Source organism: Camellia sinensis, chromosome 4 (genome assembly GCF_055761805.1).
Source record: "Camellia sinensis isolate YWXY chromosome 4, ASM5576180v1, whole genome shotgun sequence".
Lineage (NCBI taxonomy): Eukaryota > Viridiplantae > Streptophyta > Magnoliopsida > Ericales > Theaceae > Camellia > Camellia sinensis.
In genome coordinates, this window is record NC_138964.1 from 215,807,474 (window position 1) to 215,879,562 (window position 72,089).

Sequence of the window (72,089 nt, forward strand, 5' to 3'; positions counted from 1 at the left end):
TTTACCTGACCCAACTCCGAAGGCGCACTTTGAGGCGTTGAGTCGGAGCCGATATCTTTTGAGTATGTCAAAGACCTCTTTTAGGTCGGCAAGATGACCTTTTGATTCCTTGGTCTTTACGACCATATCATCGATGTAAACTTCTACCGTTTTGCCAATCAGGTGTTTAAACATCTTTGTCACTAACCTCTGATAGGTTGCTCCTGCGTTTTTTAGCCCAAAAGGCATTACCCTGTAACAGTACAGGCTTTTCGGGGTGATGAACGCGGTCTTCTCCTCATCTGGAGGGTACATAGCAATCTGGTGGTACCCTCTGTATGCATCTAAAAAACTCATCCTTTCATGTCCCGAGGTGGCGTCTACCAGTTGGTCGATTTTGGGCAGAGGAAAGCTGTCTTTCGGGCAAGCTTTGTTGAGGCTGGTGAAGTCTACACAAACCCTCCACTTGCCATTCTTCTTTTTTACTACTACTGTGTTGGACAGCCACGTTGGGTACTGGACTTCTCGGATGGCCCTGGCTTCAAGGAGTCTGTCTACCTCTTCCTCGACTGCTTCGACGTGCATTAACGTCGGCCTTCTGGCTCGTTGAATCACAGGTTTTGCCGATCTGTCGACATTCAGACTGTGGCAAGTGACCTCGGGGTCAATGCCAGGCATTTCATAAGGTGTCCAGGCGAACGCCTCTATGTTTGCCCTTAAAAAATCTTCCAGTTCTATTTCTTCTTCTCTGGCTAAACCTGAGCCGAAAAGAAAAAATCGTTCTTCGTCGCCCTCCTGGACGAGGATTTTCTTTAGCGCCTCTTCGCTTTTCTCGGCTGGTTCTTTCCCAACATCTTCCAGGACTTCCATGTCCTCATCTTCAACTTCTGCTTTCTTTGGTTCCTGTACACTACAGGTGGATTTTATTGCTGCCATGGAGCAATTTTTGGCTTGTAGTTGATCCCCTCTGACTTCTTCAATCCCATTCTCTGTTGGGAACCGGAGTAGTTGATGCAATGTCGAGGGGACTGCCCCCATTGCATGCAACCACGGCCTTCCCAAGATGATGTTGTATGGTGAGGGTGTGTCAATTACCAGGAATTCCGTCCTGATCTTCTTAGTGCCGGCTTGTACTTCTAAGCTTGTTGCACCCAGTGGCCATGTCGGCGTTCCGTTAAAGCCGACCATCGGGCCGCTTGATTGTTCTAGGTCATCGGGGTGAAGGCCTAGCTCTTTGTAACATCTGACATACATGATGTCACAGGAGCTGCCTTGATCTATTAGGATGCGTTTGACTTGGCACTCCCCGACCTGTAGGGATACTACCAAGGCATCATTATGCGGGTGTTGGACCAGTTCTAGGTCAGCTTCAGTAAAGGCTATTATTGGCCCTTGGCATTCTTCTGGCCGATGTCTCTTTTCCCCGACTTGATAAATATGCTGTAAATGTCTTACCCTCTGGGTTTCTCCTCTGATTTCGTTTTCATTGACCCTTGAGTGGATTACATTGACCACCCTTGGTTCTCCTGCTTGTGGTAGCTGTGCTGGGGGAGGGGGTGCTGCTGGTGCTTGGGGCAGCCTTGCCTGCTCTTCCCTTGTTCTGGCCTCATCGACCAGGTCTCTCAGAAGGCCTTGTCTTACTAGGTCCTCCAAGTGTGATTTTAAGGCTCTGCAACCTTGAGTTGGATGCCCTTCTTCATTGTGGTAGGCACAACGTCTACCAACGTTCCTTCCCATGAATTCCCCTGGTGCTCTTGCCGGAGCCCTGAAATAAGGTTGATTTCGAATCCGATCCAAGATTTTATGGATTGGGATCCGGAATACTATGGTTACTGCCTGTTTATTTCTTAATTCTATTTCTTGTTTGGTAGGCCCATTGTTGATTCGGCCTCGCTTTGGCGAGCCGTTTCCCTTTTCTTGTTTCACCTCTTTGTTTCCCGATGAATCTTCTTCGGCCCTGGCATATTTCTCAATTCTTGCCATGAGTTCTTCCATGCTTTTTGGCAATGTTTTTGCCAAAGACTTCCGTAGAGGGCAGTCATCTTTCAGGCCGTTCTTGAAAGACACGACTGCTACTTCCTGGTTGCATTCAGGTATTCGGTTGAACACCTCGTAGTACCTCTTCGCATAGGCCCTGAGGCCTTCTTCCTTGGTGATTCGTAGAGCCATCAAAGCATCAACCCTCAGGGGTTGCAGCTTGTTGGTCACGAATCTGGCCACAAACATTTCGGCCAAGCCTTCCCATGTCTTTATACTTCCTTTTGGTAACTTGTGGAACCAATCAGATGCAATTTCCCCAAAGGATGAGGGGAATACTTTGCAGAGCAACAGCTCGTTTCCGCTATATAACGCCATTGAATTTAGGTACAACCCAACATGAAAGTTTGGATCTGATTTACCGTCATAGATTTGAAACCTCGGCATACTGAATCTTTTGGGCGGTTCGAATTTGTCCAGTTCCGCTGAGAAGGCTGTCTTCGGTTTCACTGGGGAGTTTACCTCGGCTTCTGCATTCTGTTGCCTCTTCTTGAGGTAGTCCCTCAAGTCTTCTTTGCTCCTCCCTGGAGCTCGGCTGTCTTTGGATTTTAGTCTTTTTGGTACACTGTTTTCGGCCTCGTGGTGGGGTCGTTTGGATCTTTCTTCGTGGGATGTGCCAAAATGGAGTACTTGCCCCTGAACATGTCGATGTTCTTTGGGGTCTGGATTCTTCATGTGGTGTGTCCTTCGGGACTCTTCTTGCCTCGGGTTTTCCCGTCCGACTTCCCTGGAAGGCCGGTGAGAATGCCTTCCGCTTCTGGTATGCTGAGGGACCTCGGGGATTGTTTTTCTTCCATCCTTCTGGGTGTTGTTCGCCGGCATCGGCGTATCTTGCAGCGGGTATGGTGGCTGCATAACATTATTCTGCATCATGAAGTTGACGACTGACTGGAGGTCCGCCAACTTGTTTGCTAATTCTTTTACTTCCTCATCCCTCCGTAGGCACCTGTCCCTCCATACCTGGAGGTTATCTTCATTGTAGTATTTTCCTTGGTTTGCTCTTTTTGACGTGTCGCCTTCTGGGATGACGTCGTTCTCTCTGTGACCCTGGTCACGGGCTTCTGCATTATGGTTATCTCCTTCGATATCAAGATCAATTGGGCTGTCACTCCCAGTGGGAGCGTCATCCCCAATATTTTGCTGTCCGTTACTGGCCATCTATTCTTCCTTCGTTCCCACAGACGGCGCCAAATTGTGTGAGTGAAAATCTGACCACACTGCCCGTCTAGTGATCAGCTGGAGAGCACAAGCAGAATAGATGGCTTAAGCAACCTGAAACAGAAAGAAAAAGCTCCGGCGGTGGTTCTTCCACCCGGGGACACTCCGACGATCAAGTCAGTATATCTCTCAAAGATAATCAAGTACTAAACTGAATACTCAAAGTATAAATTACATACCTTAGACCCACGGGGGTGCCTCTCTTTTATAATATACTCAATCCAAGTCCCACTAGAAGTATGACTTCTATGACTCTAGTTCACTGCTTACTCTGGACTCTTTTAAGTGATAAAGGTAAACTCCCTAAGAGTTTAACCCTTATCTTGATTCAATCCCCTTTGCCTTAGGATTCTCACCCCTTATCTCGGACTCCGACATCTTCGGAGATGACCTCGGCTTCTCCGAGATTACCTCGGCTTAACTACCAGGGCACGTGGTACCTCGGCTGACACGTCGGCGTCACCATGCCACGTGTTGGTATCCAGAAAATACATCCCCACAGTTGCAATTCGAAATTCTACGCAACTTCAGTCCAACGGACATGGGTGATTCGAGTTCACAAGGGTAATCTGGGTCTTGATTCGTCATTGATTGAAGCTCGATCAATCAATTTCGCAGGTCACTCTTCGATTTCGAATCTGGATTTCAGTTCAAGATCACGACTTTTGCCCTTGAATTCATCCGCGACTCGCATCAAACCAGTTTCGAACTGATGCGAAAGTCCTCTCAGTTCTTAAAATGAGGTCTGAAATCCAGATTCAGAGTAAGAAATCGATTTCCAGATTTAGATTCTACAATTGCAACACAAAGCAAGCCACGACCCTCAATTGCAAACTCTCTGTTAAACTCGAGTCACTGTGTAGAGACAGAACCAAGTACTCAGACACATGACACTGCATTATACTCTTAAGCTGAGTCTTTTTTTTTTTTAAAACTGAGAATATTCTCAGTTTATAATATTATCAATTTTAATCATGAAAAAGAACTCAAATCAACAATCTAATGTGTCAGGTTCACAGAATTATCTTTCTTTTCAATTCCATACTTTTCCCAGAAGCCAAACAGATTGTGATAATTATATACTGAAATCATTCTCTGTTTTGAAAATTGAGAACATTCTCAATTTTGAAATTGAGAACATTATCAGTTTTAGAATTAAAGAACAAAACGTCTTTTTACCTATAAATGGGACTTATTGGTTCAAAAACTTTTTGACAGGACCTAAGCTACCACCAAATATGTAGACAGGACTTTTTGGTAATTAATCCAATAAAAAATAATTTTTTTCTTTTCATTTGGCTACTAAACAATTTTAGTAGCTAAAATTAATTATATGGCTACTAAATTATTCTTTTGTCGCTAAAAATATACTTTTGGCGACTAAACTTTTGGTCACCAAATATAAATTTTTTTTTTCATTCGGTTACTAAACAATTTTAGTAGCCAAAACTAGCTATACGGCTACTAAAAAATTTTGTAGTTGCCAATGGTGATATTTTTAGTGACTAAATTTTTTTTTAGTCACCAATTGTGATATTTTTAGTGACTAATTTTTTTTTAGTCACCAATAATCAATATTCCCTACTAAATAAAATTAGTAGCTAAATATTTGACTTTTGCCGACCAATATTATTTTTGGTCGTCAATTCCACAACTTTTGGTGACTAAATTTTTTTTAATCGCCAAAAATGATCGCCAAAAGTGTATTTTCTTGTAGTGGTTAGCCATGCGAGCCGTGGGAGCTAAAAGTGGGCTCACTCAACAATGGTACAACATTTTTCAAAAATTAGTTTTTTGACAATTGAGAACACAAAACGAAAATGGTTTTAAACAAGTTTTGAGTTTGTATCTTGGATTTATAGAAGGAAGGGTAATTTGATTTTTGTTTCATTTTTCGCTCTTTAACAAATTTAAAATCTAAATATATTTTGAAAGTACCAGAGATATATATTTTATCTTACCAGTAAGTAGGTATATGTTTTTGGTCACTTTTTTCTAAAGTAAAAGTTATTAGGATAGGAGTTTGATATCATTTACAGTTACCTTAGTTTAAGGGTAATTTAAGAATTTACGTCATAGTTATAATTTCACTAAAAATTGTTATCGAGAATTCCAATAGGCAAATAGCTAATACAAATGTATAAGTAAACCTGATATATAAATAAAAAATTTATACATAATTTTTATATGAAGTAATGTGGTTAAATGTGGTTATTTACTTTAAAACAAAATACTCATAAAAATTATTTTATTTACAAAACTCATATTATAACATTGATCTTGTAATGTTTTGTGTATTTATTTATAAATGAATGTAGTTTTTCAAAGACAAAGGAAAAAATGAATTACAACTTTACGCCAAAGATCGTGTCTCTAAACATCTTTATTATTTTGTCTTAAAATATCTGCAAATATTTAATTATGTCAAAATTTTGAAATACAAAAATCTAAAAACACATATTTTTTTTATAACTAGGAGTTTGGATCAGTTTACGCTCACCTCGACTAATTTTTCTTTCTTTTTTTCTCTATCTTAAAATATCTACCACTATTAAATTCATGGAAAAAACTAAAATTTTAATTATTAGTGTTCATAAAATTTATCACTAACTTGAAATTATATATTTTTTTAAAAAACAGCACTAAATTGTGATTGTCCCAAAAAGAAATATTAGGAGATAGAATCACTTTAATTTTTCTTATAAATTTAAAAGACAAATATTAACAAGTACTCTTTATGCATTGTTAATATTGATAATAAATGCTAACAAGCCTCCTCACTAATAATTCTCTTATTAACAATCCCACTCATCCGACAATATTGGAGATGGCGCCAACAAAGTGCCTCTGCAACATGGGCGCTGCAAGTAATGCCTCTGCAGCTTAGTTGCTTCTGTTCTCTCATTCCCTCAGCAACTCCAGGTGGCAGCAGAACTCACAATACTTGGAATGGCGGTGGTACAGACAATACTTGGAATGGCGGCGCTGAGACAAAGTGCCTCCGCAACTTAATCACCGCAAGTGTTCCCTCCGTAGCTTGACCGTTGCATGTGTTGCCTCTGTAACTTGATTGTTGCATGCGTTGCCTCTGCAACTTGACTTAGGCATTTTCCTTCGTGAAGTCTGTTTAGGCCCTTGGCGGCTCGGACCTGCTTCGGCCCTCTGTTGGGCCACTTCCCTTGGGCTTTTGCCCATGCTCCTTTTTCATTCCTGATCGCCTCAAAGGGGCGACCTCAGCAGTTAGCCCCATATTTAATTTGGAGCTTAATTTCTGACCCTCTACACTCTCCAACTCTTTTTTTGGACGTTACAAAACCTGGGCTTTCACTTCCATCTCCTCTCTCTTGGTATTGATCATCTATTCACAACTCTCTCTCAATTCTTAATTTGTTGGACTTTTACTGTGAAAAGCTATGAAAATACTACCAATATCTACTATTGGGTTTATTTTTCGACTACTTTTGGGACACTGTAATCTTCTGTTTTACATTTACTGTGAAAAGCTATGAAAATACTACTTCTGTTTTACATTTAATTACTGAATCTAAGGTGAAAAGTGACCCCAAAGAACAGGGAATAGAACTTAAACTTGTCGTTTCTTTAAAAAATTACCTAGTATTTCTTGTGATTTCATCTTTGTTTTCTTAAAATCAATTTTTTTGGCCCATCATTTTTTTAGAAGGAACTAAGAAAAGAATCGAAAAGAATGTGCTTACTTTTTGTTACCAAAAATTATCCCGAATTTGGAATCTACATTAAAGGCTTAAAGTTTTGTTGTACTGTCATAATAAATCTTGTTTGTATATTGCAAATTTTTGTTTTTTTTGTTTTTTTATGAAAAATGTTTGGAATCTCAGAAATAGGGTCTCAGAATTTATCCAGAATGAATATATGTAGTAGAAATTAAATTGATGAAGTGTGGAGTTTACAAATAAAATGAATTTGAACCATTAATTGTTATTTTTAGGTAAATTCTAATACATAATTATGAATTTGTGTTTTTTTAAAGGTTTGTATTTAGATAGGAGAAAGTCTGCATACCCAGAAAAAAGGGAGCAGAAAATTATTAAGAATGCAAATCTAAAGTGTATGTGCAAAATTCTTCTCGTTGTGAGGCAATATTATGAATGAAACTTGGTTTTAATTATAAATTATTTGGACAAATTATACGAGTGGTCCTTATATTTGGCTCCACTGTGTTATTTGATCTCTATATTTTCAATTAACTCAATTTTGACTTTTAATTTTAAATTTTGTATCAATTTTATCCAATTGATAATACTGCTAGTGTTTTTGATAAAAAAATAATCACTAAATTGGTTGAAATTAACTCACTAAGCTGAGTAAGTTTATAATTTTGTCCTTAACAATATAACACGCCATTTATGTATGTATTTTCTACATACAAAAAAAAAATGTTAATAGTTGTAATTAAGTAGACTAAATTGAGATAAAGTCATAAATTTAATATCAAAATTGAATCAATTAAAATTATAATGACTAAAATGACACAAAAAAAACTCTAAATTATTTTTTTTAAGTTTATAAAATTTACTGTTTTTGTTAGGTTTCGCTTCCCCAACATTAATTTTTTCTTACATGTATATGGAAAATGGTTGAGGCCTCGAATTTGCCTCGAAATCCTTTTTTTTTTTTTCTTTTCTTTTCTTTCAAAGCTGTGTTAGTTTAGTTTTTTTTTTTTTTTTTCACTTTTCTTTATAGGGGTGATTATATATAGAAGTGTGCTAAAAAATTAGACATTTTGTAAGTGAGTTGGGTTGGATTGATTGGGTAATAAAATTAACTGTTCAATTTAATTTTATTTTATTTGTTAGGCTGTGTTGGCTTTTTTTTAAATTTTTTTTTAAAGGTGGTTATGTGTAGAGGTATGCCAAAAAACTAGACATCCTGTACCAACTCATCGTACAAAATTATATGGAATTAACGAATTTTAATCAACAGTCTGACTGATCAGTCAATTAAGTTGGACTGATTAAGTGATAAAATTGATTGATCAGTTAAACTATTGGTTAAATTTTGTTAATTTTATATAATTTTATATGATGAAATGGTGCGAAATATATTAGATTTTTAAAAAATATATATTAATACACACAGCAGCCCCCCCTCAAAAAAAAAAAGGGGCATTCGAGCCAATTTCGAGGCCTCGAATTCGAGGCCTCTATCACTACTGCATATATATTGGAATAATGTTTGAGGGCCCGAAATTAGTGGGTCGAATGTGGCTCAAAACCCAAAACGACGTCGTTTTGGGTTTTGATTTTTTTTTTCTTTTCTCTTCCTCTCCTTTCTTTTCTTCTTCTTCTTCGTTTTGAACCTGAGAAGCAGAGGCGAGAGAGAGAGAAACAGAGGGGAGAGGTGGGAGCTCGTCGTCGGTCGTCGGCCAATCGTCGCAGCTCGTCGGTCGTCGGCCGATCGTCGCCTCTGCCTCCGCCCGCCTCCACCTCCGCCTCCCTCCGCCTCCGCCTCCAGCCCTATTTTTAGGGCCCCCTCCAGTTCTGCTTCTCCTTCTCTTCTTCTTCTTCTTCTTCTTCTTCTTCTTCCTCCTTCTCAAATTCGAGCCAAATTTGGCTCGAAACCCTTTCGGGCTTTGTAGCAGAGCTGTATATATTGAATGGTATGACAGTAACAACGCTAACAGCAGCAATCTCCAACTTACACCCACCACAGTGTCCCCGAAACCAAATCCCGAAATGCACCAACATCGGACCCTCAAATTACGAACTATCCTTCCTCCTAACCGGTTTCGCTCCTCTCGTGATTGGAGCGGGCGGCATAAGGCCCTGCAACGTTGCCTTCGGAGCCGACCAATTCGATCAGGTGACGGAGTCCGGGAAGAGGGGGATCAACATCTTCTTCAGTTGGTACAATTTCACATTCACGGTTTCCATGATGGTGACATTAACAGTTGTAGTCTATGTACAGACTAATGTGAGCTGGGCTATCGGATTGGCTATTCCCACGTATTGTGGACAATCTTCACTGTATTTAAACCGATTTAATTCTGTTGTGTACAAAACAACAACAAGAATAAAAGAAATAGAGAAAAGGAGAGAATATGTTTGATTACAAAAATCAAACTTGAAATAAAAAATAAATAAATAAAAAACAAAACAGATTTTATTTTGTTACAAAAACAAAATTAAAATCTGAATAAATAAACAAATAAAAACAACACTGAAAGTAATTAAATAACTTACTTGATTTAATTTTTTCGAATTATTTTTCTGATCAAGTCCAGTGTTTAACACTGTCTCCTTAAGACAGATTCGTCCTCTCCACGGTGCTTTCAGAATTCGGACGTCTATCTCCCAGGATGAAATGATCTACCACAAACAATAGCAGCACTACTAATTGTTTGCCTTACGAACACACTAAGTGTTTACACTCTTTCTTTTGAAAATAAAATGCAGCAAGATGAAGAATAGAAAACAGAAGTGAAATACGAAATTTCTGAATGCAAACATCAAATGAGGGTGGTCCTATTTATAGATGTGAAGATGGCTCTTCATTTTGAATTAAACAGGTATCATACCTGTTGGGTTCTATCAATTGAAATACGAAATTTCTGAAACCGGGGAAGGGCCCTGTTTGGATGAACAAATAATCCAAACCAATTTAATTTGTATTATGGATTTTATTTTAATAAAAAATAAAATTAAATTCAAATGTTTTTGGCCCAAAAAGATTAGAAGCCCAACCACAGCCCGCCCGGATGGACGGCGGCGCGCGCGCGTGTGGTGATTTTTGGGTCCAATAGGTCTAGCCCATTTTGCCCATAACCTCTCCCTCTAAAACACTTGGGTACCCCTTGGGGCACACCCCAAGTATCTCACCCTAAGCCTTATAAACCCTTTCAAAACCTCCCACCAAATCAATGTGGGACAAGCCAATTTACAACCTTAAGGAATTTCCACCAAAACTCCATTTCCATGGAGCACACTTTGGCTTCAATTTCCCATTCACTTGGTAATGGTTTTGAGCAACCAAATATACCACGTGAATCACAACGCGGCATAGAACGCGTTACCACTTTGACCCGAGTAAATCGACACTCGGGGCCCACCTAAAAAATAGACCGAACTTAGGAAAAAATTCTGGTTTTATCCAGAATTTTATAACCATTCCAACACGTATCTCATGTTTGTATCGTGTGTGCTTTTCCTTGTGGATTCCTTTGATTGTGGTGGCGCAGGGGGAAGTGGCGGTTGAAGCTGCCGGACCACCACCACCAGCAGGGGGTGTTTGTATTTTTTCCTATGCTCCAGTGGGTTCTATCAATTCCAAGCTTCCAAGAACAGACCAATTCAGGTGAGAGCAATCTACTTTTTTGGCATTTACTTGGTAGTTGGCATACTATTTTATGATTTTCAACTCACAAAGTGATATCGGAACTTGTTATGTTTTTTTCATTATGTGATTTTGGTTATTTATAATTTTAATTATTTCGATTTTCATCTTAAATTTATGATTTTATCTTGATTTAATCCAATTAATTATAATTATTAGTGTATATATATATATACAAATAAGCAGGCATGTGTTTTGGTTTTATAAGTAAAATTATAAATTTGTTCAATTCAATAAGTTAATTTTAAGAGTAATGTTAGAGACTTCAAAAGTTTTATTAAATTTTCTAACAAATGTCTTACATGAGTGTGAGACCCATATCACGTGGGTCGACATTTGGTAGAAAATTTAGTAAAACTTTTGGAATTTTTAGCATTTTTCTAATTCAATTCAAACCAACTCAGTGACAATTTTTTTTCAAAAATCTTAATTAATGTTATCAATTAGACTAAAACAATACCAAATTTAAAATTAAAAGTGAAAATCAATATAACTAAAATTATAAAAATCAAAATGATACAAAAATAAATAAATAAATAAAATACAAAAACTACCAAGGTAACAGATATGATACATCCCTCTAATTTGGGAGTCCTAAATTAAGAGCTTTAATAGCTCTAATTGGTGTGTGAGTCCTATGTGATATGATGTTTTGGCTTTGATTTATTTTATTTTATTTTTTATTTTTCACATCATTAATGCTCTTTTAAAACTCCAAAATTAGAGGGATATATTATTATTTTTGCTGATCTTTTCAACATTGTTTTACATCTGTTCTGTCTCTTTATCTCCCTCTTATGCCATTGTAATCCATAGTATTGGTGTGAATTAATAATGCACAAATTTGTAACGTGTTCATGCTTTTACACCAAAAAATGAAACTGATGGAATGTATCTTAGGCAATGACGTGAGTTTTTATTTATTTATTTATTTATTTTTATTTTTTAAGTTATAATAATGATCATATTATTATATTATATTTAGTTTATCATGTGATATGAATTATTTAGGAACAAAGGATGAGACATTTAATCAAAGGAAAATTACATGTAGGTAGGATAAAGAAAAAAAAATTACAAACATATGGAGGTGCAAGTATATTTGTGTGGTGAGGTACAAATAAAAGGTTGTGGGGGTGTAAATATCACTTACACCTCTCATGTGTTGGTAATAATTTTTTTTTCTTCTCTCATCTGCATATAATTCCCTCTTTAATCAATTCAATTATAACCAATGAAATAATATATTAAATATGGTATATAAATGGCGTAACAGTTTTTTTCTTGTCACTTTTCGAAATAATCAAAAATATTAGATTACATGAGAACCTTGAGGTAGGAAAATAAATATGAGAAGATGATCTGATGAGTATAAATTTTTGGAGACATAGAAATAGAGAATATTGCGCAGTAATTTTTTGTGGTTGAATTCTATGTAGCAAATCTAAGTACTTAGAAAAATCAATCCTTCCACATTTTGTGATTTATTTTTGTGCAAGTATTTTTTTCTTATAAAAATGCTGAAAATTTAATGTGCAGATTGTAGGGGGAGTCAAGTCAAGCCCATTAAAATTAGTTAGGCCCAATAAGAAAGTTCAAGATTAGTGGGCCCGGATTTATTACCATCAAGCGGGCCAAATCGCTTTAAGCCTTGAAAGGGTTTGGATTCACGAACTTAGAGACTTACTCGAGCCCGAACTCGAACCCGAACTCGAAAGGATATTGAGCAAACCTAGAGATCCGAGGCACTCGGGTTTCGAACGGATTCGATTGTAGTTTAGAAGCCGCTTCATTGTTAAGTCCCAGAACATTTGTGAATTTTGAGCATTCTGGGATAAACCTACTAGAATCATAAGTGAGGTTAGAGCTCGAACAAAGGACCTGAATCTCGAGAGCAGTGGGTGGAGATGAATTCGCTTATCGGTTGATTTAGCCTATACTCGGGTCGAGGTGACACGACCTCGAAAGGTCCATGAGACTCGGCAATACTAGTGGCGGGGGGCCCTCTAGAACTACCTCGACCCTTTGGGATAATTGGGGATCATTGGTTATGTGTAGCTAAGAAGAAGGGTTCACTGAGAGATTGATCTCCTCTTTGGGGTTTTCTTCATCCTTGAAAAAGTTACCTCCTCAAACAAGGTAGTTAGAGAGAATATTTCCTATGTGCCCTGCACATGGGCTCCATCCTACATCATGAGGTGCCTATAAATAGCACCCACCCATAGCTTTACAAGGGATGAATTTTAGAGAGACAATTTTTTAGAGAGAACTAATTTTCCTTCTCCATTATCTAGAGTGAAAGTGGGAGATCTATGGGAGAGCCTTGCCATTATTTTCTCTCTTATTACTTTGCTTTCTTCTTCACCCAATCTTTTATCTTCATCATCTCTTTGCTATTGTGTTCCTAATTGTGACTGTTAAAAAATCTAAGCTTCTCATTATTTCTAGAGAATTCAGATTTTTTGACAACATTCTTGAACCCTCACATATACAGATCAAATTCATCATGAGACTCACATTATACTAAATTTAAACCTATATTATATATTTAAATTGTAGACATTTTAAAATATTTTTCTTCATATATCAAAAATAATAATAATAATAATTTTCTATACATAATATCACTTTCCTTTTCTTTTTTTCTTTTTACCTCAAATTGTTTGACACCTATATCTCGTTTGTTAACAGATGTTTTTAGTCAAAAAGTCACAATAAATTATCATATCATTCTTACTTTTTTATACATCTTTTTATAAAAATTTAAAAAACCATTAAAATAATCAATTCCCAAACAAATCCTTAATAAATTATCAATTATATTATGTACTAAGAAAAATTACTTAAAATTTTACCAAGGGTAGAGATATGTGGACAAGATTATTCACAAATATCACCCACAACACATTTATTTTAAGGGTAAAGTATCAATAAATCTCAAAATATGATCTTGTGAATTGTTTAGTCCTCTCTTTTTTCTTATGAACTCAAAGGTAGGTTCCATTGAAGTGGAAATTACACAAAAGGATAGCTACTTTCATGTTTGGGTTTAATTTTTTAGCAATAAAAGTGAATTTTTCCAAATGTAAAACTACATATTTGGACAATCTGCATTATAGAAGTTTTGAATTTTCTCTAATTCTGGAGCAAACCCCACGTTACGAACAAAAACGTAACACTCTAATGTAACACTCCTTTAGCGTAACATTCTAATATAACACTCCAATGTAATACACTAAAAAACTCATTGGTGTACTTTTCCAAACATAACAATGTAACATTTAAAGAAAATTCTTAGTGTGTTTTTTCTAAGTATAATAACGTAAAACTCAAAAAAAGTAACCAAAAATAAACTGCTTAGTGTACTTTTTTCAAACGTAACACTCTAATGCAACACAAAAAAAAAAAAAAACTCCATAGTATACTTTTTCCAAACGTAACACTTTAATCAATATAATCTCATATGTAACTATAGACACCCCATTTTTGACCGACCTTGAGACTCAGACGTCACCAGTTGAGCACTTGGTGATATTGCATAATGTGCTCATTCAGAAGTTTCAGAGTCTTGGCTGCGAGCCCCAACTCCGGATTTTCGAACCCTCTTCTGTGCCTTGTCTTGGTTTGCGAACCAGACTCGGTTTTCTCTGTTTCTTTTCCCGAGGGGAGGGAGAGGTCTCGTAAACCATCTCTCAGTGGCCGTGGGCTACATTTTGTGGCCGCACGCCATTTTTCCCATTTCGGAGTCCGGTTTCCGGTTTTTCGGGACCGTTGGCCGTGTGCCTCGGTTCGGGACCGCTTAACCATCTCCATTTGCTCTGTTTTTTGGAATACATCTTATTTTCTCCCTTTTGAGGGACACTGGGGTCTGAGAAACCCACTTCGTGGCCGAACGCCACTTTCGGTGTTTAACGGGCAGTTTCCGGGACCCCGAACTGCGCGTTTTGGTCCCCGAGCATTCGTTTTGCAACGGTTTTCGTTCATTTTTGGCAGGTACCTCTGTTTTATCACTAGGAAGGTCATGGAAGGGTGGGAGGCCAGTGATTGTTTCAACAACCAATTTTTTACTCCTCCGGCGCCCTCCGACGCCCGTTTTTCGCACTTCCGGGCCAATGTTGAACACCTTGGAGCCATTTTCTTCAAACCCAAACCACATATTTGTGATGTACACACTTGGGAGGATCCTAAAAAGTGGTGGCCGGCCATTAATTCAATTTGACCCTTTTGAACCCCTCCTTCCGGGCTAATGTTGAACACCTTGGGGCCATTTTCTTGAACTTTGAACCACATATTTGTGATGTACACACATGGGAGGACCCTAAAATTTTATGGCCGGCCATTAATTCCTTTTGACCCTTTTGAACCCCTCCTAAAATTGGCTTGTTCTCTCTCCTGTTTTAGAATTTCCAAATTCGAACCACAGGGTTGTGAAGAGGAGACCTGGGAGGCCACCAATATGTGGTGGCCGGCCACTAATTATACTTGACCCTTTTGACCCCTAGCTGGCCGGCTAGGGGGGGTGGCTGGCCGGCCACCTGCAGCAAAAGTAAGGGGTCGGCCTGCTTCCTCTCAACTTGCACTTTACAGCTGTGCAGCTGTTTTCCCCAGAAAATATCCCAATCCGGGGGATATTTTGTGGGGGAAAGCTTACCTCCTTTTTGCCCCACCTTTACACCCTCTTTTTGTCCATATAACCAGCTGGTGGCATCACATTTGAGGGTTAGAAAATTTGTTCTTCAAGCCTCAAGATCCATATCTCCCTCCATCCTTCTCATTTTCCTAAAAAACCTTAAGTCCTACACCTTGTTTTCTTCATCACCTCCAAGCTCTACCATCACCACTTCATTTCCAGCAACAAGGAGGGCTTCTCAAAGGGTAAAGGAGCTGCAAATTGGTCCAAGAAGCAACAAAAGACTTGTCTCCAAAGGTGAGTTGCCATTTTCTCTTTTTTGAGCTTTTCTTTGCAATATTTCTTAGCCTCTCCTTCTTATACATTTGAGCTCCGATCAAAACTTAAAGTACCCTTTTTTTGAGCTCATTTTCATGTCTCATTAAGGGCTCAACTCTGTTTGAGCTCTCCATATGCCACTTGCTTCAATACCCTTCGTAAATACCGTTTTCTTGCATGATTTTTTTAGCTCGTGTGTAATCTGTTTTGGAGCATGAAATAAATTGTAAATAGGCTTATTTTGAGCCCCTCTTCAACATTGAAGAAGGGCTCAACACCATTTGGGACCTCCATGTTATACTTGCCTTTATACTCCCCTTTTGGTCCCATTTTTGCATGCTATGGAAGCCTATCATGCTTTGGTTTTTGGCCATTTTACAGTTCTGAAAATAGTCTCATTTTGGTCCATTATTCATGTTTTGTTTAGGGTCTTTCATGGTTTGGGACCTCCATATGCCACTTCATGTTATATCTCACTTTCGGCCCCCATTTTTGCATGTTTTGTTAGCCTATCATGCTTTGGTTTTTGGCCATTTTACAGTTCTGAAAATAGTCTTATTTTGGCCCATTCTACATGTCTCATTAAGGGTCTTTGGCCGTTTGTGGAATATTTTGCATACCTCATGTTATAGCCTCTTTTGAGCCTTATTTTGCATTGCATTTCTAGCATGTTTGTATACTGTTTCTGGGTTTTTACAGTTCTGTAAACATGCTTATTTTTGGTCCCTCTTCAATGTTGTAGAAGAGAATTTTTCAATTTGGGCTGTGCATATACCACTTGCCTCTTTGGCCACCTTTTGGTCCGTTTTCTTGCATAAAAATTTAGCCTTATCTATGTTTGTTTTTGAGGTTTTTACAGTTCTGTGAAAGTGCTTATTTTTGGTCCCTATTCAATGTTGTTGAAGGGTCCTAACCTGTTTGAGGACAGCAGCTATGAGTTGCTTCTTAATCCCATGTTTAGGGCCATTTTCGCATGCTAATTTTGCCCTATCTTTGCTTGCTGTTTGGCCTTGTTTTGTACTAGTAAAATGCTTATTTTGGGGCTGCCTTGCTTCTGTCTTTTCATTCCATGTGCCAATTATGCATGTTTGGTATAGTTATAGGCCATTTCGGGTGCCTAATTTTGCATTTCGGGAGAGATTCTATGCATCGGGTGTGATTTCGCCTCATTTTGGGGCTGTTTTCCCCAAATTTCAGTGCTTAAACCCCATTAGCATGCTTGTATATCATTTCCCATGTCATTGCATCGCATTCCGCCATCGCCTCGATTTGCGTGCCCGTGTGCACGCATTTCGAGGCACTTCATTTTTTTCATCCACCGGCATCCTATGTGAGTGTGGCTGAGGTTCACTCATGTTGGTATAAGCCCATATCACATTTTCATGTCATTCGCATTGTGTATGCCATTGCCTCGGTTTGCGTACCCATGTGCACGCATTTCGAGGCACTTCATTTTCATCCGCCGGCATCCTATGTGAGTGTGGCTGAGGTTCACTCATGTTGGTATAAGCCCATATCACATTTTCATGTCATTCGTATTGTGTATGCCATTGCCTCGGTTTGCGTGCCCGTGTGCACGCATTTCGAGGCACTTCATTTTTTTTATCCATCGGCCTCTCATGTGAGTGTGGCTGAGGCTCTCTCATGTTAGTATAAGTCCATGTTGCATTCTATATGCCACTTCCATGCCATTGCATTGCGTATGCCATTGCCTCGGTTTGCGTGCCCGTGTGCACGCATTTCGAGGCACTTCATTTTCATCCACCGGCATCCTATGTGAGTGTGGCTGAGGCTCACTCATGTTGGTATAAGCCCATATCATGTTTTCATCTCATTTTCATAGCATTTTGCCATTGCCTCAGTTTGCGTGCCCGTGTGCACGCATTTCGAGGCATCTCATCTTTATTGCATTGCGTATGCCATCGCCTCGGTTTGCGTGCCCGTGTGCACGCATTTCAAGGCGTCTCACTTTCATATCATAGTGCATACTAGGTTGTATTTTAGATCACGTTCTGTATTTTCTCGGTTTGCGTGCCCGTGTGCACGCATTTCGAGGCATTTCATTTCCATAGCATTGTATATGTTAGGATTGTATCTTAGTTGCATTTCATGCATATCATGCATATTGCATCATGTCCGGAATAAGAGTTAGCCCGGGCACGGGAAACGAGGTACATTTCGTACTCCGAGTGACGGAATGTGTCTCAATTCCCCAGTCACCGACACTCCGGATTATCCATGATGGAGTTAGGTTTTAGCTGTAGTTTCATGCGCATTCATCCTATATTGAGTTGTGCATTTCGACTCCTCGGCCATCATGCCTCGGTATGCGTGATTGGTGGCACAAGGTTCGAGACATGCATATATCTGTGCAAATACATTGCTATGCCCCTTTCCTGCTCTCTGTTGCAGCAAAATCAGGAATCAGCAACTTTTTGGGGCTTTGCACGCATTTCAAGAACAGGTGTAAACAGAGGCTAATTGGGGCATTCCGGTGGATTTCCGCGCAAGACAACCCGGACATGCATCATCCATCAGAAGCAAGGCAGTCCCTGGCTTGCACGCCAGTTTTTTTTTATTTGCTTTCTTAGTTAATTCAGTAATTAATTAGGATTTTGTAATATTTTGGACTGTAATATTCTTTTATTCGGGACTGTAATATTTGGACTGTATTATTTATTCGGACCCTCCGAGTGAGGGCATAACTGTAATAAGTGTGCGTGAGTGTGATGTATGTCTTCCAACCCCACGTCTTTCTCCCTTTTATTTATCCGCTTTTGATGGTTAGATTAGGGCATGTTTAAATTAGCATACAGTATGATAGCATGTTTGCATTCATTCATCTATTTTGCATGCACCGGGCTCGGCGCACCATACTAACTGCATCGTACTTTTAATTCCAAATTGAATACATGTTAGTTGTAGCATTTCATATGCCATGTTTAGAATAGCCGAGCCTGCTATAGTTGCATTTTTGCATGTGTTGCATTAGGCATTTCTGTATATTTAGGATCATGCATGATTTCTAATAAACTTCTTTTTTTAGCTTGGAGTACTCGGTGAGTTTTATGCTTTAGCATCCTTGCATGCGTGTGAGTGACTGCCATAAATAGCATGCTTACCATGAGGCTAATTGCTAATGTGATATAACTGCCTGAATGCCTATGGGTGAAGGTTGGGCTATTTGAATTGGAATAATTCATCAAATGTGTGTTTTAAGCCCACTAGATAGTGGCAAAATCATGTTTTCTAAGCCCACCCGAGGGTGGCAAATCCACGTCTTAGCCTACTTGCGGGTAGCACCATCAAACCGCTTTCAAATAAACAAACATGAAATGTTTTGTTCCAATTTAGGCAACTCAGTCTATACTTATATGCTGTGTGCATCACATAGTAACCTAGGCTAATAACCGGAATAAGGACACACAAAGTTTTCAAAAATTGATATCATGGTTAGTAGAGGCCGATCTTTGATCGGGCGAGCGGGGGTGCTCACGAAGTGACCTTCCCCAATCGTACCCAAGTTCCCGAGCCGAGGCAACTTTGGTGATGACGGACACGTGGCCTTTGGCACCGAGTCAGGGTTTCCTAAATTTCCCATTTAAAAAAAAAACATTTAGGTGGCGACTCTGTATCTGGCAAAGCAGTCCATGTTTGGCACTTCTTTTCAAAAATCTGTTTCTCAAAACGATTTGCCGGATTTGGACTCTTTGGTTCAGACTTAGAACCGTGACAAATTTGAGAGTCCTGAGCTGTAGTGACCCCAAAATGAACAGAACGGGAGCTCGTTCCTCCCGGAGCGTTCGGGGACGTCTACAGTAACACTCCAATGTAACACACACAATAACACTAAAAAATATATAGTGTACTTTTTTAAAACGCAACACTCATAGTTTGAAATTATACATTTGTCAAAACTTACTAAGGAGTACAGTAAGCAGTTTTTTAGAGTGTTACATTGGAGTATTACGTTTAGAAAAAGTATAGTAATAAATTTTTTTAGAGTGTTACATCGGAGTGTTATGTTTGGGAAAAGTGCAATAATGAGGTTTTTTGTATGTTAGATTGGAGTGTTATACTAAGGAATTTTTTGGAGTGTCATATTAGAGTGTTACGTTTGGAAAAAATACACTAAAGAATTTTTTTGTGTATTACATTACAGTGTTACACTAAGGAGTTTGTTTTTTGGAGTGTTACGTTTGAGAAAAATGGGCTAAAGAGTTTTTTTGTTTGTTATATTAGAATGTTACACTAAGGAATTTTTTTTGGAGTGTTATGTTTGGAAAAAAATACACTAAGGATTTTTTTTTGTGTTACGCTTGAGAAAAATACATTAATGAATTTTTTTTGTGTGTTACATTATAGTGTTACACCAAGGAATTTTTTTTTTTTTTTTTTTTTTTTTTTTTTTGTGTGGGCATATATTTCTTGGATACCAACACGTGGCATGACGAAGCCGACATATAAGCCAAAGTGTCACATATCATGGTAGTTACGCCGAGGTGATCTCGGGGTTGCCGAGGTTATCTCCGAAGATATCGGAATCCGAGATATGCAGATAAGAGACAAAAGTCCTAGGACAAAGAGGAGACTTAGCCAAGATAAGGATAAAGCTCTTAGGGAGTTTATCTTTATCTCTTGAAGAATCCAAAGTCAGTATTGAATTGGAGTCCATAGAAGTCAGGCTTCTAGTAGGACTTGGATTGAGTAAACTATAAAAGAGAGGCATCCCCATGGGTCTAAGGTACACAATTTTATATTCAAGCTTGTGAGTTTAGCACTTGATTATCTTTGAGAAATATACTGACTTGATCGTCGGAGTGCCCCCGGGTGGAAGAGCCACCGCTGGAGCCTTTTTCTTTCTGTTACAGGTTACTGATGCCATCTATTCTGCTTGTGCTCTCCAGCTGGTTACTAAGCGAGCAGTGTGGTCGGAAAATCACCCACACAATTTGGCGCCGTCTGTGGGAATCTTAGAAGAATAGATGGCCAGTGACGGAGAAAGGGAAAACATTGGGGGCAACACTCCTGCTGGGAGTGGCAGACCAATTGATCTTGATATTGAAGAAGACAACCATAATACAGAAAATCATGACCAAGGCCACGGAGAAAAAGACGCCGGCCAGGAGGGCGGCACTTCAAAAAGAACAGACCAAAGCAAGCACTATAACGAAGATAACCTTCAGGTTTGGAGGGATAGGTGCCTACGAAGGGATGAGGAAGTAAAAGACCTGGCAAACAAGTTGGCAGACCTTTAGTCCGTCGTCAACTTCATGATGCAAAACAATGTTATGCAGCCACCATACCCGCTGCAAGATAAGCCGATGCCAGCAATTAACACCCAGAAGGGAGGGAGAAAAGAAATCCCCAAAGCCCCTCAACACACCAGGAGTGGAAGCCGCTCTCACCGACGTTCCAGGGAGGTCGGACGAGAGGAACCAAGACAGGGAGAGTCCCAAAGAACACATCGCATAAGGGATCCAGGACCCAAAGAACATCGTCATGTTCAAGGGCAAGCACTCTGCTTCGACACAACCCATGGAGAAAGATCAAAACGAGCCCACCACGAGGCCGAAAGCAGTGTGCCAAAAAGATTGAAGTCCAGAGATAGCCGAGCTCCAGGTAGGAGTAAGGAAGACTTAAGGGACTACTTCAAAAGGAAGCAGCAGAATGCTGAAGCCGAGGTGACTTCAAAAGTTAAACCGAGAACACCCTTCTCGGTGGAACTCGACAAATTTGAAGCACCAAAAAGATTCAGTATGCCGAGGTTCCAAATTTATGATGGTAGGTCAGACCCCAACTTTCATGTTGGACTGTACCTGAACTCAATGGCATTATACAGTGGGAACGAGCCATTACTCTGCAAAGTATTTCCCTCATCTTTTGGGGAAATTGCATCTGATTGGTTCCATAAGCTACCAAAGGGAAGCGTGAAGACATGGGAAGGCCTGGCCAAGATGTTCGTGGCCAGGTTTGTGACGAACAAACTACAGCCCCTGAGGGTCGACGCCCTGATGGCTTTAAGAATTACCAAGGAAGAAAGTCTTAGGGCCTACGCAAGGAGATACTACGAGGTGTTCAATAGAATACCCGAATGCAACCAAGAAGTGGCGGTCGTATCCTTCAAGAACGGCCTTAAAGATGACTGCCCACTATGGAAGTCTTTGGCAAAAACACTGCCAAAAAGCATGAAAGAACTCATGGCAAGAATTGAGAAGTACGCCAGAGCCGAGGAAGATACATCGGGAAACAAAGAGATAAAGCAGGAGAAAAGAAATGGCTCGCCAAAGCGAAGCCGAGGTAACAACGGGCCGACCAAGCAAGAAACAGAATTAAGGGGTAAACAGGCACTGACGACAGTATTCCGAATCCCTATCCATAAAGTCTTGGATCAGATACGAAACCAGCCCTATTTCAGAACTCCAGTGCGAACACCAGGGGAATTCATGGGAAAAAACGTTGGTAGGCGTTGTGCTTACCACAATGAAGAAGGGCACCCAACTCAGGGTTGCAGAGGCCTAAAGGCACACTTAGAAGACTTGGTAAGACAAGGCCATCTGAGGGACCTTATTGATGAGGCAAGAACAAGAGAAGAACAGGCAAGATTACCTCAAGCACCAGCAGCCCCACCACCTCCAGCACAGCAACCACAGGCAGGAGGGCCAAGGGTGGTTAACGTGATCCACTCAAGGGTCAACGAGAATGAAGTCAGAGGAGAGACCCAGAGAGTAAGGCATTTACAGCATGTCTACCAAATAGGGGAAAAAAAGACCTCGGCCTGAAAAAAGCCAAGGACCAATGATAACATTCACTGAGGCCGACCTAGAGATGGTCCAGCATCCGCATAATGATGCATTGGTAGTATCCCTCCAGGTTGGGGAATGCCAAGTAAAACGCATCCTAATAGATCAAGGCAACTCTTGTGACATAATGTACATCAGATGTTACAAGGAGCTGGGCCTTCATCCTGACGACCTAGAACAATCCAACAATCCTATGGTCGGCTTCAATGGAACGCCGACATGGCCACTAGGCACAGCAAGCGTAGAGGTACAAGCTGGTACTAAGAAGATCAAGACAGAATTTATGGTGATTGACACACCCTCGCCATATAACATCATCTTGGGAAGACCATGGTTGCACGCAATGGGGGCAGTTCCCTCAACATTGCATCAACTACTTCGGTTCCCCACAGAGCATGGAATTGAAGAAGTCAGAGGAGACCAACTGCAGGCAAAAAGTTGCTCCATGGCAGCAACAAAGTCCACTTGCAACATTCGAGAGCCAAAGGAGGCAGAGATTGAAGACGAGGACATGGAGGTCCTAGATGATGTCGGCAAGGAGCCAACCGAAAAGAGTGAAGAAACACTAAAGAAAGTCCTAGTCCAGGAGGGCGACGGAGAACGTTTCTTTCTTCTCGGTTCAGGCTTAGACGAAGAAGAGGAAAGAGAACTGGAAAATTTTTTAAGAGCTAACATTGAGGTATTCGCCTGGACACCTTATGAAATGCCTGGCATTGACCCCGAGGTCACTTGCCACAGACTGAATGTCGACAGGTCGGCAAAACCTGTGATTCAACGAGCCAGAAGACCGACGTTGATGCACGTCGAAGCAGTAGAAGAGGAAGTAGACAAACTTCTGGAAGCAAGGGCCATCCGAGAAGTTCACTACCCGACATGGCTGTCCAACACAGTAGTAGTGAAAAAGAAGAACGGTAAATGGAGGGTCTGTGTAGACTTCACCAGCCTCAACAAAGCCTGTCCCAAAGACAGTTTTCCTCTGCCAAAGATTGACCAGCTAGTAGATGCAACTTCAGGGCACGAAAGGATGAGTTTTTTGGATGCATACAGGGGGTACCACCAGATCGCCATGTACCCACCAGACGAGGAGAAAACTGCGTTCATCACCCGTAAAGGCTTGTACTGCTACAAGGTAATGCCTTTTGGGTTAAAAAACGCAGGAGCAACTTACCAAAGGTTAGTAACAAAAATGTTCAAGCACATGATTGGCAAAATGGTAGAAGTTTACATTAATGACATGGTCGTGAAGACCAAAGAATCTAAGGGACATCTTGCCATCCTAAAAGAGATCTTTGACATACTCAAAACATACCGGCTCCGACTCAACGCATCAAAGTACGCGTTTGGAGTTGGATCAGGTAAGTTCCTAGGGTATCTGGTAACAAGAAAGGGCATAGAGGCCGGCCCCGACCAAATCAAGGCCATCTTAGAGCTGCAGAGCCCGACGTCAGCAAAACAGGTTCAGATGCTTACTGGAAGGGCTGCAGCCCTAAACAGATTCATCAGCAGAAGCTCAGATAAATGCAGACCCTTCTTCAATTTGGTGAAAAAAGCTACAGACTTTCTGTGGACAGAAGAATGCGAAGCCGCTCTAACCAACCTAAAGAAGTACCTGACCACAGCTCCGGTTCTTTCCAAACCAGAACCAGGGGAAGAACTGTTTTTGTACTTAGCAGTTTCAGAACACGCAGTAATCGCAGTACTAATCCGAGAAGAAAAAGGGGAGCAAAAAGTGGTTTACTATGTAAGTAAAACCTTGGCAAGCGCAGAAACAAGGTATCTACCACTGGAGAAATTAATGCTGGCCTTAGTAGTGGCTTCAAAGAAGTTGAACCATTATTTTCAGGCACACAAGATTGTGGTCCTAACAGAGCACCCACTGAAGTCCTTGTTGCAACAAGGAGACTTAACAGGAAGGATAGCAAGATGGGCAGTAGACCTGGGCCAGTATGACTTGGAGTTCAGGCCAAGAACAGCAATAAAGGGCCAAGTTTTGGCCGACTTCGTGGCGGAATTCACACCTGAGAGAGTCGAACATCGGGCTCCGTTGAGCCGAGATGAGTAGTATCCCAGCAAGCAAGGAGAAACCCAGCCAAAGGCAAAAGAACAAGGGAAGGAAAAACTCAGACCCTGCAGCATCTACATCGGCGATTCATTCAGGTTGTTCGTCGATGGAAGTTCAAACCGCCAAGGAGCAGGGGCAGGAGTACTGCTGATATCTCCAGATGGAGAAATAATAGAACAGTCCATCCGTTTGGGTTTCAAAGCCTCAAACAATGAAGCAGAGTATGAAGCATTAATTGCAGGGCTAAAACTGGCAGCAGTGGCAGAAGCAGATGAGGTAATTGTTTTTTGTGATTCACAACTTATTGTTAACCAATCAACAGGAGAATTTGTAGCCAGGGACGAAAGGATGTCGGAATATGCAAAAGAAGTCATTAGATTGGCAACCCTATTTCAGAACTGCCGACTGCTACAAGTCAACCGAGATGACAACACCCACTCCGACGCATTAGCATACCTGGCAAGTTCAATACAGACTGGGAGAACAAGAACAGTTATGATCGACTATATGTCGGGCCCGAGCATTAAACCAGAGAGCACACAGCAGCAAGCAATGTGTGTAGACTTTGGGCCAAGTTTGATGGATGCAATAGTTACATTCCTGAAAGACGAAAAACTGCCAGAAGATCGTAAGGAGGCACATAAAGTCAGATTGAAATCCGCAAGATTCTGCCTAACAGAAGATGGGCATCTCTACAGAAGATTCTTCACTGGACCCCTTTTAAGGTGCGTACACCCTTCGCAGGTTGAAGATTTCTTATATGAAATTCATGAAGGAATTTATGGAAGCCATGCTGGGGGCAGATCATTAGCCCACAGGGCCATTACCCAGGGGTATTGGTGGCCTTACATGCAAAAGGATGCTGAAGCTTACGTGAAGAAGTGTGAACAATGCCAAAGGTTCGCACCTTTGATACATCAGCCAGCTGCTGACCTAAACCCAGTGTCCAGCCCTTGGCCGTTCGCCCAATGGGGCATGGATCTGGTTGGGAAACTTCCCCAGGCAACTGGGCAGAGAAAATACTTGTTGGTGGCAACAGATTACTTTACAAAGTGGATAGAGGCAAAACCTCTTGCCAAAATCCGAGATGTGGACGTCAAGAACTTTATATGGAGAAACATCATCACCAGATTTGGGATTCCAAGAGCAATAGTTGCCGACAACGGAACACAGTTTGACAACAAACTCATCAAAAACTTTTGTGCCAAATTTAAGATCAAAAACTACTTTTCAACACCAAGTTTTCCCCAAAGTAATGGCCAAGCAGAAGCATCCAACAAAGTAATTCTGGATGGAATAAAGAAGAGGCTGCAGGCAGCGAAAGGAAAGTGGGTAGACGAGTTGCCCAACGTGCTTTGGGCATATCGGACTACGCCGAGAAGATCAATAGGGGAATCCCCCTTTGCCATGGCTTATGGCACAGAAGCTTTCATCCCATTGGAGATCGGCATCCTAGGGATCAGGACCCAGGGAGTAGAGAATGGCACTAACGACATAGTCTTAGCCCGAGATCTGGACCTTTTGGAAGAACGAAGAGAAAAGGCTGCAATTCAGCTAGCAATATACCAGCAGTAGCTTGCTAGAGCTTACAACAAAAAGGTCAATCCAAGAGATTTTCAAGTCGGTGACCTAGTCTTGAGAAAAGTCGTCGGCAACAAAAATGATCCGAGAGAGGGCAAGATTGGCCCAAACTGGGAAGGACCCTACAGAATTACGTCGGTTTTAGGCAATGGAGCCTACCGGCTTGAAGATAGCGAGGGCAAAGCACTACCAAGACCTTGGAACACTTGTAATTTGAAATTCTTCTATCATTAGATGTGCAGTATTTTTTGCCGATGTCTTTAATAAAGTTTTCTCAAAAAATTCTTTCAAACACATATGACTGATAAAATTACATACTGATGTTTTTGGAGAGATAAATAATAAGAACCCAAGTAGGACTCAGGTTCATATTGGGGAAAGAAAGAAAAAGAATGCGTTTATCACTTGTTGAAATTTGTAGCAATTTCAACAAGTTGGTCAAACCAAGATAATGTTTAAAACTGAAATTAGACTGAGATGATGCTTAACCAAAGATAAGCCGAGGTGATTCCTTGTCTCCACTTGTTGAAATTTGTAGCAATTTACAAGTTGGAGTCAAGCTGATTCCTTGTCTTCACTTGTTGAAATTTGTAGCAATTTACAAGTCGGAGTCAAGCTGATTCCTTAATTCACTTGTTGAAATTTGTAGCAATTTACAAGTTGGAATTAAGCTGTTTCCTTATCTTCACTTGTTGAAATTTGTAGCAATTTACAAGTTAGAGTTAAGCTGTTTCCTTGTCTTCACTTGTTGAAATTTGTAGCAATTTACAAGTCGGAGTCAAGCTGATTCCTTAATTCACTTGTTGAAATTTGTAGCAATTTACAAGTTGGAATTAAGCTGTTTCTTTATCTTCACTTGTTGAAATTTGTAGCAATTTACAAGTTGGAGTTAAGCTGTTTCCTTATCTTCACTTGTTGAAATTTGTAGCAATTTACAAGTTGGAGTTAAGCTGATTCCTTATCTCCACTTGTTGAAATTTGTAGCAATTTACAATTTGGAGTTAAACCGAGATTACAGTTCATCCTCGCTTGTTGAAATTTGTAGCAATTTACAAGTCGATGTGAAGCCGAGGTTATTGCTAAACATTTGCAGCAATTTACAGATTAAGGTAAAAGCTAAGTATATTGTTTAAACACTTGTTGAAATTTGTAGCAATTTACAAGAAGATCATTAACTCGAGAAAAAAATTTTAGTATATGTTTATCCTTGTTGAAATTTGTAGCAATTTACAAGTAGGCTAGACCGAGATCACCGTTTAAACACTTGAGGAAAAGTTTGGCCGAAATTAAATTGAGTAGTATATGTTTCACACTTGTTAGAATTTATGAAAAGTTTGCAGGTCTGTATCTTGCCGAAGTAAAGTTTAATATTGATTGTACCCGAGGTACGTAACCCCGAGGAGATTGCACAAAGGCAGCAAAATATAGAAGGCATACAACCAAGCAGAAGCAAATCAAGAAGAAATTAAGGAATTTGAGCATCCATAGAAAAACTATTGTTCAGAAGGAAGGCACATCGGCCATAAAAGGAAGTTTACATTGTTCAGAAGACAAAACAAAGTATAAAAAGTACAGAAAACATTCGAATCAGGACTCTTCAGCATTGGCAGCTGGAGGGGCTAGGACCTCAGAAGACTCTGGTGGAACCTCCTCGGCAACCTTTTCTGCTTCAATCTCGGCATCAATCTCAGCTAGCGTTTTGTCCAGATTTCTTTCAGCCAAAAGAAGGTCGGATGATAGTTGCCCGATGGCAATTTCCTTGGGTGCCTCCCCAACCTCATCACCCTCCTCATCCAAGGTTAAATCCATCACTTGTTCAGCAGGAGGAGGGGACTTGGCTTCAGCAGCATCCTTGGGTTTCCTCACCAAGGCCTCATCATCATTGTTCTCTTCATCCTCATCCTCGACATCAGCCTCAAGCTCTGATTCGTCTTCAACCTGACTTGGAGGAGGAAATGGTAAAGGAATGGCATCGGCATTACGAAAGGGCGAGTCAACAGGGAGATCAAGCTTTTTTATCAGGGACATCCAACCAAGGAAAAATCCCCTGTTGCATGCCTGCCTGACTTGAAGTTTATAATCCTCTGTGACATCGGCCATACCCTGGGCATAAGCCTTTTCATCAGCCTCTTTGACTTCGGCCTCCTTGGTGGCCAAAGCCTGCTGGAGCTCCTTCTCAGCCTGGGCCTTTTTTACTTCGGCCTCGTTCTTCTCAGCTTCAGCTACTTTTCGGATAGCCTCAGCAGACTCCGCTTTCTCTTCGGCCATCTGCTAGGCCTTAGTAGCCGCCTCGGCCTGATCCTCCAGTTTTTTCATCTTTGATTCAAGAGATTTGATCTCCTTTTTCAGGGAAGACGCTTCCCTCTTCATATCAACCAATCTTTGCCGATTTTCAAAAGATTGCATTGAAAATGAATGGGCGTGCTGAATGGCCTGAAAGAAAGCAGAAGTATTAGAGAAACTTCTAAAAGTGAAGCAGAAGGAAAAGTTACAAGTTCAAAGCAGGAATACTTACTTGAACAGAGTGCTGGAGCATTAACGTGTAGTTCTCATATTCGCTGAGCCCAGCATTTCGCTCCAGATCCTTTGGAAGGAGAAGAGCAGTGATGAGGGCAACACCGACATTAATATCGTCGGCACTTTCACTCGACATGATAGGCCTATCCTCCAAAGTTATTGTGGGGCCCAGGGGATGTCGGATTTCTTGGACCCAGAAGTGGTAGCTGAAGCAGACCTTGGCCTCTTTGACTGTGTGGACCCCGAGGGTTGGGTCTCAGCGGATCTTTTTGTGGAAGCAGAGACAGTCTTTTTGCTCTCAGCAAGTTGAGAGATAGGCAAAGCATCCTCAGCCTCGGCGTTAGTAGCCTTGGCTTTGGGCTGAGCCTTTTTAATTCTCTTCGGCTTTGGTGGGGGCATAGACTGGGTTGGTACAGCGTCAGCATCAGTCGGCAGATCGGCTAGAAGATTTTGGGCAACTGGCTTTGCACGACCCATTTCAGCAGTTTTAACAAGGCATCGCCGACGTTTCCTTTCTGGTATTGGGATCAAGTATGGGGCCGAAGTAGATAGCAGATCGACTGGGTCAGAAGTGGATCCTTCGTCTGCTCGTGATATGGAAGCAATGGAAGGAGTTGTGGCAGAAGGTGGAGAAAGACTCTTTTTCTTCCTTTTTGGGACGTCGGGTAAAGTGGATTTATATGTCGGAATGAAGTTCAGCAACAGGGGAGCCTTGCGCTTGTGGATTGGAAGACCAAGAAACTTCTTTAAGTCTTTTCCAGGGAAGAAGGATTGACGGAAGTTTTTTGGTGGTTGATGAAGATCTGCAGGACAAGCAAACAGACATTAGAAACAGACAAAATTTTAAAGACTTACATAAAAACAACTAAGTGTTGGCACTAGGCTCTTACCCTTGCCCTCTTTAACTGTTCGAGGAAGAGGGTAGAGGTGGACATCTTCGTCTGGGCCAAATTCCCAATTTCCCGAAGCAATAACAAAGTCATCCCCGGCTCCCTTGTTGGAATCCAGGAGGTCGGCTACAATTTTGAACTCGGTAGACCTCGGCTTGAGGTAGTAGACATAACCTCTTTCCTTCAGGTTAAGGGGGCACATGGTATAACAGAATTGGATATCAGAAAGGGTGATCCTAACGTTCTCTTGCCTAGCCAGGGCTATAATACCATTAATCACTCGATAAGAGTTGATGGTAAGTTGCATAGGGTTCAACCTATAAAAGTGGAGAACCTCACGAAAGAGGGGATTAAGTGGGAGCCGGAGTCCACATTCCGTAAATGCTACAATAGGAAAGGGCATCGTATGGTCTGTGGGCATGATGGAGTCATCATCCCCAGCTAGCTGAAGGTGAACATCGGCTGGGATAGAGAATTCCTGCCTAAAGTATTCGAGTTTTGTTAGAGTATTTACCCAATATCTCCACATACCCATTACGTCGGCCTAAAGTCAGAGGGCTAGGTCTCAGAAAGGAGGTGTTCTTTAAAGATTACTGGAACCTCGGCAACAACCTAGGAAAGTGTTGGTACGGTTTGTTTCAATTTTCCCTAAATTAAAGGCTCTGCAAACAGATCCCAAGCCTAAAAACTATGGAGAACAAAATTAAAGGCACAGATCTGGAAAGGAAAAACAGAAAACAAAAAACAAGGGCGAAGTTTCAGAAATAAGAACAGGGACGGGCTATCAAGAACGCGAAGAATACAAAGGGTTAATGGCCAAGAACAGTGGTGAAACAGTGCAAGTGTTCATGGCATGTGAAAAGTCATGCAATAAGATGCATTCAAGTGAATGATTCACAAATAATGCTTAAACAGAACAGCAATAGCAACAAACTCCAGAAACAATCAAGAAATTAGAAAAAGAGGGCAAGGGGGCCACTTGCTTACCAGATAAAACGAAGAAGATGGAATAATATCCGCCGAGATCAGACGACAGTTGTAGCAATGGCGAAAGCTTCGCGGGAATGGAAGGATAAGGACGGTCGCAGAATTTGGGGCTTGGAGTAATGGCAGATTCGAAGAATGTTAAAACTCTTAGAGAGAGAAAAAACAAGAAATCAGAATGCAAAAAGTGGAGAAAGAAAGAGGGAAAGAAAAATTTTTATCAAAAAACTTAAAACGGCGGCAAAAATAGGGCATTCATTACGCCTGGAGCAACGCACGCGTCAGACGGCGCAAACGAGTGACAGACAGCTTTCAGGCGCGTCACAGACACGCTCCAATAAAAACGAAGCACGTAACAGGAACGGTTAGATATGCATGACAGCTCATGCGCGTGGCGGAGTTCATTTTGAATTCTTGTTTTCTAAAGGTAACACATCGGCTTGAAAGAGGATTATCTCACCCAAACAGTTTCTTAGCCACTATGCAGAAAGAAATATCGATATAGGTTCCATCACCTCAGAATGTCGAGGTAATAGAACCTAGGGGGCAGTTGTGGGGTTATATTTCTTGGATACCAACACGTGGCATGACGAAGCCGACATATAAGCCAAAGTGTCACATATCATGGTAGTTACGCCGAGGTGATCTCGGGGTTGCCGAGGTTATCTCCGAAGATATCGGAATCCGAGATATGCAGATAAGAGACAAAAGTCCTAGGACAAAGAGGAGACTTAGCCAAGATAAAGATAAAACTCTTAGGGAGTTTATCTTTATCTCTTGAAGAATCCAAAGTCAATATTGAATTGGAGTCCATAGAAGTCAGGCTTCTAGTAAGACTTGGATTGAGTAAACTATAAAAGAGAGGCACCTCCATGGGTCTAAGGTACACAATTCTATATTCAAGCTTGTGAGTTTAGCACTTGATTATCTTTGAGAAATATACTGACTTGATCGTCGGAGTGCCCCCGGGTGGAAGAGCCACCGCCGGAGCCTTTTTCTTTCTGTTACAGGTTACTGAAGCCATCTATTCTGCCTGTGCTCTCCAGCTGGTTACTAAGCGAACAGTGTGGTCGGAAAATTACCCACACATTTTGTTACATTAGAGTGTTACACTAAGGAGATGTTTTTGGAGTGTTATATTGGAATGTTGTGTTTGGAGAAAGTACATTAAAGATTTTTTTTGGAGTGTTATATTAGAGTGTTACGTTTAAGTGTTACACTTTGAAATTAAATATTTGTCCAAAGCTTACTACTCCGTTTGGCAAGGGCTTATGTGGCTATTTTAGCCATAAAAGACAAAACAGGCTATTTTAGTCACAACAAACAAAACATTACATCTAACCCATAATCATTACACTATTCTCTCACAAAAAAGTCAAAAAAGTCAAAAAGTCCTTCCCAAACCAAGCTTTTTAGCCCAGGCAAAAATAACCAAAAAATTCAAAAAGCTAAAAAGCCAACCCACTTCCCAAACGGAGGCTAAAAAGTTTTGTACTCCTTTTGAAATGTTTGAAAAATCTGACTTTTTTTAGAATGTTTGAAGAATTCATATTTCAAGTCATTTTTGTACTCATTTTGAAATATTTTTTAAATAAAAAAGATTCTCATACAAAAATTCATTTCAAATTTGATTCTCATAAATTATGTACCTCATATTTTAGCAGAAAGGAAAAAAAGAGAATACAACATATTAAAAATAAAAGTATAATCGTTAATCTAATTTTTAAATAATATATTAAATATATATTTTCAAAATTAATGACACTAATTGATCTATAAAAAAATCATTAGAACTAAATGAATCACTATTTCTCAAAATAAAATTTATAAATAAAATTTTCTTATTTTAAATCTATCCCAACGCATCATTTTGGGAGTAAAATTATGCTTAAGTTTTTGTAGTAACAACAAATATTATTGAGGCGATAATTATAAGTTTAACAAAGTTAGGAATTCAGAAATTTTATTTAGAAAAATACCCAAAATAAGCATTATGAGGTTTTGAAATTATTGATATGCGGTTCGCCTATACCAAAATTGATTCTAAATTACGCATCGAAATAAATTTTTTGTCATTTTTTCTTCGGTTATAAGTTTAAGAAAAAAAAATAAGAGTTTTAAATTAAGAGTTTTAATGAAAAAAATTTGGTTATAAATCTACCTTACCTTGTCAAGAAAAAAATTATACTTTCAAAACCTTTATAATTATAAAGTCTTATATAAAAAATAAAATTTATTATTGAAATATTTTATCATAAAAGTTATTATTCAGCCTCTATTTGGCAAGTTAGTTTTCACGTTTTTTTGGCTATTTTAGCCACAAAAAACAAAATAGGCTATTTTAGCCATAACAAACAAAATATCACATCCAACCCATAATCATTACATTCTTCTCTCACAAAAAAAGTTAAAAAAGTCAAAAGCCAAAAAGTCCTTCCCAAACCAAACTTTTTAGCCCAGGCTAAAATATCCAAAAAAGTCAAAAAACCAAAAAGCCAACTTACTTCCCAAACCAAGCCTCAAATATTTTATCAGACTATTATACCCGCAATTAAATTTTCCCCCTTCTCCCTCTCCCTGCTCATAATCAACCTCAGTACACAACGAAGTTCCGTCGATGTCGATAATGCTTGTGCGATTTCATCCTACGGTGATGTATCGGTGCTAATCAAAGCTTGTCAATCGGGATCGTTAACAACACAAGGATATGTAGTGGGAGCTTTGAAGAATGTCATCGCTATGTAAGACATTAGGGTTTCATTGGGCGAAGAAGGGGCTATTCCTGTTCTAGTTCAGTTACTGGTTTCCGGCACCGCCGCAGCGCAAGAAAAAATGGCGAATTGCATCGCAATACTAGCTTCCTCCGACGAATTTTATCGAGCTCTAATAATACAGAAGGTTATAGAGACTCCTTCAATTGCTTCACGAATCAACAAGTTCAGAAACATTAGAGCACGTTTTACGAGCAATCTATTCACTCTCAGCTACCGATTCAACTTCTCAAACCCTATCATCTTCAACCACATTTATTATAAAAATTGCCGAGCTAATCAAGCACGAGAACATACTTCTCCAACAAATCTCTGCTTCATTACTCTCTAATCTAACAATAAGTGACGGTAACAAGAGAGCGACACCAAAGGGAAATAGGTTTGAAGAAAGAAAAGAAGAAACTTGAACAGATTGATTGTTGTTTTCAATTGGATTTTTTTTTTATTTTTTATTTGTTAATAGGTTTAAGTGTAAAATTTGATTCTCGATCGTTTTATTTTTTGTATCAGTAAAATTTTACTTTAATTAAAAACATGTTGATTTGCCTAACGATATAAAATTTTACTTTGAATCATAGTCAACTTTACTATGATTCAAAGTGAAATTGTACTTTAAGAGTAAAATTTTACTCTGAATCAGAGTAAAGTTTAAATTTTACTCTGAAATACACTGTGATGATGGCAAATTGTATTCTGGTTAAAAACATATTATTTGTTTAACGATATAAAAGTAAAATTTTATTCTGATTCAAAACAAAATTTTATTCTGAAATACACTGTAAGTATGGCTTAACAGGAGAGCTGATAGATATGATAGTAGTATACTAAAAGAAACAAGTTTTAAAATATTAGGAGATTTTGAAAGTACTTATATAATTCTTGTCATTTTAATAGACAAATTAGACAGTAAGGAGTCTATCACCAAGGTGGTGTTTGGGAAGTTTGTGTGTTAGGTTTTTTTTGATTTTTTTCACCAAAAGACAATTTTTTTACAAAATAAAAAAAAAACAAATCCAAACAAAATATCATATCCAATTTCATAATTTTCTTTTTTCTTTTTTACAGCATTAGTACCCTTTTAAAACTTTCAAGTTAGAGAAAAGTATCATTTCTGCAAGTTTAAAACACAAAAACACAAAGAAGTGATAAAAAACTTGATACTATGATCACTGTGCATATAGGATCCTAGACAAAGCAGCAACCATAACCACAGAAGACCAAATCAACTCAGACGGATTTATTCACCCAAAAAAAAAAAAAAAAAAACTCAGACGGATCACCAACCAACCCATGGAGACTCTGCAGCACCCAACAAGTAGAGGAAGCCAAATGCCTCATCAGAGTCCTCCCCATCTGGGCCTCCGCCATCATCTTCCACGTTGCCATCGTCCAACAAAACACCTATGCCATCTTCCAAGCCCTCCAATCCGACCGCCACCTCACCCCCCACCTCCACCTCCAAGTCCCCGCCGCCTCCTATGTCCTCGTGTCAATGCTCACAATCACAATTTGGATCCCAATCTATGATCGAATCATCATCCCTTCTCTCACCCGCAGAGGAGGAGGAATCACTCTTCTTCAGCGAATAGGTACCGGAATTCTCTTCTCTGTCCTAACCATGCTCGTTTCAGGCCTAATCGAAGAGAGAAGAAAGAGTAATGCGATAAAAGGAAGCTCTGTTTCATCAATGTCTGCTCTGTGGCTTGTTCCTCAACTTGTGCTTGCTGGGTTGTCTGAGGGGTTTTATTCCATAGGACAAATTGAGTTTTACTGCAGGCAGTTTCCCGAGAATATTGCCGGGTCTTTCTTCTTCTGTGGAATGGTGTGTTCAAGTTATCTGAGCGGGTTTTCAGTCTCTGTAGTTCACCATGTTACTGCTAAGGAGTCTGGAGGAGATTGGTTGCCGCAAGATCTTAATGAGGGGAAGTTGGACTACTTTTATTACATGATTTCGGGTTTGGATGTTGTCAATTTTGGATACTTTTTGGTGTGTGCTAGGTGGTATAGGTATAAGGGTGGTGGTGGTGGTGGTGGTGGTGGTGCCTTGGAGGTGGCTATGGATAATAAGCAGGTGGAGAAGCATGTTGTTTGAATAAGAAAATATCTAAGGAGTCATTTTGATTAAATAGGGTTAATTGTTATTTCCCTTTTTGATAATGTGGTAGTCAAAGAACATACCCAAACTTTAATATGTGAGAGCTTATCAAAAACAAAATTATGAACCATATAACCATTGATGTGAACCACGGTCACAACAATAGATGTAAATCATTAATTAATTTTTTTAAATAATTTTTTTTGAGTTTGTAACCATGTTACTTTAGTCATTTATTTTAAATATATATATATATATATATGTTAGCTCAATAATAAAAAGTCAAACGCATTTAAAGGGTATTGACCTCAACAACTCAATGGAAAAAAAAATTCCAACCATTTGATCACTTGTTATTCTCTAGCATAACTCTCAGACACATATCTCACATAAAAAAAAAATATCAGCAATTACCACGAAAATTATTCTAATTATGTGAGTACATTCAAAACCATAGATCCTATAACAACAGTGATGGTTCCAAATAAGAATCCAACTCTTCCAACTCTTCTTCTACTTCCAACTTTTTAACTTTTTTAAGTTGGAAAATGTTTGAGGACCACAATTTTTGTAGCCACAATGGCTCAAAACTGTCAAAACGACGTCGTTTTGGGTGCAAAACATGCGAAAACGACGTCGTTTTGGCAATTTTGAGTTATTATGGCCACAAAAATTGTAACCCTCTAACATTGTTGTTTTAAGTTAGAATGTTCTTACTTTTAAAAATTCACATAATTCCAATAATCCTTTATCCTTTCCAATTTTTGAGGAGAGTGCCAAAGAAAAATTTCCTCATACGTTGCTTTCCCTCTCAACTCATCATCTTCTCAATAGTAGTCAGGTGATATAACCAAACTTTTCTCATATATAACTGCATCGATTAAGCAATGATGATACAAATGGAATTTCCCTATGCGAATTGTCATTGGAATTGCACGACCATATATTATGCCTCCTCTTACCCTTAAAAAAATATTCACTCATACTTCTTCAAAAAAACTTTATTACATTAGATCTGTGATAAAAGGTTAAAACTCATTTAGTTAAATTCTATTATCACTGTTGCAGAGCACATAAGATTCTAATATCACAACAGTGCATATTGAGACCTCAAGACTACTAACACCTTAATCCTTCGAGATTACCAACTATTCCTATAGTAAAAGGGGAACATTACAAATATTTCAAATTAAATTCTAGTTAAAGATAAAATTAACCTAGACAAACCCAAATAAAAAAAATTTAAAAAAAATTCTAGACATATCTCGCAACACAAAATTATTCTAATTATGTGAGTACATTCAAAATAAGACACCAACTTTAATGCAAGACACACCCACACTAAATATAAATTATTTATTCATTTTTGTAAATAATTTTTTGAGTTTGTAGCATTTTTGCTTTAGTCAATTATGCATGCAAACCAAGGTCGATCCGCACATTCAGGAAATGTCATTGCACGTGCGGATTTTTTAGAATGTTTTGACTTTAGGATGAGAGACCGCATGTGTGGGAATGACCCTCCGCACGTACAAGAATGAATTTTCAGTTGAAGTTCCATTGTTTTTTATCGTTTTGTACTTCAAATGCGTCCAACATGATTCCCATCAAATATTAGTAAACTGTATAAGCTTGCATCAAAAAGAGAGTCAAGAAATCTCAATTATCAGTCTCAATGCTGTACATTTCTGCCTCAATCAATTCTCAACATCAAAAACACCTTTATTAGATCTGTGATAAAAAGTAAAACTTATTTTGAGGGTATTGACCTCAACAGCCCAATAAAAAAAATTTCCACCTATTTGATCACTTGTTGTTCTCTAGCATATAATATAGTCCTCACAGACATACCTTAATTACATAAAAAAACATATCAGCAATTGCTGCAAAAATTATTCGTTAAAAAAAATTGATCCCTTAACCAACCGTGGATACTCTAACCCCTCTAACCATGGATCCGTTAACAGCTCTTGCGTTCTAAATAAGAAACCAAGTCTTCCAACTCTACTTCTACTTCCAACTTTTTCGATTCTGAATGTTCATATTGTTGAAAATCCACGTATACCCAGCAATCCATTACCTTTTTCAATTTTCGAGGAGAGCTGCAAAGAAAAATTTCATCATATGTTGCTTCCCCTCTCAACTCATCATCTTCCCAACTGTAGTTAGGCGGTGTTTCCAAACTTTCCTCATACATAACTGCATCAATTAAGCAATGATGATTGACAGAAAATGGAATTTCCCTATGCGAGTTGTCATTAGAATTGCATGCCCATATATTATGCCTCCTCTTACCCCTTAAGAAAATATTCACTAAAACTTCATCATTCTTTGTAGAACACAATGGCTCTATCCGATCATAAGAATGAAATAATCCAGTCGAATTTGATATGCTGAACATAATAGCCCAAGAATTTTGCATACCATATTCCTTCATTACCAGCACCTCCACATTACCTTCAAAATTTCCAGGATGGTCGAAACGAGCCATACAAAGGCATCCATCAAGAACTCCTATACCAAGTAAAATATCTCCATCTCCATCCTTGGGCTCTGGCATTGGTACCTCCCTGAATTCATCAATCAACGGATCAAAGAACACGATCTGGTGGGATGAAAGGAAGCTATGATTCTTAGAGGAAAACCAATGCAGATTTTCATTCAAAACAGGCCCTGAATGCACATCAGAAGCACAGAATGAGAAGGAAACTCTAGTCCAAGTTTTGTTTCGAAAACTACCAACTACTACGAATTCACCACCATAATCAGGACTGCTATGAGAAAGTGCCATTACCACCTTGTACTCATTACTCGAGGAATCAAAGCATAGCCCAGAAACAACACGATATTCCTCATCACGCAAGGGCTCGTATGCTAGAACTTTCTTCGAATACCCGGTGAGCGGATTCCACAATAACAAATCCTCGTCGATCTCTAGAAGTAACAACCCATTACACGAACCATCGATGCGAATACTACTATTAGATCCAATCTTTTTCCATGGTTTACGAACGCTTTTGATATAGCCTTGTTGGTCGATGGATTGAAAAGACAGCCCAGTTTTCGAGTGAGTTAGAGCCACAACTTTTTGTCGTGTAAGGCTTTTCGTATAACCTTCCATCGAAGAACGCCATCCCTTGCAAACGCACATGGATCGAACCACCGATTTGAGGGGTAATCTTGAGAGAATGTCCACAACGATTTCTTGTGGTAAATCGTTCACTACTTGTGATTTTGCTCTGTTTTCTTTTCTCTTCCTTATTTTGTTTCTTCTTCTTAGCCTCTGTTTCTTACTTAGGGTTTGCATTTTCCCCATAAAACTATCTTCTTTTTTTAAGCTTTATGAATTTTTTCTGATGATGATACTAATAGGGTTTGCTGTTGCTATATACTTGGGGATTGAGTGCACAACACGTTTTGTTTCCGAAGAATTTGCCGTTAGGTACTCTATTCATGTGCTCAATTTCCAATCTCATTTTAAGAATTGTTGTAACAAATAAAAAATAAAAAACATAAAAATAAAATTAGAATAACCTATCCACCTATCTATTATATAAGGAAAAGAGATTTTTTACTGAAAAGCATTTTAAGCATTTCAAATTTTCATTATAAAATTATTGATTTTTCAATTTACAAAATAAATTTTATAAAAACTATTGGCTGATTGATTAATATATTTATTTATTTATTTGTTTTAGAAATAATAATTATCCCTTAATTTATGAATTTCAAATGGAAAAATAATAAAAATATTTCATAATATTTTCATCCTAATCTCTCTCACCGATTTTCAAAAGAAAATATTAAAACTTGTCTCCCTTCTCTCTTTCAAAAAAAATCAAATAATATTTTTCATCAGAGTTGTAAGTATCTATCTATATCTTATTATATATCTTATATATCATAACCAAAAAAAAATCAAATTCAAATTCAAATATACAAATAGATAAAATTAATAATTTTGATTTCTATTTATTCAGTTAAAATCTTTCTTTTGCCACTCAATATTCAATTTTAAATTTTAAAAAATGTTTAAAGTCTATCTGAACGAATACAATTTAAAAATATCTCCCACCATTATACTTCAAATCAATAAAATTCACATGTCTATCACATATACAACTCACATCATAACTTACCTAAATAATAAATAAATAACTAATAAAACAAATAAAAACCATAAATAAATTAATTTTTTTTTTTTAAAAAGAGAGAAAAAAAAAGAAAAGAAACCCACAACTCCATCTTAAAGTATTGTTTGGCATTGGTTATGGTAGCGAACTTTATTGTGTTAAAACTTTTTTAGCCTGTCTTTTTTAGCCTCGTTTGGTTTTTATTTTGGGGTTTTTTTTGACTTTTGTCTTTTTTAAATATAATGATTATGCATTGGATGTGACATTTTGTCTTATTGACTTATATAACCTATTTTGTCTTTTTGTACTTTTTTAACCCCAAAATAAAAACCAAACGAGGACATAATAAATTGAAAAAAAAATAAAACAAATAGAAATCACACAAAGTTAAATAATATAAGAATTTAAATATAGATATCAAAAAGATATGACAATATCTAAATTTGAATTATGATTTAGTAATATAATTATTTATTTGTTTTATGTATATTTATCAAAATTTTAAATCATGACAAATTAATTAATTTTCAAATATTATTTAAAGAATAATCTGATTAGTCATCCAAATTCCCACACTTCGCCAGGAGGAAGAGCTAGCAGATTGGGCTAAGCGAGGTCTGAGTTGTAAGAGGTAACATCTTACGATTCCATAAATTTATTTGTTTTTTAATTTTATTTTTTTCCTTGTGTGATTCTTTGCTTTTGGTCTTGATTTTGGTTTTAATAAAATTTATGTGTTTGTTTACAGATTTGCATCATGGTCAAGAATAATTATTGGTGATGATGGTGGTTGCAAGCGAAGTACCTAGGCCCATTCTATACCAAAGATTTTGATTGGATTTTATTTTCTTCAATGAAGACAATAAAATTAAAATAACAAAAAAATAGGTATCGAATTTTTTATTTTTTATTTTTTTCACTGGTCATACTTTTAACATATCCAAAATAAAATGAAATTTAAATTCAAACTCAAGTATGCGAGCCTCAAGTGAGATTGCTAGAAATTGATTTTATTATTTTTGCTTATTATATATAGATGTTGATGAGATTAAACTTGTATAAGTATCATTTAGTCTGTTTGGTTTCAATTTTTTGAATTTAATTTAATTTATTTTTAAAATTTCACATTTTTTTTGTTTTTAATGAACATTTTTTAAATTTTAAGCCATTTTTATTTTTTGTCTTTTTAGATGCATTTTACTTAGATGTATTCAAATAATAAAATATTTGTGAAAAATTATTTTAAAAATTAATAAATACACAAAAATATAAAAATGTACTGAATTTTTTTTTTTTTGTATTTTTGATATTTACTGAATTTTTTAAAGATTTTTTTCACAAATATTATACTTTTTAAATGTATTTATGTTAGATGTATCTAAAAATTTAAACAAAAAAGGAAAAATTACCAATAAATCTCAATTTGGAAAATGCTAATCCATTTTGTCTTTTATTTTTTCTTATGTACCATTTGGTCCTATTTAATTAGCAAAGATTATTTCCTTTGATTTGACATGTGTGGAGTTTACATATTTATCCTTTTGTGGGATTTGGTGTGATTTCTTTTTATTGACGTATAGTAGTGTTGTTGAGGGTAATATTTTACATATTTACCATTTTGTGGAATTTGGTGTGATTTCTTTTTACTGATGTATAGTATTGTTGTTGAGGGCCGGTTTGGTAACACATACGACGTGACACTTTTACATGATGATCAATTACCAACATCCGCGTCATTCCCTGCTCGGACATAGTTTAGTTATTAACAAGTGTGGTGTGCAATTTAACATTTTCCATTCAATGATATCCACGAAATGTCCACGTAACAGTGCTCATGACAATGTTGACAAAACAACGTTATGTATTAACCACCCAAAAAATATGAACCAACAAAATTATGCATCACTAAACTAACGTCACATTTTGTAAAATTCACCGAACATTTTTAGTATCAACTATCAAAAAATGTATCACAAAAACATATGTAACATTAAGTAATCTTCCAATGTTTCATCATTTTCTTCGAGTTCATTGCCACCAGTAAAGACTACAATCATGTAGTCATAATTTTTTTTCCCAAACAAAGTCTGCAAGCTATGAAGGGTAACTTCTTATTCTTTCGAAAAACAGAACCTGACTGAGAAAACTACAATAACTGCATGAGCTATCCTTGGCCATATATTGATGAATTTGACAATTTCTTTTCCAATAAATTTAGACTCCGCAGAAAAATCAAATAATCCTGTCATTTTTTGTTAAGTTGGTAGTTTGAACCAAACAACACATTAACAAAAGAAAAAATGCTTACATTGCTAATTGATATAGATTTACCAGGAGTGTCAATGACATTAAGAATCTGGTCATTTGCCAATACAATTTTGTAGCTCACAAGTACTGGTAACACCAGCTAAGCTATTTCAGTGAACAAAATGTCAACCCATACAACAACAATGTGGAATTCCAGTGAAACAAATTAGAACAAATGTCATCATGCACATTGGTAAACAACACACACCTTCGCCTTTCATTGTATTCCTCTGATATTGCTGCAACGTTGTGGTCAGTGTAAGCAGCGGATACAAAGCAGCCAAACCCTCGCCAGGGCAGAGTAATCGGATACTGTTGATGGTGGTTTGTCAATGAATAGGTTACTGCAATTAGGGTTCAAGCCGACAAGTCCAATGTGGAATTTGACGAAACAAGTTTTTCATGAACACACTAACATCTAGGGTTTCATTCAACTAACATGGAAATGCATCTAATGTGGGAACGTTTCATCTCAATTTTTTCCGTATGAAGCTCATAACATTAATCAAAGATGAGGGAAACCAAAAAATGCCCATAGTGCGCTTTTATGTCCACATCAGTAATTTCACCCTCATCAATTTCCACTACACACATCAACAATGCGCGTAAATGAGGCCAGCTGTGTCAATCCGTGTGTTTTTAGGACTTTTCGGTTCAACAAAAAATTTGCAAGACTAACTAGTGTACAAGTTCACAAAATGAGATTTATTGGTGCTTTATCCTTAAAAAAATTACTGAAAATATTAAAAAATTTAGTAAGAATAATATATAAAAAAAATGAAAAAATAAATTTTTTTGAAAAGTAAATTTTAGAAATAGAAACCAAATAGAATGGATATTATTACCATTGGATTGATGAAAAGTTTCAAAAACAAGATCGTTTGTGCAATCTGATTTCACATTGGAGTTATGAATTTATATTCTCAACATCCAAAAAAATTTTAGTTAGCCATTATCACTGTTGCAGACCACATAAAATTTTTGAAAATTTTAATACCACAGCAGTGCATAATGAGACCTCAGGAGTACAACCTTAATCTATTCCCATTGTAAAAAAGGAACCTCAAAAAAATTTCAGATCAAATTCATGCTCAAAGACAGAATTAATCTCAACAACCCAAATTAAATAAATAAATAATAGAAGAAACAACCCATTACACGAACCACCGATTCGAATACCACTATTAGATTCGCTATTTTCCAATGGTCTACTACGAACGCTTTCAACATATAGCCTTGTTGGTCGATTTTTTTTTTTTTGGATACATCGGAAAGGAATTGTTGGTCGATGAATTGAAAACAAAATGACCCGTTTTTCGACTGAGTTAGAGCCAGAACTTTTTGTCGTCCAATGCTTTTTGTATAACCTTCCATCAAAGAACGCCATTACTTGCAAACGCACATGGATCGAACCAGCGATTTGCGAGGTAATCTTGAGAGAATATCCACAATGATTTCTTGCGGTAAATTGTTTACTGCTTCTGATTTTGCTCTGTTTTCTTTTCTCTTCCCTCTTTCGTTTCTTCTTCTTCTTCTTCTTCTTCTTAGCCTCTTTGTCTTATTTAGGGTTTGCATCTTCCCCATAAAACTAGGTTTTTTTTTCCTCTCTGGTTTCTGATCTGAATCTAAAGAAGAATGAGGGAGGGCCATGAGAGTGTGATGCTGATATTAGGTTATTTTTTTTTAAAACTTCAATCTCAACATTAAAAAAATAATTTTATCCGGATAAAAAACGTGTTTAACTTGTAAAAGTTTTTTCTATTTTCTATTTTCTATTTTTCATTATTATTTAAAATCTCAACCCACTACCACCACATACGAGGGTAAGGCTAAGTTTGGGAAGACTAAATAGGTGCACTTTTTGACTTTTTATGAAATATGAGTTGGGTTTGAAGTGATGTGTTAGAGAGGTGATGTGACTTAAATAAGATGATGTAATTTAAATAGGATAGTGATTTTTTGACTTTTTAGATTTTTTAAGAGTTGCCAAACTTGGCCTAAATCAGTATTGGATTCACAACTAACAACATACGACGGTAAATCATATCATACACGTATATATTATTAAAAGTAATATTTTTTATATATTTTTTTTCTATATTTAGATAACATTTTATAAGAAAAATTAGTCTAGGATCTCATTCTCACTTTTCGTAATAGAAGAAATCCACAACATTATTTTTTGATGTAGGTCCCTAAAAATATATTAGAGAAATTTGACTCTTTGTCTCTCCTCCTCTACTGCAGAGCAGCACTTCCTCTCTCTCTCTCTCCGAAACCCTAGAGAGAAGAGATAGGCAAAATCGATCGAAACCAGACACTCCAAGATCCAACTCTCTCATCTCTCTTCGCCACACCAGTCCCCCAGTTCTGTCGTCACAGCAGCACGTTGGCAACCTGGAGCAACCATCGGCAAAGCTCATAAGCTCAGCTACCACCTTCATGAACCACAAACCCACATCCGAGGCTATTCATAACAAACAGCACGAGGCAAATAGAGGACCAAAGCCCACCTGAATGACGCAAACAGAGGCACCTCCAGCGACCTAGAATGTTGTCGGAGAAGACCCTCATGAACTGCAAAGACCGTCGTGAACTGCGATTTCCACTCTTCACATCACAGCACAAGAAGAGCGACAGACCCACCTCAGACGTGTATAACTTCGGCCCTGGAACAGAGATAGACTAATCTCGGCCATTGTCCAGACCTGCAATATCCTTCACACAAATACCAGCGGCACCTCATAACTGGAGTGATATGGCAGCTGCTTGGAAGATACCTCCATACACAGCCCAGAGCACCCTAAAAAATGGTAACACCATTACAACACCAACAAAACTCAAAGCAAGCAAAACCAAGCAGAACTCTATCTCTCTGCCTCTTAATCGGGTCCAAAACCTCAAAAGCGAGAAGATGAACCTATGAAAGAACAAACTCACATGCTCAATCTCACTCATGGATGAAGAGAAGGAGGCAACAGAACAACATTGTTACCGAGGGAAGCTTTCTCTCTCTTTATTTTGAACATCTTTTTCGATTGTTTTTTTTTTCATTTGAACTGAATTTCTCCAGAGAAATTCTCATCCCAGAGAAAATTCTCCAGAGAAATTCTCAACCCAGAGAAAATTCAGTTCAAATGAAAAAAAAAATAATCGACGTTCAGTGAGCTAAATTACCAAAGAAATTCTCAACCCAGAGAAAATTCAGTTCCATTGCCAAATACTCCTGGAAGCATGTAATTCACTGTTGCGCTTTGCCAAAGCTCCTTTCAACATCTTCATTTCTTCTTCTATTGCCAATAGACGTTCTGCCAAGTTTCTTTTCCTTCTATATATCTCAATTAGAGATCAACATCAAACCTGAGACAGCTTCTTCAGCAACTTTAGTATGTTGTTTCACTAGGTTGTCCTTGTTAGTCATCTCTGAATGGGCTGCAGACAGCTGCCATGAGATCATTTTTTCTCGATATCATGAGAAACAACATCGTCAGAGAAATTTGGTTAAAACACATTATGAAAACACATTTGATAAATTCTGAAGTCAGAGAAATTTGGTTAAAACACATTCTGAAGTCAGAGAAATTTGGTTAAAACACATTCTGAAGTCAGAGAAATTCAAAATTTCTCTAGAGATAAATCCAGAATTTCTCTGGAGAGAATTTTTTCTGGACCAATTTTCTCTGGATCAACTTGAGGGACCTTAGACATTATGAAAATATTGAGTGTCCTTTATGCTGTAAAATCTTAATATCAGGGACCTTAAAAAAAATTATCCCATTTTATAAGGGTTTTTTTTTTTTCTTCTAAAAGAGTTATGTCAATATATATTTTCTTAATTACATTTAGAGTTATACACAAATTTAAACTTAATTTAAATCATATTAACTTTACCTATTTTATATAGACTCTATTTGACAAATATTTCTTTTCTATATATTTTTCATGGTAAATTGAGATAATTTACAAAATCAATACTAATTTTGCATTTCACGTTTTTCTTCTTAATTTTTTCAAGGATATTGTAGACGTCCTCGGACGTCCCGGGAGGGAATCCCGTTTTGTTCATATGGGGCTCACTACAGTTCGGACTCAAATTGTCACGGTTTTGAATATAGTCTCGCAAAATGCAGTGCAAGACTAATAAATCCCCAAAGAGTCTAAATCCGACAAATCGTTTTGAAAACAGATTTTTAGAAAGAAGTGCCAAACATGGACTGCTTTGCCAGATACAGAGTCGCCACCTAAATATTTTGTTTTGGGGGAATTTAGGAAACCCTGACTCGTGCCTAAGGCCATGTGTCTGTCATCACCAAAGTTGCCTCGACTCGGGAACTTGGGTACGATTGAGGAAGGTCAGCTATGAGCACCCCCGCTCGCCCGATCAAAGATCGGCCACTACTAAACATGATATCTTATTTTTGAAAACACATGTGTTCTTATTCTGGTTAATTAGCTAGAATTACTATGTGATGCGCACAGCAAAACAAGTATAGACTGGATTGCCTAAGTTGGAACAAAGCATCGTATATCCGTTTGTTTCGAAAAATGAATTGAAGTTTGCTACTCGCAAGTAGGCTAAAACACGGGTTTCGACGAATTATTCCAACTCAAGCAACCCAACCTTCACTCATAGGCATTCAGGCAGTAATATCACATAAGCATATAGCCTCATGGTAAGCATGCTATCATGGCAATCACTCACACGCATGCAAGGATGCTAAAGCATAAACACTTACCGAGTACTCCGAGCCAAAACAAAAACTAATTAGTAATCAATGCATGATCGTAGTTCATGTTAAGATGGCTAATGCAACACATGCAAAATGCAACTAAGATAGGCTCGGCTATTCTAAGATGGCATGTAAGATGCTACAACTAACACGTATTCAACTTGGAATTGAAATACAATGCAGTTAGTATGATGCGCCGAGCCCAGTGCATACAAGACATGTGAATGATGCAAACATGCATAGCATAAGGATGCTAATTGAAATATGTCCTAAATCTAACCATCGTAAGCGGTTAAATAAAAGGAAGAAAGAAATGGGGGTTGGAAAACATGTATCACACACACGCACACTTATCACAACATTGCCCTCTCAGAGGGTTCGAAAGAATAATACAAATTAACTAACTAACAAACTAATTAAATATTACAAAATCGTAATTAATTAACAAATTGATTAAACTACTAAAGCGATAAAGCTGTCTCGGGAAGAGGGTCAAATGCTTGCATGCTCGATTCGCCTTGCTCGAAAATCCGTCGCTATGCCACATGATGCCTCTGTTTACACTGCTCTGCACCTCTGAAGACTGCACAAGTCCTAAGGTTGCTTCTGGACCACCTTTTGAGCACTGTGGAAGGTCACCGGCCAAGAGGAATAGTCACCGGCCATGGAAAAGTGGTCATTGACCAGTTGTATAGCTCTCGGCCAGAAATGAATAGCCGGCCGGCACTGAATGTGGTCGGTCGGCCAACTCTTCCTGCAGAATCCTGTTTTGCAGCAACAGAGGGCAAACAGAGCTTGGCAATACATTTTCAAAGCAATGTGTGCACGACCACCCTCCTTATCATGTTATGAACTCAAGAGAGGATGGTCCTCGACCCTCGGGCCACCAATCACGCATTTCCATGCATGATGGCCAAAGAGTCAAGTGTGCAACTCAATATGGAATGAAATGCACAAAACACATAAAGGGCCCCAACCTCTATCATGATTGATCAAGAGTCAAGAGATGCACACACAATGCAATGCAACTTAGGCAAGCAAGTAAGCATGCAAATAACTCAAGTGTGCAACAAATCTAATGCAACATGAGCATGTTAACATGCAATATGCAATAGGCATACAACCTAAACATGTGGACATGTATAGCATGCAACAACATGCAAAATGAAACAAGCATGCAACAACATGGTAAGATGGACTTACACTAACATGGGTAGCTCTCAAGCATGCCAAAATCAGTGGCCAAATGTGTTGGGATGGTGGCTCGGAATGCATTCAAATGAAGCTCATGCAATGGTCGGTAAATGAGGCATAAAAGCACAACTCTCAATAGCACTTAAAGCATGGAAAACATGGGAGTACGGCACAAGTATAAGCTCTGAAATATCATACCCAATGATGCCAAACACATGTAAATAGTTCAAGTCAAGCATGCAAGGGACCCCGAAACTCAAAGCTAGTCAATGCTATTACACAATAAGTATGCATGGCATGCACCAATCAACTAAGAGGCCTAAAAATAGAGCTAAGGCAGCCCAAAATATGAACAAAACATGTTTGAAACATGGCCAAAATATGCTAGAATGGAGGGCCAAAACAACATGCAATATGAGCTAGTAAGCATGGTTTACACTACAAGCATGTGAAGCAAATGAGGGACCACCAAACCAGCCAAAAACGGATTCATGGCATGCCAAAATATGACTAAAAACTCACTGAAACATAGTCAACACATGCTAGAATGGGGTGCTCCTTTGATGAGCCAAGAAAGGGGTTACTCTACACATGCAAGAAGAAAACAAAAGGGGACCAAACCAGCCACGGACAAAGGCTAGGCAGGTCCTAAGAGTCACCAAAAAGGGCCTGAACCAAGCTTAGGATGCATGCAAATATGGGCTCCTTTGTAAGGCCAAAAATGCCAACAAACAAGACAACAAGGAGAGAGATTTCAGTAGTGAGAAGGCCAATACAAGGTGGTCTCGAAACTCACAAAAAAGGCACATAAAAGAGGCCAAACAAGGCCTAAAAGGGGGTAAATAACCCTAAACACAAAAGTGACCTTAAACAAAGATCAAAAGCATGCAAAATCAGAACTTTTATCAGTTATACACTAAGCTCAAAACAGCATGCAAGACAGGTTAAAAGCTTGTGCAAAAATGGGGAATAAAAGAGGGAAAAGAAGTGTTACCCTTGTAGCCAAGAACTCCAGCAGCTCTGGACCAAAAAACCAGTCCCTTAGCCTCTGAAAATGGCCTCCAAATGCTTAGACCGAAGGTGGAAGGATTAGGCTAAGAGTTGTAGTGCAATGGGGCCAAGAACCTTACACTTTTGAGCTAAAATGGAGGAGATATAGAGAGAGATATATGTATATAGAGCCTTGGCCAAAAATCTGAACCTTTGCTAATAAGGGAGAGGGTTTCTCTTATAGAAGAACAAAGGTCCAAGTTTCTCTTAGAAGCTTGAGCAAAAGGGTCAAGCTTCTCTTAGAAGCCAAAGCAAAAAGGGTCATGCTTCTTGAGGAAGCTAGAGCAAAGGGGTCAAGCTTCCTCAAGAAGCTAAGAAAGGGTCAAGCTTCTCTTAGAAGCTTAGAGCAAAGGGTCAAGTTTCTTTAAGAAGCCAAAAAAAAGGGTCAAGCTTCTTGGAGAAGCTAAAAAGGGTCAAGCTTCTTGGAGAAGCTAAGAAGGGTCAAAAGGTTCAAGCTTCCTCAAGAAGCTAAAACAAGGGTTCAAATGGGTCAAGCCTCCCACAAGAAGCTAAACCAAAGGTTCAGAAGGGTCAAGCCTCCCTAAGAAAAGGCCTCGGCCAGAAAAAGTAGCCGATTGATCAAAACAATGGCCGGTCGACCAAAAATAATGCCGACCGGCCAACACCTTTGGCCGATGGCAAGAAAACAGGGCCGGTGGCCTCAGGCCATGGCCGGTGAGGTGTGGGGATGGCCAACAAGCCATTCCCTGCCCTTAGAAGCAATCACACAAGTGTTTGGTCTACAACCAAGCACAAAACAAACAAGTCGAGAGGTCTCGAGGCAAGGCGTGCGGCCGAAACCTCCGAGAACTCAAGACGAACACGAACATGGATAATCATCGAGTGTTCAAACGATGACGTCGAAGTCTTGAGGATGGTCAAAAATGGGGTGTCTACAGTTGCCCCTCTTTAACAGAACTCGAAAGTCATAACAATGATGGGAGTGAATGTCAAAGCCTAGAGACGACCCATTTTTGACAAGGCTGATGACTTAGGCAAAGCATACAAGCTACAGATGAAGATATGCACCCGAAGGCAGGGGCAAAATACAAGAACAATGCACAAAGCCGAGTATAACTTATGATCGTGCAAAGAAAGCTGTAACGAAGCATAACATGCAACAGTTTTAAGCTAGCAGAAATCAAACTACATTACAATGTAGAAAGGATGTTAGAGAATTATGCAATTCTCGTTACGTCTCACATGGAGAATACAATACCTGTTCGGCTCGTCTGGTCACACCAACCTCAAACGAACTACACATATAATATCGTGCCTGTAAAAGAAGGAAACTTAACAGGTACAATATCGTTAGCAATATGCATAACAATGCAATCTAAAACTGCGTGACAACACGAGTGAAGTGTGCATGACAATGCAACCTAAGGGCGACGCATAACAATGCGGTATGGATACAAGACAATGCAACCTAGGTGTGACACATAACAATGCGGATATAAGATGCAAAATGATATGCGATATTACAAAATAATGTAATAATATATAGTGTATTGAAACAATGCAAATGATATGCAATGCATTTGAGATGATCAAACCACAAGCAGTACAAAGCCACACAAATATCATGAAGAGGATGGAGATACAACATAAAACTCCGTCTACCATAGAAAAGGTGCCGACACCCTCAAACCACAATTGCATCATTGGAATAGGCGCGTACACATGCAGAACTATGTGTGTGTAGACGGAACACAAAATACAAGTAATTGGGTGGCATGATATAAGTGAGGAATGACCTGCTGAGAAAAGATCGTGATCCTAAATGCTGGATGCAACACACTGCACTATAATGCAATGAATGCAATGGATAAGGCGCGCGGCCAAACCGTATCTTGCCTAGGAAAAGCATGGACACAAACAAACCACATTTAACACGGAAATGGTGCCGTCACCCTCAACACTAGGTGCGTACACATAATATCATAACCATGCTTCAACGTGAAAAGTATGGGCATATACCAGACCAAGCTCAACATGGAAAGGCGCAAGCCATAGATGGATAATGCAGTAAATGCATGCAAACTACAATGCAATATATATTCTATATGTAATGCAATGTAATAGCTAAATGCAATGAATGGAATGGATAAGGCGCGCGGCCAAACCGTATCTTGCCTAGGAAAGGCATGGACACAAACAAACCATGTTTAATACGGAAATGGTGCCGTTACCCTCAACACTAGGTGCGTACACATAATATCATAACCATGCTTCAACGTGAAAAGTATGGGCACATACCAGACCAAGCTTAACATGGAAAGGCGCAAGCCATAGATGGATAATGCAGTAAATGCATGCAATATGTGCTATGTACAATGCAATATACATGCCAGCTAAAAATGCAATGGATGCAGTGGATAAGGCACGCGGCGAAACCAAATCTTGCCTAGGAAAGGCATGGACGCACACAAACCACGTTTAACACAGAAACGGTGTCGTCACCCTCAACACTAGGTGCGTACACATAATATCATAACCATGCTTCAACGTGAAAAGTATGGGCACATACCAGACCAAGCTCAACATGGAAAGACGCAAACCATAGATGGATAATACAGTAAATGCATGCAAACTACAATGCAATAGATACAATGAATGTATGTAATGCATGCTATGTACAATGCAATATACATACTAGATGATGCAGTAGAGAAATTCATGATAATGCAAATGAGATATGCATGACAATGCAAGATAGAGAAATGCATGGCAATGCAAATGGAAGTGAAACATGCGTGTCGATGCAAGTGAAGAGTGCATGACAATGCAGGTGAAAGTGAAACATGTGTGTCGACGTAGGTGAAGAATGCATGACAATGCAGGTGGAAGCGAAACATGCGTGTCGACGCAAGTGAAGAGTCCATGACAATGCAGGTGGAGGCGAAACATGCGTGTCGACGCAAGTGAAGAGTGCATGACAATGAAGGTGGAGGCGAAACGTGCGTGTCGACGCAAGTGAAGAGTGCATGACAATGCAGGTGGTATGCATGATAATGCATGTAAGGAAATGCATGGCAATGCAAGTTATTGAAATGTACGACAATGCAGGTTAAAGTGCGTAACAACGCAATGCACTAACAAGTGCAGGTAGACTGCGCAGGACAGCACGAATGTAATACAATGCGATGCAAGTGCAGGTGCGATGCGCAAGATAGCGCAAATGAAACAATGTAATACACAAAATAGTGCGATGCGCAAAACAGGGCGAATGAAAATGCAATGCACTAACAAGTGCAGATGAGATGCGCAAGATAGCGCGATGCGCAAAATAGCGCGATAATATGCATGCACGATGCAAGTAAGGCGCACAAAACAGTGCGATTGAGGTACTCAAAATAGTGCAATTGAAATGCAATGCACAAAACAGTGCGATTGAGGTGCGCAAAATAGCCTGAATGATGCAATGCAATGTAAGGTGCACAAAACAGTGCGATACGCAAGAGAGCGCAATGCGTTAGACAACGCGAGTGCACAAGACAGTGTGAATGCACAAGATAGTGCGATGCACTAGACAGCGCGATGCGTTAGACAACGCGAGTACACAAGACAATGCGAATGCACAAGATAGTGCGATGCGCTAGACAACGCGATGCGTTAGACAACGCGAGTGCACAAGACAGTGTGAATGCACAAGATAGTGCGATGCGCTAGACAGCGCAAGTGCACAAGACAGTGCGAATGCACAAGATAGTGCGATGCGCTAGACAGCGCGAGTGCACAAGACAGTGCGAATGCACAAGATAGTGCGATGCGCTAGACAGCACGAGTGCACAAGACAGTACGAATGCACAAGATAGTGCGATGCGCTAGACAGCGCTGCGTTAGACAACGCGAGTGCACAAGACAGTACCATTGCACAAGATAGCGCGATGCGTTAGGCAACGCGATTGCACAAGATAGTGCGATGCGCTAGACAGCGCGAGTGCACAAGACAGTGCGAATGCACAAGATAGTGCGATGCACTAGACAGCGCGATGCGTTAGACAACGCGAGTGCACAAGACAGTGTGATTGCACAAGATAGTGCGATGCGCTAGACAGCGCGATACGTTAGACAACGCGAGTGCACAAGACAGTGCGATTGCACAAGATAGTGCGATGCGCTAGACAGCGCGATGCGTTAGGCAACACGAGTGCACAAGACAGTGCGAATGCTATGAAATGTGAAAATGCACAAGACAGTGCGAGAAAGATACAATGCACCAAAAAGTGCGAGGAATGTGCACAAAAGAAGTGCGATAAAATGCATCTTTTGTGCAAGTAAGGGGATATTTTCTATGCAACATGGAAAGCATATTCTATGCAATATTGAAAGCAAAGCATATTCTATAAGGAATCGAAAGCAAGCATATTCTATGTATGAATCATAACGATGCGTGACACGCATGTAACAGAAGTCTATATAAAAGTGCACATTCTATGCAATAGAGGGGCATCAAACATGTACTCTGGTGCCTCCGATTTATCTCTCAAATGGCTTTGCAACACTCTCAGCTCGAAAATGGTACACCCTGTTTATATTGGCAAGAGATAACATCTGCATGTTAAAACCACATGTGCTGTTTGGACTGCCATTCTGACTTGAAGCAGGCTTAAGCTTGGGGTCAAGATACACTCATACTCCTTGGCCTGACAAGATGCACCTAGAATGTAGTCTCGGAATTTGCTGAAGTTGAAACATGCTAAGATGCTCCAAATTTTCCCTCTTTTCTCTTGCTTTGCAACCCGAAACCTATATAGCTTCAGATGGGTCCTTGTACTACTGTTCTCTCATGAACTGGGTTGAACCCTTGCGATTTATGAAAGAAAGAATCTTGTTTTGCACAAATATGGAGAATGGTACGGCACTCGGAGCACAAAACGATTTTATTTTTGAAATTGAGAGATGAGTTCTTAACCGGGTATTGAGCCTACAACTGAACACAGCGCACTACGACTCAACAACGGAAAACAAAAGGTAAACAACCTAAACACATCGAGTAACACTCGAGACAACTCAAAACAAGAATCGAGATAAAACAAAAAGACACGACACTCAGACGTGCATAAGGAGCCTGTTTCACCGGGTATTGTTTCCCACCCTTTCTCACTTGTGATTCTCACATCACTTGGCACTCAATCTCTAGTTTTCTGAAAAAGCCTTTTTCCTCACTTTTTCTCTCAGCGCATATCTCTCTATTCTTCAATCTCTCATTTTTTATCCCTTCCCTGGGTGGTTGATGGATAAACAAGAAATTGCGAGCTCTTGCCCCTAGCATGCTCCTAGATTCTCTTTCGTCCGCTCACAGCTAGTGAGTTCCTCCCACAGAGGGGTTGCACTAAGATGGGGTGTGTAGCAAATTTGCAGTTGACATCGGTTGATGATGCTTTGCTGGGGAGTTTGAACATGATCAGATCTGTCCAGATGAGGAAGTGGAATATCTTGATCCATTCCAGTTCGTGCTTCATACTTGGCTTGATACCTCGTTGCTTGGAGGATGTGAGAGCTTTTTGCCCTTTTGCGGTCAGCTTCAGTGGTGCCCTTTTCTGGCGAATACGGTCCCCTTTCCAGCAAGTAGAATGCCCTTCTGGCAAGTGCGTTGATAAAGGGGAAAAGACAGAACACCTGACTGAACTGTGCCTCTAGTTCATCATTTTGACCATTTCTTGTTTTTGGCTTTCTACTAAAACAATTTTGACCAAAATGAGAGTTAGATTAACATGCTTGTTCAATTTTCTGATTTGAAATCATGCAAGTTAGGCTATGAGCACTGAAAATTTTTCTTTTTTGGGTCCAAGAAATGGTCCAGTTTTGGAAAAATTGGATAATTTTCAAGAGAATCAGTCAACCTTAGTAAAAATTATCAAAAACCATTTTGGCAAACAGCCACTACTCAACGAGCACAAAACTTACTCTTGAGATGCACAACCTCAGATCGGAAGGAAAACTGTCCCTTGGCTGAAGGACACTGCATGACAACGGAAAGTTACCCCTTGTTTGAAAGGCACCGCAGCACATTGAATGGCAATGAAAAGTTGTCCCTTGTTTGAATGGCGCCACAGTGCATTGTAGTTAGTCCTTAGAGTGACGAACATAACCAAACTCTTGGATACAGATAAGGCAAAGATGATCAAAACCATTACATAGACATAATCAATTTGGAAGTGTTTGTGGCTGGACTTCAGGATGAAGTTGCCTACGTATCCCAAACATGGGAATCAAGCCTTACGTAGTTCCGGTTAAGCTACACTCGGGTATTAACCTCTCCTTTTGCGCTCTAACTTTTGCCAAGGCCGCCCTTCCGGGTTTTCAACCTTGCGAGCTATGTTTTTCTTTTCTTTTTTCATTTCTTTTCATTTCTTCTCTTTCTCTTCTTTTTCTTTTTTATTTTTCTTCTTTTCTTCTTTTTTCATTTTTATTTTTTTTATCTTTGCATTTTTTCTCTTTTTTCTTTTTTCTTGTTCTTTTCTTTGCTCTAACTTTTGCCTGGGTCGCCCTTCCGGGTTTTCGGCCCAGCGAGCCTCTCAAGGGTAAAAATGTAGCTTTGTCCATGTCAAATGATTTTGAGATCCTGAAGTCATCTGAATCTAGGCGAATGGCTACTGTTCGCTGACGATGCAGGAGTTCATCCAATGGGGGGCTGAATTTGCCCCTAGTGTTGTAGATAGGAACTCGGTTATCCTTCAGCAACAAACTTTTTTCTTTCTTCCTTTCTAGGATTTGGCATTCTTGCCGATCTTCGTTGATTTGCGGAATGATCCATCTTCGGCTCGTCGAGCACAATCTGATATCTTTTGCCCCTAGTTCGAGGGGTGTTCCTAATCTAGCTTCACAAGCTTCTTTTGATGAGACCTGATCTTCTTGATCTTTTCTTGCCCCTACTTCGTGGGCTGCTTCAAATCTGGCCACGCAGGCCTCACATTATGGTTGACCTTTGAACTTTCTGAGTTCGAGTTCGAGTTCGAGGTTTGAAAGCGAGGGGTCGAGTCTCGAGGCTGAGAGCGATCCTAAGCTGCACAATCTCAAGAGCGATTCCACACAAGTCTTCGCAGGACGGCGCAAAACATTTTTTGAAATTTTTTTAAGAAAGCGACGAATCGCTCGCACTGAAGACAGTGCAGAACCAATCTAGATCAAGCCAGGGTCCTTCTCAGTACTCACACTAACAAGCATGATCTCATTCATTAAGGGCTTAGCATGCCTCTCTTTCTCTCAGTTGATCAAATTTTGCAAAACCCGAGGAATTCCTTCCTCTTTGTTTTCACCGCAGTGTTCAAAAAGTTTTGAAAAACTTAGGTTAATGCAATGATTTAAAGGTGTAGAAGAGCAGGTGAGATGGACTACCGTTTCACTCAAATTTGCTGGCACAACAGGCGCAAGGCAGAAGCAAACACAAGAGTGTGAAAATTCACTGCTGTTCCATTCATAACTTCTGGCGTAACTGGCTCCAAGACAAAAACAGACTCAAGAGAGAGCAAAAAGACAAACACAAAACAAGACTGTGATGCCCGAGGGAACACCCCTGGAATCACCCGACTCTAACAAAACAGGATTGACTCGATACAACAAGACAGACTCAACAGGATTGACTCGATACAACAAGACAGACTCAACAGGTTTGACTCGATACAACAATACAGACTCAATACCCAAGTCAGAAAGTACAAAAACCAGCATTCACAAATGCTCAAAACAGTGCGTGCCATACACCACATCTGGAGTAAAATGAGTGCCGCCTGCAGGTGGTTCATCCCCTGATCACATAACAACACAGGTCCAGAGTACCCAAGGGATATCAGACCCTTCTGAAGCTATGGTTCCAAGACTACTTAGCAAAAGAGAAAACAGACAGCATCTCAGCCTGATTTCACCAGGACCATCATGAGCGAAGCTGAATGACTGCGCTCCTTACAGAATTCTGCCCAAAATTCTACCCTGTAAACTGATACCCTCAGGTAAAACTGATTCTTCCAAATACTGATGCCCGCAGGCCTGATACTCAGACTTGCACATTGATACATGCATTCTTGTAGAGACGCACTCTAAAAGCACATAGCAAACAAGTGAGAGCCAAAACACCCCTATGTTGGGGTAGGGTTTCCCTGTCCTATTTTGTCAGGAACTAGGGTTTCACTACGCATGCAGCGGTTTCAAACAACCTATGATCAGGTAAACAACCTGTCCTAGTTTGGAATGGCCACTATAGATTCCGAATATGCTCTAGGTCAAATGGTCAAAAGGGTGCCCCGGTGAAAATCGGGATTTGTGTTCCCGTCGTGGCAGAGCCCGCAACCGGTCAGCCTTATGGCACGCTTCTCGAAGTGAGCCTCCAACAAACCGTTCAGAAATAGCATACGGCAAACACGGTGTCCTAGGCGCACCAATGTAAATGCAATGTAAAGAAACACATAAGTGTGAACAAAACAAGATATCATGGGTTCGAGTCAAGTTCTCTAACTCCCCAGGAGAGTCGCCAGAAACTGTAGACGTCCCCGGACGTCCCGAGAGGGAATTCCGCTTTGTTCATATGGGGCTCACTACAGTTCGAACTCAAATTGTCACGGTTCTGAATCTAGTCTCGCAAAATGCAATGCAAGACTGATAAATCACCAAAGAGTCCAAATCCGACAAATCGTTTTGAAAACAGATTTTTAGAAAGAAGTGCCAAACATGGACTGCTTTGCCAGATACAGAGTCGCCACCTAAATATTTTGTTTTGGGGGAATTTAGGAAACCCTGACTCGTGCCTAAGGCCACGTGTCCGTCATCATGAAAGTTGCCTCAGCTAGGGAACTTGGGTACGATTGAGGAAGGTCAGCTATGAGCATCCCCGCTCGCCCGATCAAAGATCGGCCACTACTAAACATGATATCTTGTTTTTGAAAACACATGTGTTCTTATTCCGGTTAATTAGCTAGAATTACTATGTGATGCGCACAACAAAACAAGTATAGATTGGATTGCCTAAGTTGGAACAAAGCATCGTATATCCGTTTGTTTCGAAAAATGGATTGAAGTTTGCTACTCGCAAGTAGGCTAAAACACAGGTTTCGACGAATTATTCCAACTCAAGCAACCCAACCTTCACCCACAGGCATTCAGGCAGTTATATCACGTAAGCATATAGGCTCATGGTAAGCATGCTATCATGGCAATCACTCACACGCATGCAAGGATGCTAAAGCATAAACACTTACCGAGTACTCCGAGCCAAAACAAAAACTAGTTAGTAATCAATGCATGATCCTAGTTCATGTTAAGATGGCTAATGCAACACGTGCAAAATGCAACTAAAATAGGCTCGGCTATTCTAAGATGGCATGTGAGATGCTACAACTAACACGTATTCAACTTGGAATTGAAATACAATGCAGTTAGTATGATGCGCCGAGCCCGGTGCATGCAAGACATATGAATGATGCAAACATGCATAGCATAAGGATGCTAATTGAAATATGTCCTAAATCTAACCATCGTAAGCAGTTAAATAAAAGAGAGAAAGAAATGGGGGTTGGAAGACATGCATCACACACACGCACACTTATTATAACATTGCCCTCTCTCGGAGGGTCCGAAAGAATAATACAAATTAACTAACTAACAAGTTAATTAAATATTACAAAACCATAATTAATTAACAAATTAATTAAACTACTAAAACAGAAAAGCTGCCTCGGGAAGAGGGTCAAATGCTTGCATGCTCGATTCGCCTTGCTCAAAAATCCATCGCCATGCCACATGTTGCCTCTGTTTACACTGCTCTGCATCTCTGAAGACTGCACAAGTCCTAAGGCTGCTTCTGAACCACCTTTTGAGCACTGTGGAAGGTCACCGGCCAAGAGGAATAGTCACCGGCCATGGAAAAGTGGTCATCGACCAGTTGTATAGCTCTCGACCAGAAATGAATAGCCGGCCGGCACTGAATGTGGTCGGTCGGCCAACTCTTCTTGCAGAATCCTGTTTTGCAGCAGCAGTGGGCAAACAGAGCATGACAATGCATTTTCAAAGCAATGCGTGCACGACCACCCTCCTTATCATGTTATGAACTCAAGAGAGGATGGTCCTCGACCCTCGAGCCACCAATCACACATTTCCATGCATGATGGCCAAAGAGTCAAGTGTGTAACTCAATATGGAATGAAATGCACAAAACACATAAAGGGCCCCAACCTCTATCATGATTGATCAAGAGTCAAGAGATGCACACACAATGCAATACAACCTAGGCAAGCAAGCAAGCATGCAAATAACTCAAGTGTGCAACAAATCTAATGCAACATGAGCATGTTAACATGCAATATGCAATAGGCATACAACCTAAACATGCGGACATGCATAGCATGCAACAACATGCAAAATGAAACAAGCATGAAACAACATGGTAAAATGGACTTACACTAACATGGGTAGCTCTTAAGCATGCCAAAATCAGTGGCCAAATGTGTTGGGATGGTGGCTCGGAATGCATTCAAATGAAACTCATGCAATGGTCGGTAAATGAGGCATACAAGCACAACTCTCAATAGCACTTAAAGCATAGAAAACATGGGAGTATGGCACAAGTATAAGCTCTGAAATATCATACCCAATGATGCCAAAACATGTAAATAGCTCAAGTCAAGCATGCAAGGGACCCCGAAACTCAAAGCTAGTCAATGCTATTACACAACAAGTATGCATGGCATGCACCAATCGACCAAGAAGCCTAAAAACAGAGCTAAGGAAGTCCAAAATATGAACAAAACATGTTTGAAACATGGCCAAAATATGCTAAAATGGAGGGCCAAAACAACATGCAATGTGAGCTAGTAAGCATGGTTTACACTAGAAGCATGTGAAGCAAATGAGGGACCACCAAACCAGCTAAAAACAGATTCATGGCATGCCAAAATATGACTAAAAACCCACTAAAACATAGTCAACACATGCTAGAATGGGGTGCTCCTTTGATAAGCCAAGAAAGGGGTTTACTCTACACATGCAAAAAGCAAACAAAAGGGGATCAAACCAGCCATGGACAGAGGCTAGGCAAGTCCTAAGAGTCACCAAAAAGGGCCTGAACCAAGCTTAGGATGCATGCAAATATGGGCTCCTTTGTAAGGCCAAAAATGCCAACAAACAAGACAACAAGGAGAGGGGATGGCCCTCTCCTTCTTAGGACCTCAAAACACCATCCCCCTACCACTGAAATCTCTCTAGATTTCAGTGGTGAGAAGGCCAATACAAGGTGGTCCCGAAGCTCACAAAAAAGCACAAAAAAGAGGCCAAACAAGGCCTAAGAGGGGGTAAACAACCCCAAGCACAAAAGTGACCTAAACAAAGATCCAAAGCATGCAAAATCAGAACTTTTATCAGTTATACACTAAGCTCAAAACAGCATGCAAGATAGGCTAAAAGCTTGTGCAAAAATGGGGAATAAAAGAGGGAAAATGAGTGTTACCCTTGTAGCCAAGAACTCCAGCAGCTCTGGACCCAAAAACCAGTCCCTTAGCCTCTGAAAATGGCCTCCAAATGCTTAGACTGAATGTGGAAGGGTTAGACTAAGAGTTGTAGTGCAATGGGGCCAAGAACCTTACACTTTTGAGCTAAAATGGAGGAGATATAGAGAGATATATGTTTATGGAGCCTTGGACAAAAATCTGAACCTTTGCTAATGAGGGAGAGGGTTTCTCTTATAGAAGAACAAAGGTCCAAGCTTCTCTTAGAAGCTTGAGCAAAAGGGCCAAGCTTCTCTTAGAAGCTAAAGCAAAAAGGGTCAAGCTTCTTGAGGAAGCTAGAGCAAAAGGGTCAAGCTTCCTCAAGAAGCTAAGAAAGGGTTAAGCTTCTCTTAGAAGCTTGGAGCAAAGGGTCAAGCTTCTTTAAGAAGCTAAAAAAAAGGGTCAAGCTTCTTGGAGAAGCTAAAAAGGGTCAAACTTTTTGGAGAAGCTAAAATGGTCAAAAGGTTCAAGCTTCCTCAAGAAGCTAAAACAAGGGTTCAAAAGGGTCAAGCCTCCTACAAGAAGCTAAACCAAAGGTTCAAAAGGGTCAAGCCTCCCCAAGAAAAGGTCTCGGCCAGAAAAAGTGGCCGATTGATCAAACCAATGGCCGGCCGACCAAAAACAATGCCGACCGGCCAACACCTTTAGCCGGTAGCAAGAAAACAGGGCCGGTGGCTTAGGCCATGGCCGGTGAGGTATGGGGATGGCCAACAAGCCATTGCCTGCCCTTAGAAGCAATCACACAAGTGTTTGGTCTACAACCAAGCACAAAACAAACAAGTCGAGAGGTTTCAAGGCAAGGCGCGCGGCCGAAACCTCCGAGAACTCAAGACGAACACGAACACGAACACGAACATGGATAATCATCGAGTGTTCAAACGATGACGTCCAAGTCTTGAGGATGGTCAAAAATGGGGTGTCTACCGATATTAGTATTTTTTTTAATGCTAAATTGTTTTTTTTTTCCTTCTTATTTTTTCATGCATTATTCTATACCCAATATTAATTCTATATTATAGATTTGTAATTTAAATTTTATAGTAATTCTATATATGAAATTTTATAGTGATTCTATATATGAAATTATATTTCTTTTCCTATATTATTTTATATAATCACAACTCACAGGAGAAAAAACTTTCACAACAATGATACTCTCGAGAAACATCTAAAGTTTGAATTTACTGCTTGAGTTACTTTTTCAATTGTTGAACAGAAAGTTCTTTTACGTTTTGATATTATATTACAGATGATTAATCACTTTACACACTGAGATGTATCTCTCGTTTGGATGTTTTCATTATTATTATTTTTTTTTTTTGGTTTAAATGTTGTCATGTAATTCTTTCTTGGTTAGTCGTTGTTGAATCTGTTTTATATAGTTGATATTTTAATTTAAATTATAATATTATAATTTAATATATATATATATATATATAATAAGTGACAAAGGTTTTTGAAAATGTCCAAAATGTATGAGAGACACATTTCATTTAGATGGCTCAGATGAATCCTAAGTGTATATCAATGGTTTAGATCAATGGGTGGTTCCCACCCAATTCATTTGATTTGCCTATGTTCCCTCAGTATCTACCCTCTGTCTCCCCCATACCCTCTGTCTGCCATCTGTCTTCCCATACCATCTGTCTTCCTTCCCTCTCTATCTCCCTCTCTGTCTACCGTCTGTCTCCCCATTCCTACTCTGCACTGACTCTCCCTTCAGTATCTACCTTGCCTCTCTATCTCCCTTTTTGTCTACCGTCTGTCTCCCCATTGCTGAATTCCTTGCTCTGTTTTTGTGTTTTTGGGTTTATCTTATTGTATTGGGTTTGGATTGATATTGAGCCAACTGATATATACTGGTGATATGATTTGAGTTATACGGGTGAGTTATACGGTTTGGATTTTGTATTGGGTGTGTGCAGATTTGGATTACAGATTTTGCATATTTTGTATTGTGCAGATTTGAATTATAGTTTATCTTATTGTATTGTGCAGATTTTGCATTTTATTATGGTGTCTTCTGGGTGTGTGCAGATTTGAATATATGTATATATTGAGTTATTTGAATGATACACCGTGCTGATATAGATATATGGAAAAGAAATTCTGCAAATCAGACTGTTGGATATATATATTTAGGGATTATATCAGACAAATCTATAGTTATAGAATTCAAATTCTGCACAGACCAATCTATAGATATATGGAAAAGTATTTTTAACTGCTGGGTTCAATAGAGTTATTGAAAACATGTTTACTGAATATATATAGATATATGGTAAGATTAGTCGGTTACTGAATAGACAAATGTTGAAAACATGTTTGCTGTGCAGATTTGGATTACATGACTTGAAACAGAATAAATATATGGTAGATATATGGTAAGTCATGTTTTGAACCATATGGAATCATAAAACATGTTTACTGTGCAGATAACCAACCAATCATAAAACATGTTTGCTGTCAGATTAAGATTGAACCATAAAACATGTTTGCTGTGCAAATTCGGACATGGATCTACATGATTTGAACCCAGCACTACTATTCTAACATTTGTTTATTGAAAACATGACTTACCATATTTGTTCATGTTTACTGAATAGATTGTAAAAGACAAACCAATGACTTTAACCAAACATAGGCCTACTAACCGATTCTGTTTCAAATGTTAAAACATGACTTTAACCAATAGAGTATTGCTTTTCTACGCCAATTTAGTGTTGAAAACATGGCTTTAATTGCTGGGTTCAATAGAATTGATTTGGGTAATCGAAAACATGACTTTAGTATTCTCTCATTGATTCGGGTAATTGTTCTTCTTCTTGAATTTTTTTTTTCCTCTCTCAGCTTTTGCCTTCATCAGAGCTTTTGTGGATCACTCTGACCACTCTCACCGTTGTTCACTCCGGCTGCAACATCACTTTGGCTGCTCGACTATTCACTTCGGCTGCTCGACATCCTGCTCGGCTACTCGGTTAGTTTATTACTTTGGTTCTTATTTTTTTTCTTTTGTTATTGCTTTGGTAACGTTTGGCTGCTCGACATCACTTTTTTTCCTCTCTCAGCTTTTGTTATTTCTTTTGTTATTGCTTTGCTTTGGTTCTTATACGGGTGATATTGAGCCAACTGATATATACGGGTGAATTTTTTTCTTTTGTTATTGCTTTGCTATTGAGTAAAACTGAAGAAGAATTAAAAATTAAAGAGTAGTTGCAAAGGCTATATTTTTTATCACCAAAATCACTTGACTTTGTTTTTTATCACCAAAATCAGAAAAAATTCTCTGTTTACTGTCACTATATTATCACCAAAAAATTCTATTTTTATCACCAATTCTGAATTTTTTTATCACCAAAAAATTCTGTGTTTACTGTCACTAAATTAGAAAAAATCACTTGACTCTGTGTTTACTGTCAACTGTTTAAATTAGTGATGAGAGATAAAAAATTCTGCTCAATGTGTTTACTGTCAATTGTTTATCACCAAAATCAGGAATTTTTTATCACCAAAAAAACATTAAGCAGAAATTAGTTTGGTGTTCAAAAAAAAAAATTAAAGGTTATACACATTAGTTTTGTGTACACACATTAAATATTGTCAATTTTTTTACAGATACTGATGTGCTTTAGTACGTAGAAAATACGCTAGAAAATTGGCGTAGAAAAGCATTGAAACAGAATCACAAATTCTGTATAAACAAACGGTGAAGATACTTTACCAGAACTCAAAACCCAGCAACATCAAAAGTATCCCCTTTTCTAACCCATTTAGAAGCACTGTAAGCACTGTGATTACAATTATGGTGATTACATTTCTTGATTCTCATTTTCTTCAAAAGCATTGTAAGTATTAAATTTAGAATTTAATATTGTTAGGTTCTAACACATATGCTATATTGTTGCTTTTATGGAACATCAAACTATAGACATAATAATAATAATAATAATAATAATAATAATAATAATAATAATAATAAATTCCAAATTTAATAATAATAATAATAATAATAATAATAATAATAATAATAATAATAATAATAATAATAATAATAATAATAATAATAATAATAATAATTTGAATCATCAACTAAGAAAATATTAGGTGTATTATATAAAAAGAAGATTCTGTATATACAAATTGTGCATAAATTCAATTTTAAAAATTTTGGTTTGTTTGTTTACTTAATTTGTGTGCGTGTGTGTTTTAAAAAAAAAAAAATGGTGTTCCTATTTTTGTGTTTATGTGTTTATAATTTATTATGTTTTCGTATAATTTATTATGTGTTCGTATTTTGGTTTGTTTGTTTGTTTGCACTATCACAAATGTTCGCAATTTTTTAGACTTAGTAAGTTTTTGTTTGTTTATTTGTGTAGAAATTCAGTATTTAAAATTTTGATTTTTCTATGTTTGTTATTTAAAATAAAATTCAGTGCTCTTAAAAAAATAATATAAAATGAGTGTCTTGGATTTTTTTGTCTTATCAACTTTAATTGTTTAGACTTAGACTTAGACTTAAATAGTTTGGAATTTTTCCTGTTTCACTTTTTCAAGTCCTCTGTCAACTGAATATGCTCCATTTTAGTAGTCATCTTGGGCATGTAATTGATCATATATATGTATATGCATATCTTAGCTTGGTGGCAAGTTGTTGATTTTGCTAAGATAAGTGGCTTTTTTTCCATAATTTTAGCTTGCTAGATTTGTATCAAGGTTCTGCCTCAAGGTTGAGGCCTCACCCGTTGGTCATGTAATGAAATCTCAATGGATAAGCATTCTATTTCACATTTAATTGACTACACTTTCACAAATCATGCCTCTCTTTCTAGATAGCACACCACCAAGTTCCACATGGATTGGATTCTAAATTTCAGACATCACCTGGCAAGATATATAGATCAATTTCCATCACACATGGACATGTGCATAAACACTTCAAAAATGCCACAAATATACCAGAGATTCCATGTGACAGTTATCCCCACGTAGAAAAAAGAACTGACGCCATTATTAAATGTGCAGTTGGACTTTGACAGATTAATACTGTGAATGATTCCATTTTTCCTACAAAATTATTAAAATTATAAGTTCCTTTTTTCATATTATGAAAGTCTTAATATATGTACAAAATAATACCTATTTGTATCAATAGATGCATGTTAAACAAATTATGTGTGTGTGGTTCAAAGTAACATTCTAATAAATGACATATCTTCAGGGAATGAAACTCTTTAACCGATCAATTTCATTAGTAAATACCAATCCCATTAGGCATAAGCTAAGTCATAATCAAGAGACAAAAGCAATTGGCTGATGACTCCATAATGTTTTCCCTTTCTATGATCACACTCCACCTCTAGATGGTATTTTTATATTTTGGACCCAAAACGACCAGTTCTTTAATATAAATTTAGCTCATGATAGTATCCAATGCTAAAATGGAGAGGAAAAAAAACATCTACTCAAAACCATCCTAGGTCTCATAGCTAGCTATATTCAAGGAGATGCTTGAAATACAAGTAGCCAAAATTGGAAAGAATAAGCCTTCTTGATCAGCTTTATATGTTCAGTGCACGTAGAATTGGAACAGCAAAGGACTCCAAATAAGCAATTAGAACCTGTTGTGTGCTCATTGTAATAGTGTTGACTAAAATTTGTGACAATTTACACATAAATCTTTGCAATCTGTGTGCTGAGTCTGAAGAAGCTCATTGGTACTTGGTAGGTCTTATTTTATATTTTTTAAACATGAAATCTCTCTCTCACATATAGTAATTTTGGGGAGTAAAATTGATTATACAAATAAGAAAATTGGATAAATCTTTAGTGCTCCTCTCTCTATTTGATTTATTTTTGGGGGGCATTTACATACAAGTTCCATTTTGTGAACTTATAATCCATTAAGTCCTAGATAAAATTATTTGCTCCTTCAAGTCCCATTAATTTTTGATAGACTAATTTACCCTTCCAAGACCTCCTCCATAGCTGTCAAACATCTATTGTTGTACTTCATTCCCTCTCATCTTACTCTTACTCTCTCTCTCTCTCTCTCTCTCTCTCTCTTAGCCGAGAACACGTCAGTTCTACGAACTATATTGCCTAAAGCTCGACATCACGACATCTCGAACCAGATCTAGAAATGAATCAGACTTTGAAGGAATCTCCCCAAAGCCCTCACCGCTACAATCTCTCACCAGTGGCCATAGATTCTCGTCGCTGAGATTCTCCGACAGCCATAACAGCTTCCGTTTCTTGTAATCATTTCTTCCTTAAACGATTTCGACTCCGTCAGCCCAATCCACTCAAGGCTGGATCATCATCATCGGCTCACTCGCATGGGCTCTCTCTCAGATATGATCACATCAAACTAATCTCTCTCTCTCTGCAGTTTGGGTGTTAAAAAATGTAAAGATGAGACACAAACAGACACACACATGGGGGGACTGATCTCTCTCTCTCTCTCTCTCTCTCTCTCACTTTTCACCCACTCTTCCATTGCCTCACCTTTATTTTCATTAGTAAAATGGTGGTCTGGGCGGTGGATGAGAGAGTCTCTTCGTTCTTTCACAGGGAATTCCCAAACACATCCATTACCTCACCTTTATTTTCATTATTATAAAGCTCTATTGATAAGCCCCTTTCCCAGCATGTTCCCACTCTCTTCAACTTTTTTTTTATTTTCTATATATATATACATTTTTTTTATTATAATATATTATATCAACATACCAGCCCACAGTTTTAAATTTGGAGGATGATCTGGTCCATTGATACTTGATAATATTATAAATATATGTAAACTTCTTCATTTTAATTCTGATTTGTCGACTTTCAATTAATCATGAAAGAAATTGAGAAATTTCTCAAAACTGATAATATTCTCAATTAATACTAGAAGCACCGCACCAAAAGCACCAAAAAAATAGAGAGATTTCTAAAAACTGATAATATTCTCAGTTCATACTAGAAAAAAAAATTTGAGAAATTTCTTAGTTTTGATAATTATATACTGAAATCATTCTCAGTTTTGAAAATTGAGAACATTCTCAGTTTTGAAATTGAGAACATTCTTAGTTTTGGGATTAAAGGGGAAAACGTCTTTTTACCTATAAATGGGACTTATTGGTTCAAAAACCTTTTGACAGGGCCTAAGCTACCACCAAATATGTAGACAAGACTTTTTGGTAATTAATCCTATTTTTTTTTAATCAGTTGTTGTTCATAGAAAATTGGCTAAACCATTAAAGGTATCCTACTTCTTTAATATGTTGCTTGGCTTCCATTGGGAATTAAATTGTTCAATTTGCTTTTAGTTTATGATTTTTTTTTTTAAATTTAATATTATCATTTGTAAATGTTTTGCAATAATAGATTAATCTACAATAATAGATAGATATATAATACTTGATCTTAAAATGTAATTTATCCAGTTTAATGTAATTTATCATCTGGATTAAAATGTAATTTATCCAATTTAATCTTAACATTATGTTTCTTAAATGGATTTAATTTTTTAAAAAGTTTTGGATTTGAATTAATACTTGATGGGTTTTATTTTTTAAATGGGTTTTAATTTGTTTACATTTTTGAACAATATTTAGTTCTTCTATATTATGTGCTTTTGGATGATTTTCATTTCAAATAGCTTGGGAAGTTGGTCTAACCAATTTGTTATGTTTAATGGGTTTTATTTTTTAAATGGGTTTTAATTTGTTTACATTTTCTTGACAGTATTTAGTTCTTCTATGTTGTGTGCTTTTTGATGATTTTCATTTCAAATAGCTTCGGGGAGTTGGTCTAACCAATTTGTTATGTTTACACTTGAAATTGGAATTACTCTACAAATTGTTCTACATTTCAGGCCCTTAATACACTTGACAGTATCAAATGGAGAGTAAATAAAAGGGTTCTTGGTATCATAGACAAAATACAGGCTAGCATTTTGATAGCAATTTGGTAGAATATCACATATTTCTGCTTCTTTTCTTTTTTTCATTACCAAGATGAGTTGAATGCCTACATTATACTGATGTGCTTTAGTATATAGATTTAGTATACAATAACTGTAGTTTCTGTCAGTGTTTACAATTTTTTTTTATTTGCTCTTATATTTTTATTTGCAATATTGGTGAACATTATAAATCTTATATGTTTATTTCTTTATTTGCATTAACATTAGGGAGAGTTGTTATACAAGAAAAAATGTGTCTCTCATCACCAAATGTTACAAGCAAAAATGTTACATTATAAATCTTTGAGTTTTGTAGAGCATGTAATACAAGCAAAAATGTTACAAGTTCTTTAAGAAAAAAAAAATTAATATATTTTTATAACTGCATTTTAATCTTAAAATTATTTACATCATTCCCTCTGTCAATTTTGATTAAACATTGAGCAGAATTATTGTGAACCAAATTTCTCTCAGAACTATTAAACATTGAGGAAATGTGTCTCTCATCACCAAATTTCTGCCAATTTTTAATCAGAATTATTGTCAATTTTTTTTAATCAAAAAAAAAATTAAGCAAAAATTGGTTTGCTGTTCAAAAATAAAATAAAATAATTCATACATATTGTGTTTACTGTCAACTGTGTATAATAGTTGGTCTGTCAATTATTGTCAATTATTTGAACTATTAAGCAGAAATTATTTGAACTAAATTTCATCGAAGAATTAAAAAAAAAAACATTATGTGAACCAAATTTCTGTCAATTTTGATTAAACATTAAGCAGAATTATTGTGAACCAAATTTCTCTCAGAACTATTAAACATTGAGGAAATGTCTCTCATCACCAAATTTCTATCAATTTTTAATCAGAAATTATTGCCAATTATTGCCAATTTTTTTAATCAAAAAAAACATTAAGCAGAAATTATTTTTTCATCAAAGAATTACTGTCAATTATTTGAACTATTAAGCAGAAATTTGGTTCTTACACATAAGGTTGGTCTCAAAATTATTTGGCTATTATACACAGGAAAAACATAATAGATCCAAAATTTTCACTAAATCAAGGATGAACAAAAAATTTCACCAAATCTCCAATAATAATACTTGTAATCTTTTTTGATAAAATTTTAAAATAGAGTATGGATAGGAGATGGTTTTCTTTCATAAAAAAATGGTATGGATAGGAGATGGTTTTTAGGATAAGTTTGAAATTTTTTTGAAAAGATTTGAAGATGCGAAGAGAATAAGGATTAGAGTATTCATATCAGATCAAGCTTTTAATCAAATTTTCACTCAAATTTGATGAACAGAGAGAGAGAGAGAGAGAAAGAGAGAGAGAGAGAAAGTAAGTTAAGTAATTTACTAATCATAACCATCATGGTTTGGTTGTCCTGACTCCTTATTGTTGTTGTTAGAACTTAAAGCTTGGATTAGGATTGGTTGTCCTGACTCCGGTGGGTAAATTGAAGTGTAAAACATTTGGTTGATTACGTCGCTATTCATAAAATTGGTCTGTCTTAAATTTTTAAAATTTGGTCAATATTTGTTTAAATTTGGTCAATTTTGCTGCATTATTAGAAAGAAGTCAAGTACTCTCTCTCATACCCTAACCCAAGGACCTTCACAATTATTTATTTTTTGGTTCTTCTTGGGGGCTTGAGTGCTAGATATAGTAGTAGTGGGTAGTTTTGTAGATTAACTTGATATTCAAAATCATGTGTGCACTGCTACTTGCATTGTGCCCTTAGTGAGGCATAGTCGGGTTGCTTCATCGTAGTTATGTGATGATATCTTTTGATGTAATGTGGGCTTTTATTCTTCCTTTTATTTATTTATTCTTTCCAAAATAAAAACCTAGGCTTAGGCGCCCATAGGACTGTTTGACAAAAAGGCATTATTCATTTCTATTCAACTTACTAAACCATCAAGCGCATCACTAATCACTGGAATGCTCAGTTGAAGAACTCTACATGCTCAATTTTGTTTTTCAAAAATAGATGTAATCAACCATGATTTAGTCACCCTTTTAATGAAAGAACATTTCATTTAGTAGGTCACACATGTATGCAAGATATAGAGAGAGACAACACTACGATATACCTTTACATAAAAAATGTATCATTCAAATGTAGTATATTTGTTGTGTGATTCTAAAAATAAAGGGACTTTTTTTTTCATTTAATTTTTTTTTGAATATCTAGAGTTCCTAATTAAAAGAAAAATTTGAAAAACTTGGCATTTTAACATTTATGTGTAATATGGCAAGAGAGTTTATGTTTTTTTTTTTTTTTTGTACAGATGATAAATATTTTTATCAATTTTTTTTTTGAATATTTTTTAATAAATATTTTTATAAATATTTTAGTGCTTTGTGTTGTACAGATGATAAATATTTTTGATAATTTTTTTTTTAATATCTAGAGTTCCTAATTAAAAGAAAAATTTCAGAGACTTGGCATTTTAACGTTTACGTGTAATATGGCAAGAGAGTTTATGTTTTCCTTTTTCTTTTTTTGGCACCTTTTTAAAGGAGTATAGTATTCTATGTTGTATTTCAAAAAATTCTGGTGAATGTATACATGTGTATATTACTTTAGTTGTCTTCATGAAAAAAAAATGTATTAAAGTTACAAGTATTTAACTTAACCCAAGTATTTAACATAATCCGTTTTGCTTTGAATCAAATTCATCAAGTATTTAACTTAACCCACAAAAATGTATTCAACATTTTATTATAAAAAATTTTAAAAAAAATGTACCATTCAAATGTAATATATTTGTTGTGTGATTCTAAAAAGAAATGGACTGTTTTTTTTTCATTTTTTTTGAATATCTAGAGTTCCTAATTGAAAGAAAAATTTGAAAGACTTGGCATTTTAACATTTATGTGTAATATGGCAAGAGAGTTTTTTTTTTTTGTTTTTTTTTTTTTTTTGGGCACCTTTTTAAGGGAGTATAGTATTCTATGTTGTATTTCAAAAAATTCTGGTCAATGTATATATGTGTGTATTACTTTAGTTGTCTTCATGAAAAAAAAAATGTATTAAACTTACAAGTATTTAACTTAACGCAAGTATTTAACATAATCCGTTTTACTTTGAATCAAATTCACCAAGTATTTAACTTAACCCACAAAAATATATTTAACATTTTGTTATAAAAAAATTATACCATTCAAATGTAGTATATTTGTTGTGTGATTCTAAAAAGAAAGAGACTGTTTTTTTTTATTTTTTATTTTTTTGAAAGACTTGACATTTTAACATTTATGTGTAATATGACAAGAGAGTTTATGTTCCTTTTTTTTTCTTCTTCCACCTTTTTAAGGGAGTATAATATTCTATGTTGCATTTCAAAAATTCTGGTCAATGCATATGTGTGTATTACTTTAGTTGCTTGATGAAATAATTATTCATTATTGCTTATAAAATGGCTTTCTTATCTGGTGAATTTTTTTTTTTTTTTGGCATAAATTTATGTTTGGACTTTCCAAGTTATAAATGGTGAACTTCAAAATATTTATGGTTATAATGGGTTTTGATTTTGGTTTTAATTTCATCTCTATAAAATTAAAGTTAGTTAAGAAAGAGAAAAGTTCAAATTCGGACAATTATTGTGCTCCAGTTTTAATTTATCATTTTAATGTGATTGTTGAAAAACATCTATTCTAAATGCTGGGTTGACTCAGAAAATGTGAGTTTGATTATGGGTTTCTCAAAGAATGTAGAGAGAGAGAGAGAGAGAGAGAGAGAGAGAGAGAGGTTATTTGGGACTTGGTTTGTGGTTAGTGCTCTTTGTTGTTCAAAAGATAAATATTTTTCATATAATTTTTTTTGAATATCTACAGTTCCTAATTGAAAGAAAAATTTCAGAGACTTGGCATTTTAACATTCATGTGTAATATGACAAGAGAGTTTTTTTTTTTTTTTTTTTGACACCTTTTTAAAGGAGTATAGTATTCTATGTTGTATTTCAAGTATTTAACTTAA

The 72,089-nt window shown here is 37.8% G+C and overlaps 2 protein-coding genes across 2 annotated transcripts; one reads left to right on the forward strand and one right to left on the reverse strand.

The window, feature by feature from the left end:
* Positions 1–8,874: 8,874 nt before the first annotated feature.
* On the forward strand, positions 8,875–35,253 carry LOC114312886 (protein NRT1/ PTR FAMILY 2.11-like). The gene is made up of 4 exons (XM_082924107.1): positions 8,875–9,310; positions 10,425–10,566; positions 34,343–34,384; positions 34,425–35,253. Exons 1-4 carry the CDS (start codon positions 8,875–8,877, stop codon positions 35,251–35,253), a joined length of 1,449 nt encoding a protein of 482 aa, XP_082780233.1.
* A 1,963-nt stretch (positions 35,254–37,216) lies between these two features.
* On the reverse strand, positions 37,217–38,572 carry LOC114312885 (F-box/kelch-repeat protein At3g23880). Its single transcript, XM_028259181.2, has one exon. The coding sequence runs from the start codon at positions 38,570–38,572 to the stop codon at positions 37,217–37,219; it is 1,356 nt and encodes a 451-aa protein (XP_028114982.2).
* Positions 38,573–72,089: the final 33,517 nt, after the last annotated feature.

What these genes read in the sequence shown, in the direction of transcription:
- LOC114312885 (XM_028259181.2), bottom strand. Translation starts at nt 38,572, where the DNA reads ATGGGGAAAATGCAAACCCTAAGTAAGAAACAGAGGCTAAGAAGAAGA.
- LOC114312886 (XM_082924107.1), top strand. Translation starts at nt 8,875, where the DNA reads ATGACAGTAACAACGCTAACAGCAGCAATCTCCAACTTACACCCACCA. An exon ending in AGAAATAGAGAAAAGGAGAG is followed by an intron (nt 9,311 to 10,424) that starts AATATGTTTGAT and finishes GCTTTTCCTTGT; the next exon opens with GGATTCCTTTGATTGTGGTG. An exon ending in ATAACCACAGAAGACCAAAT is followed by an intron (nt 34,385 to 34,424) that starts CAACTCAGACGG and finishes AAAAAAAAAAAA; the next exon opens with AAACTCAGACGGATCACCAA.